Raw genomic sequence first — 72089 nt, 5'->3', positions numbered from 1 at the left:
AGGAAAGGCAAAATAATAAACCTTTTTAGAAGATAATATAGGTGAATATTTTCAGAACTTCATGGTAAGGATATAGTCCCAAACAAAACACAAAAAAAAGTATAAGGCTAATATTAATAAAAAATATTAATAAATTTGACAAAATTTAAACTAAATACTTCTGTTCATGAAATTACACCACCAAAATAAACAATGACACTCCAGGAGTAATGAATGCACTTTGTATCTAGATTGTAATCTCATTATACTATTTCTCCAAAAAGAGAACCAGAGCACCTTTTAGTGATGGCAGTTCTAAATCTGTAACACCAAATGTACAGGATGAATCAGAGACATCTTGTCCAGCCTGAAAGCAACAAAGTTATCAATGGCCACTAGTGTCATACTGAAAGAACACAGGAGACAATTAGAAGGGGCTCATACTGACCAAAGATGGGACAACTTAAGCATCTAAAAAAATAATGGCTCCAATGAATTGAGGTATATCAAATATATACAAATCCATTTTTCATAATGATAGTCCAAAAATAAAAACTCAAAAATAAAAACTCAAATCTAAGAATTACTATGAGTGGGAAAAACTGGCATTATGTGCCTCCAGACATGATGGAGAGGAACTATATAGCATTACACCTATATACTGACAACAGAGATTTGGAAATTGACATTAAAGAGGATTACCACTTATGACAGCAAAAAAATAACAAATACTTATGGTGACCTTGGGTTAAGCGGAGATTTCTTAGATATGATGCCAAAAACAATTCATAACAAATTCATAAATTGGACTTCAACAAAATTTAAAACTTTTGCTCTGTAAAAATACACCATTTTTCTTTAAATGAAAGAATGAAAATTAAATAAAAGAATGAGAATGAAAAGGCAAGAGACATACTGGGAAAAATCTTTGCAAAGCATATATCTGATAAAAGACTTGTATCCAGATTATATAAAGAACACTCAAAGCTCAGCTATAAGAGAAAAAAACAAGACAATTAAAAATTAGGTAAAAGATTTAATCAGATATTTCACCAAAGAAGATCTATAAAGGGCACATGAAAATGAGTTCAATATCATTGGTCATTAGGGAAATTCAAATTAAAAGCACAATGAGGTTCCACTAGAATGGCTAAAATTTAAAAGACAGACTTTATGAGTGTGGGTGGGATGTAGAAAACTGAAACTTTCATACACTGCTGGTCTGCATGTAAAATGGCACAACCACATTGAAAAACGTTTTGGCAGTTTCTTTAAAAGTTAAACATATACCGCTTCTGCCAATGTGTTATTCTGGTGGTGGTGGTGGATCACCCTTTGCCTGGCAAAATGGACACTGAGGCCATGAGCAGATACACCAACCCAATGAACTTTGGTTGTCCTCTCCCATCTGACTGTGGTGCTGTTGACCATTGGCATGTTCTTCACTGCCTGGTTCTTCATTTATGAGGTTACCTCCACTAAGTACATTTATCTACAAACAGCTTCTCATCTACTTGGTGGCCTTGCTTTTCATGGGCTTTGGAGTCCTCTTCCTGTTGCTCTGGGTTGTCATCTATGTATGGGCTCCCAATGGTTCCAACCAGGTGTCTTCACTGAATATTTGCTTTTGCAAATTAATTTTTTTACTATTGCTGGAAGTGTCCCATTTGCTGCTCACAATAAAGGCAGATGTGTGACCAAAAAAAAAAAAAAGTTACACTATACCTATAATACTATCCAGTCATTTAATTCCTAGGTATTTACCCAAGAGAAAGGGAGATACATGTCCACACAAAGACTTGCACATGAAGCATATGGCTTTATTTTTAATAGCCAAAACGTGGAAACAACTCCAATGTCTATCAGCAGATGAATAGATAAATTGTGGTATATCCATACAATGGAAGGCTCAGCAATAACAGGGCAGGAACTAGTGATATAACAACATGAATGAATCTTAAATTACTTATGCTGAATGAAAGAATCACTGTGTGATTCCATTTACATAAAATTCTAGAAAATTTAAACTCATTTATAGAGATACATAGAAGATCAGTGGTCACGTAGGAAGAGTAAAGTGGAGGGATTAACAAGGGTCATAAGGCTGGTCACAGGCCCATTGCATGGTGTCAGAGCACCAGTAAAATGATGACAGCGTAAAAGTGGGAGAGGAACGAGCAGCAGTGATGGGATTGCATAAAAGAAATTGATCAATTGGGTAAATCTGTTAAGGATAATGGAATCAGTTTCCTGTTGGGAGAAAGGGAGTAAATGTGTGGAAAGAAGGAAAACTAGAATGAACCTTGTGGTGCTAAAATAAAATCAGAGTTGTCACTTTAGATTCATAGTTTTCAACACATAGATTGATAGGTAAATATAGATGTAAATGTGTATTGTTATATGTGAATATATTTTATTTTATTATTTTATTTTGTTTATTTAAATCCAAATTAGTTAACATATAGTATAATAATGGTTTTAGGAGTAGAATTTAGTGATTTATCACTTACATATAACATTGCTTATCCCAAGTGCCCTTCTTAATGTCCATCACCCATTTAACCCATCCCCCCATCTAACACCCCTCCAGCAACCATCAGTTTGTTCTCTGTATTTAAGAGTCTCTTAGGGGGGTGCCTGGGTGGCGCAGTCGGTTGGGCGTCCGACTTCAGCCAGGTCACGATCTCGCGGTCCGTGAGTTCGAGCCCCGCGTCGGGCTCTGGGCTGACGGCTCAGAGCCTGAAGCCTGTTTCCGATTCTGTGTCTCCCTCTCTCTCTGCCCCTCCCCCGTTCATGGTCTGTCTCTCTCTGTCCCAAAAATAAATAAACGTTGAAAAAAAAAATTAAAAAAAAAAAAAAGAGTTTCTTAGGGTTTGTCTCTCTGTTTTATGATATGCTAAATAAGCCAGTCAGAGAAAGACAAATATCATATGATTTCACTCATATGTAGAATTTAAGAAACTAAACAGATGAACATAGGGGAAGGGAAGGGAAGGGAAAATAAGATAAAAACAGAGAATGAATATTATATATATATGATATATATGCATATATACATACATATATACATATACATGTATACATACACATACATATATTATCTAGCTATGTCCACTAAGAGAACATGTGAGCAGTAATACCTTCAAAAGCAATAAGCACATCTAGTATCCAGATCTTATTCTCTAAATCCACTAAGTGGAATCTTGGAATTAAATTTCTTGGAGAAATAGTCAGTTTCAAGATAAGGTCAGGAAAAGTAGAATATGATCCTGGAATATTCTTTCTTTTTGTGCCGGAAAATAAGGAATGGCTTAAAGAATGATGGTGATATGTCAAAATGGCAAAGACCTGTCTTGAAGGGACTATCCCACACATCTGGGATGATTTAAGCATCACAGTAAATCATATGTTAAAGCACTATAATCCTTTGAATAAAATTGGAAACCATGACTCAACATAAATTTAAAAATTAATAAGCTGAGTTTCATAAGATATTTAAATGAGGTACTTCAATATCATCAAAGAATCTCCCCACAAAATATCTGTTAATTATAAAGGACAAAAGAGTAAATTTGCAGCTGAGAAGGCTAGCAAACTTAACTACCTTAATCAAGTGATCAAAACTAACAACATCAATAACAGAACAAATAGAAACTATATGCCACCTGGTAGAATGCAATGAAAAGAACATAACATCACTTTTTTTTAATTTTTACAAAATCTTTATTTTTGAGAGAGAGATAGAGAGACAGAGTGCGAGCAGGGGAGGGGCAGAGGGAGAGGAAGACACAGAATCCGAAGCAGGCTGCAGGCTCTGAGTTGTCAGCACTGAGCTCAATGTGGGGCTTGAACCCACTAACGGGGAGATCATGACCTGAGCTGATGTCGGACGCTTAACCAACTGAGCCACCCAGGCGCCCCATGAACATAACATCACTTTTATAATTTTCTTGGCAAAGATACATAAAGTAAATCTAATCAAGAGTAAATATCAGATAAGCTTAAATGGAGCGACATTTTACAAAATAATTGACCTATAATCTGCAAAAGCTTCATGGTTATGACAGTCAAAGAAAATTGGAGGAACTGTTTTGAATTGAATTGAAGAAGCCTCAAGAGTGTGTGATTCTGAACTGGAGGTTTTGAATTTTGGAATTGCAAATTAGGGAGTAGGTATAAAAGACAGTATTGAGACAATGTGCAAAACTTGAATGGAATCTAAGGATTAGATGGTATGGTACCAATGCTAATTTCCTGCTTTTGATAGTTGTATTGAGGTTATACAATAGAATGTTCTTGTTTATAAGAAACACATACTAATCTACTCCTGAAATCACTGGTTCACTATATGCTAACTAATTTGGATGTAAATTTTTAAAAATAAAAACTAAAATTAAAAAAAATAAATTTTTAAAGAAAAAAAAAGAAACACATACTAAAGTATCCCAGAAGTAAGGGGCATTATGGAGAATTATATGGGACATATTAGCAGTTTATTCTCGTATAGTGTAAAAAAAATTATGTACCATATTTTCAACTTTTCTATAAATTTATTTCAGAGAAATTTCATTTTTTTTAACGTTTATTTATTTTTGAGACAGAGAGAGACAGCGCATGAACAGGGGAGGGGCAAGAAAGAGGGAGACACAGAATCTGAAACTGGCCCCAGGCTCTGAGCTGTCAGCACAGAGCCCAACGCGGGGCTCGAACTCACGGACCGTGAGATCATGACCTGAGCTGAAGTCGGACGCTTAACCGACTGAGCCACCCAGGCGCCCCAATTTCAGAGAAATTTTAAATAGAAAATTAAAGTCAGGCACTATATGTATGTGTGTGTGTATATATATATATATATATATATATATATATATATATATATAAAATATAAATACATATATTGTGGGTGTGATTTAATTTATCTAAAGTTAAAAAACAGACAAAACTATTTGTTTAGGGATGTATAATTTGGTGGCAAAACTAAAATGAAAACCAAGAAAATTAATACATAAAAGTTAGGTTAGTGGTTACCACTAATGGCATGAGAGAGGATGATGATTGAGAAGGGAAATGCTTGGAGCTTCTTGGGTGCTGGGAATCTTGTACTATTTGACCTAGGTGATAGTTAAACACACGTTCATTTTACAAATATTCATTAAATTGTACACTTATGTTTTATGCACTTTCCTGTAAGTTCGTTGTATTTCATAGTATAAAATTGTGAAAAGGAATTTTAAGAAAGAAAAAAAAATGAGACAATCACTTATCTGAACCCTTTGGGGAAAGATATATTTCAAATTTTAGATTTTTTCAGATTTTAGAAATATGGTGGATAGATATATTTTTATAACTCCCCGAGTGGATCACTTGCTATAATCACTATAATCAAACACATCAAAATTTCTTCAGCAAAGCATCTAAATAATCACACCAGGTAGCATAAGTAAGAACTATAAGTAGCCAGATATGTTCAAATCAGATGTTGCTGTCAAATGAATTTTCTGCCAATGTAAAATTTTGTTTTATTTTGTTTTGGTTTTGGTCTTCAGAGCTTTTTGAATTTTGAAATTGTAAATTAAGGATTGTAGATGTGTATTAACTTTATAAAATGTACAGAAAAGGAATAGAAATAATCATATGCTATGCAGTGTAGCTATGAAAAGCACTTATATACTAAATGACATGCATAAACAGTGAAAATTATTCAACTGAAAACAATGGTATAACCATATTGCAAGATTGTACTGGGAAGTACACATTAATAATGTAACTTTTATTTCCTGAAAATTGCTGGTCTGTATGTATGTAAAGAGAGATAAATCCCTACATAGATACTGCCTAAAACTGAAAAAAGAGGCAGCAATACAGGCATTATTTAGCAACATAGAGTTAAACACCAAGACATTCTAAAAAAGGTAAAAATGATTGTTTCTACATTCTGGAAAATGGGAGAGTGGTAAGAGAGAATCATAACTCTGTTACTTTTCATAAGCCTCAACGGTTTTATTTGGCTCTTTAAATTGTGTGGAAGAGGGGCGCCTGGGTGGCTTGGTTGATTAAGCGTCCGACTTCAGCTCAGGTCATGATCTCATGGTCTGTGAGTTCGAGCCTCATGTCGGGCTCTGTGCTGACAGCTCAGAGCCTGGAGCCTGTTTCAGATTCTGTGTCTCCCTCTCTCTCTGCCCCTCCCCTGTTCATTCTCTGTCTCTCTCTGTCTCAAAAATAAATGTTAAAAAAAATTAAAAAAAAAAATAAATTGTGTGGAAGAAATATGTAAACCTTTTTAAAAAAGTAATTGTTAAGTACCTAGTATGTTCAGGATACTGTACATAAGTAAGATATAAAAACCATTCTCAAAGTATTCTATTTCGGGTCAGCCATGTATCCATAAATAAAATGACCAGGACTACCAAATGTATATGATAACAGTCATTGGAGGTTTAGCCAACAGCAGTTCAGAAGAGGGCAGAGAATGATTATTAAAGGCGTATGCCTGAGATGAGACTTAAAAATGGGTAGAATCAATATTTGTGCTCATGTTACACCCTTGCTAACAAAAGGGCTTCCACTCTGGTCTGAGATTTGGATATCTGAAATGAAGACTTGGGGAAATGATATTGTTGATGGGGTCTTCAATTGGCAAAGAAATGGAAATGCCATTAAATAAAAGCCAAAAGGAAGGCAAAGAATCACAACAAAACAAAAGTATATCTTTCTAACATTAATTCCAGAAATAGGTGGTTTCCACTTCATTCTACTAGAGCAGTGGTTCTCAACTGGGGGCTATTTTGTTGCCTTGAGTATATCTGACAATGTCTAAAGATGTTTTTCAGTGGAGAAGTGCTACTGGCAAAGTGGGTAAAGGCCAGAGATGCTACTAAACATCCTACAATGCACAGACAGCACGCACAACAGAAAATTATCCCATGCAAAATGCCTGCAATGCTGAGATTGAGAAACTTTGTCCTAGATCATCCAATCCTGTTCCCTGTGCAGAGGTGGCCTTAGAAAGAGGGGAACAGGAATTGGCACAGGTATTATATCTTAAAAGATTCCAGGAAAACCTCCTAAGCACACTTGTCTCTACGGGTTGATTACTGGTACTCTAAAGTTTACCATTAAAAGTATCCCTTTGGGTTAAAATATTGCATATCTGGAAGTTCCCAATTAAAAGGAAGAAGTAGCCCACTAAAGCAGCAATATCAAATGAGTTTCATCTTAACACTGAATCTGACCAACTGGAAGGGGTTACCAAGAATACTATGTTAAAAAGATTCTGAAGACTCATTTGGGTTCTGTATAGGAAAGGACCATGGCTGACTCATGATATGTAAACAGACACAGGAGAATGAGTGGGGACATGTCCTACATGTTTGCCTTTAACATCTTCTATTGAGTTCAATTATCAGGTCTGTTTTTCAGCTTTGTAGGGAATCATTGGAGAAATAAAATTCTTGACTGCAAAATTAAAGACGAGTATGATAGATTAAAGACTCTAGAAAGATGTTCATGCCCTAATTTCCAGAACCTGTGAATAAGTTACGTTACACAGCAAGAGAGAGTGAAGATGAAAGAAGGAATTAAGGCTGACCTCAAAATAGGGAAATTATCCTGGGTTATTCAGGTGGGCCCAAAGTGAACACAGACATAAAAATTGAAAGTAAAAGGAGGAAAGTAAGAGTCAGAGTGAAATATGATGACAAAAGCAAAGTCAGAGAGATATATAAGAGAAAGCCTCCACCAGCCACTGCTGGCTTTGAAGATGGAAGGGAGCCATAGGCCATGAGGAAAGCACGGAAAAAGCAAGAAAATGGATTCTCTCCTAAAATCTCCAGGAAGGAATGCAGCCCTGCTGACACCCTGATTTTAACCCAATGACACCATTTCAGACTTCTGACCTTCAGGACTGTCTGATAATAAATTTGTGCTGTTTTAAGCCCTAAGATTATGGTAACTTGTTGAAACAACAGTAAACTAATGTAGTGGGGAAGCAAAAAAATTGGGGAGAATTATCATTAGCAATATTGGGCCAAATAGGGAAAACCAAAGTAGGGCTTGAATGTGGTGAACTTTGAGCCTCTAGAGGGTAGCAGTATAGTTCTGAGAACTGGCAGATAGGAGTGATAGACCCCAAGGGGAAAGGGTCCTGAGCAAAAACAGTTTATGACAAACCTGGCTTCTTAATTGTGTTCCTAAATACAAAGTCCCCAGGGAAAGATGGGAGTAGAGCAGGTTTTCCTTGTAGAGTCTGGCAGGTAGATTCCTGAAGGAGGAGTAGAGACTTGCTGAATAGCCCAAGGGAATCAGGTCACTTTATTTTTCCCATCAGGCACTCTAGTTTCCCTAACATAAGCCTGGCCAGCATCTTACCTGAATTAACATGAGGGACAGCCTTCCCAACCAGCTCACGAGTTACAAATCTGGGACATTTTTGAGGTTTGACTTGAAATTATTCCTGCAATCCTTGAATAATTGCCATCTCCACTCAAGCCCAATGCATGTTTTATTTGTGTAAAAACTCTTAGCCAGAGTCCTTTATTACTTTCAGTTATATGACTGATTACCTTAAACCACACTAGCAGTAGCACAAAGGATCAAAAACAGAAAAATCTGCTTACGCAGTCTTTGGACCTGAGAACCAAGTGGAAACATTAATACCTTAAAGCTGAAAGCAGTTACTGGATAAAACTCCTAAGGAACCTTGAACAACCTATTCAACCAAAACAACATCCTGTCCCACAAATGTTTTAATTCATGTTGTGAAATAAAACAGACATTATGTTTTTACCCTTAGAACATAAAACATTGGGGCGCCTGGGTGGCGCAGTCGGTTAAGCGTCCGACTTCAGCCAGGTCACGATCTCGCGGTCCGTGAGTTCGAGCCCCGCGTCAGGCTCTGGGCTGATGGCTCAGAACCTGGAGCCTGTTTCCGATTCTGTGTCTCCCTCTCTCTGCCCCTCCCCCGTTCATGCTCTGTCTCTCTCTGTCCCAAAAATAAATAAACGTTGAAAAAAAAAAAAAAAAAAAAAAAAGAACATAAAACATGGTATTGACCTTCCAGTGCTATGAAAGAGATATACAATTTCAGAAAGTAGAATAGGTCTACAGTTTTGTTGGAAAACAGTTATGGCTTCATGTTTGTTTTTTTCAGGTTGAACCTATTGCCAGATAATTATTTCAAAATGAATCTCTTTCCCAATCCTCTGAAAAAGAATGCTTGGCATGTTTTGATTGGTCAGTGTGCCATCATGCATTTTATAAGCTCTTCACTTAATCTGATGTTAATGTATGCTTTTTAGGCAAAGGAGAAAGACTATGCCCAGAGGTTATAGTAGTAACACCTGAATTACTCAACACATATTTACTTGGTTTAATATGCCAGAGAAAGGAAGGCAACTCTGTCTTTTTTTTTTTTAAATCATATTCTTCTATAAAGCCTTCCCTGACTAGCTTGAAAAGCACCATGCACTTCTCCATCATAACTCTCACTGCATATATTCAATGTCTGAATGAGTAATAACCTATTCAATGTCTTCCCTGTTATATATTGTAAGTTCCAAGAGAGTAAAGACCATGTTGGTTTTATTCTATGTCCTACTTCTATTGCCTAATACTGTGCTTTTACAGTAAATTTTATTTGAACTTATTCTAAGTTAATAAATGAACAAGCAATTACTTCCTTCCCTAAGAGCTGAGAAGTTTAATCCCAAGACATCTAGGTACTCTCAAAATAGCTCTTTATAGACAAATATAAATGACATGGAAATTTTCTCAATATAGTGTTTTTTGAGGAAACATTTTACTTATTCTGCCACACCATGAAAACACTCTTATCTGGCAATCTCTTCAGCACATTTACATTTAGTGTGTATTTGGTATTTCTTCTTTTCTAACTTTTTATTATGCTTATATCTTATCAAATCATATTGTTTATGTCTTTACTTTGCATGCTCTTAGACTCCCTCTCTGCCTGCTCTAGTTTTTGGATACATCAAGTAAAGCACTTTAACTATCCTACTTCAGGTTCAATGTTAAATACTGGCCTTAGCCCATCCCAGCCCCTCAAGAAAAGTAGGTGAATTTACAAGGGGATGACTTACTGGTTTATGTTTTCAGGTTTCAAGAAATACAGCCTCCAGGGGAAAGGTGGGTCTAAGCAGAATTATATCTGTGCTCAAAGTTGTTGTTCATTTTGTACCATTTCAACTCTTTCCTTCCTCCAGTCTTCAAAAAATGTGGATTTTGGTAACTGTCAACCTTGCCTCTTACTGCAAAAAAAAATGTTTTGCCATTTAGTGACAGGAATATAGTCTGTTAAAAAATGCTCAAGTGGTGCCAAAAGCATTATTGTGTGAGAGTTCTCAACTTTGCCCCTCTGTGACTATGTGCTTACCTCCTGGCATTGGAAGATAATAGCCTGAGGATATTTATTTTTTAATCTTAAAAAGAGAAAAAAAAAAACCTTCTTTGTTGTGGGGGGGGGGAGCTGTGGGGGAGGCAGGGTGTGGAGACCAGAACTCTGAGTGTATATAGGGATGATAAATAGATTTGGTGGGCTGAGAGAGTCTTTGGAAAGAACTTTAGAGTGGGTAGGGAATGGGATGAGTGATGAAGTAATTTTAAGGAGTTCTCCTAGATATTATTTTGTCATTCTTTGAGAGTCTTGTCAAATATTCGAATTACCTTCTGATTAGTCTCTATTGTCAAACTTGTATTTATTTGAATGTGATGCATCATACAGACTGTATCAAGTGGGGCCCAATGTTTAAATGGGATCTTTCTCCCTTGTTCCCCTCATCTCTAATTATAGGGAGACCACTATAAGTGGGAGACAACCAATCAGAATTTTCTAAGCTAATTTAACCTTTATTTTCCCAGAGGACTCATAGGAGACACAAATAAGTGAAAGAGAGTCATTCTGTTAGAACAAGAAATTCTGTTAGAACACACATACACACAACTGTTGGAGGATAGATACATTTCAATCTTTAATACTTTCTCCATCTACAGCTCTAATCTATAAAAGATGAGCACTCAGCTCAAGCTCAGAATGATGACCCTGAGATACTATTAAAATCTCACTTTTTGAACATACTAAAGAAAGAAAAATAACCAGAAGAGATTTTGACATAAGACACAATCCTTTCTAGCCCTGAGCATTGTACTTAAGGGCAGTTTGCTGCACACCTGTTTGACAACCTTAAAGACACAAACAATTCAAAAAGGGATCAGTGACTTGTGACCATATAGATGAGAATGAAATCCCACCTTAACACACCAATAATTTTTGTTCTGTTTCTTCTTTTCAAAAGATGGGACAATATGAGCAGCACCTCAAAGAAACACACTGGAACCTCTATGTCCTGAGGAAATTCTAAACCACTGAAGGGCAAAACCAGTAAACCTTTCTCTTTCCCACTGGAAACTTTTCCTCAAAATGACAAATTTCTACCAGTTTTATTTATACTTCCTGAACCAGGACAAAGAATCAGTCCCTCACACTCACACAGCATTTATAGACATTACTGTGGCCAACTTTTTTGGCCTCCTTTCAATTCTGTTGAGAAGAAAACCCTGAATTCCAACCTCTGTTGATGGCTCTCATCCCAGGCCACACAATTGGCAAAACTCTGAGTCCCAAGACCTCCCAAAAAGATGCTTAGGAATCTGAAATAGGTACCCACTGCTTATTTTAGCAATAGAGATTTGTGTTTCATTTGCCACTGTTACTTAAACAATTCTTTAGACATGACTTTCAAGTCCCTCACTTGATCTTTTTTCCATTGACATATTTACCCCAATTCTCTCCTCCTCTTCTCAGGCTTTCACTCTTGACATCTCTGCTAGTACTGATATCAACACCATGGTTGTGTTTAGTCTCCCCCTAGTGCCAGGCTCACTGATGTGGTGAGTGGAGTTCTGGAAGGTGGAGCCGAGGGGGTTGAGTCATCAGTTAGCATCTCTTGTCTCCCTGGATCTGACCACAATGACAGAGGCTCATCTCACTCAAGTGTCACTGGGAGGCCACAGCCAGAAGGAGGTGGAGGACTTCTCCCATTGGACTGGAACCACTTTAAGAAAGGATACATTTTTGGCACAGCAATGGAGAGATGTTAGTACAGAAATATCAGTGCAGCTTCCACTCCCTGTTGTCCTTCAGGCCACAGCTTAAATGTGACTTTTTTTTTTAAATGTTTATTTGCTTGTTTGTTGTTTTTATTTATTTTGAGAGAAGGAGAGTGTGCACAAGCATGGGAGGGACAGAGAGAGAAAGAGGAGATGAATCCATACTGAGCATAGAGCCCAATGTGGGGCTCAATCCCAAGACCACGAGATCATGACCTGAGCTGAAATCAGAAGTTGGATGCTTAACCAACTGAGCCACCCAGGCACCCCTAAATGTGCCTGTTTCTAAATGCATAAACCATTTTGGAAAGCAACTAAAGCTAAACATATATATATATATATGCCTATTCTGTGACCCAATGTTTCCACTTCTGACTACATATGTCTAGGTATATATATAATATGTTCACATTATATATTCAGGTTATATACCATATATTCAATAAACTTTATATGCATATAAGTAATATAAATTTTTTCATGTGTTCATCAAAAGATATGCATAAAAATGTTCAGAGCAGCCCTATTTATAATACTAAAGACAGGAACTACCTAAGTATACATCAATAGTTTAATGGATAAATTGTGATTCTGTTACATCAATGGAATATCAAAATATTCTTTGATAGAATACTATAAAGGACTGAGAATTTTAAAAACTATAAATATGTACAATTAGGATGAATACTACCAAATATAATAAAAAAGAAAGCATATCAAAAATAGTAAATACTGTGTGGCTTCATAAGTTAAAAAGTAGGCAAAATTTATACTCTTAAAAGTTAGGATAGAGGTTACCACTGGGGGTTATGACTGGAAAGGAGTACAAGGAGGTCTTCTGTAGCACTAGTAATTTTAGATTTTTTATCTAGGTGTTGCTTACCCTGATGCGTTTAAGTGGTGAAGGAGTTATCAACTTTTCTCTTTGTATGTGATACTTCAATTAAAAATCTTTTTAGGGGAACTACTGGGACCTCATCAAAATAAAAACCTTCTACACAGCAAGGGAAACAATCAGCAAAACTAAAAGGCAACCAACAGAATGGGAGAAGATATTTGCAAATTACATACCAGATAAAGGGTTAGTATCCAAAATCTATAAAGAACTTATCAAACTCAACACCCAAAAAACAAATAATCCACTGAAGAAATGGGCGAAAGACATAAATAGACACTTCTCCAAAGAAGACATCCAGATGGCCAACCGGCACATGAAAAAATGCTCAACATCACTCATCATCAGGGAAATACAAATCAAAACCACAATGAGATACAACCTAAACCTGTCAGAATGGCTAACATTCACAACTCAGGCAACAACAGATGTTGGCGAGGATGCGGAGAAAGAGGATCTCTTTTGCATTGTTGGTGGGAATGCAAGGTGGTGCAGCCACTCCAGAAAACAGTATGGAGGTTCCTCAAAAAACTAAAAATAGAACTACCCTATGACTCAGCAATTGCACTACTAGGCATTTATCCATGGGATACAGGTGTGATGTTTCGAAGGGACACATGCACCCCCATGTTTATAGCAGCACTATCAACAATAGCCAAAGTATGGAAAGAGCCCAAATGTCCATCTATGGATGAATGGATAAAGAAGATGTAGTATATATATACAATGGAGTATTACTTGGCAATCAAAAAGAATGAAACCTTGTCATTTGCAACTACGTGGATGGAACTGGAGGGTATTATGCTAAGTGAAATTAGTCAATCAGAGAAAGACAAAAATCATATGACTTCACTCATGAGGACTTTAAGATACAAAACAGATGATAATAAAGGGAGGGAAACAAAAATAAAAAAAACAGGGAGGGGGACAAAACAGAAGAGACTCACAAATATGGAGAATAAAATGAGGGTTACTGGAGGGGTTGTGGGAGGGGGGATGGGCTAAATGGATAGGGGGATTAAGGAATCTACTGAAATCATTGTTGCACTATATGCTAACTAATTTGGATGTAAATTTTAAAAAATAGAAAATAAAACAAGTTAAAATTTAAAAAAAAATTTTTAAAGCCATCTTCTCACACACGCTATGACATGGATGAAACTTGAAGACATGCTGAGTGAAATAAGCCACTTGCAGAAGGACAAATATTGTATGATTCCACTTCTATGAGGTACCTAGAATTGGCAAATTCATAGTAACAGAAAGTAGAATAGCAGTTACCAGGGGCTGAAGGGATGGAGAAATGGGGAGTTATTTTTTTAATGGGCATAGAGTTTTGTTTGTGATGGTTCTCTGAGGCTCAGACTCCTCAGGAATTAGCTTTAGGGAAAAACCAACAGACAAGTCACTGAGGCCAGAGAAGTGGTAGCTAAGGAAGGGGAGGATTTAGAACGGTCACTGGAGGACGAAAGACAATGAATATCAGCTGGAAACTGTGACTTTTTCACTAGGAATGGAGGCTCATTAGAACCCTGGAGGAGCTGCTGCCAAGAAGCATGAAGGGTGGCCTGTGGCAGCCATGGATGCTGACTGCTCAGAACTCCCTTCAAGAAAGAACTTGCCGGAGGAGAGAGGGAAGATGGCGGCATAGGATGACGCTGGGCTAATGGCGCATCCTGCTGATCACTTAGATTCCACCTACACCTGCTTAAATAACCCAGAAAACCGCCAGAGGATTAGCAGAACGGAGTCTCTGGAGCCAAGCGCAGACGAGAGACCCACGGAAGAGGGTAGGAAGGACGGCAAGGCGGTGCGCGCTCCACGGACTGGCGGGAGGGAGCCGGGGCGGAGGGGTGGCTCACCGGCCAAGCACAGCCCCCGAGTCTGGCTGGCAAAAGCGGAGGGGCCTGACGGATTGTGTTCTGACAGCAAGAGCGACTTAGCGTCTGGGAGGTCATAAGTTAACAGCTCTGCTCAGAAAGCGGGAAGGCTGGAGGACAAAGGGAGGGAGAGCTGCTGAGCCCCCTGACGACAGAGCTCAGTTTGGTGGGGAACAAAGGCGCTCGCCAGCGCCATCTCCCCCGCCCATCCCCCAGCCAAAAACCCAAAGAGAACCAGTTCCTGCCAGGGAACTTGCTCGCTCCGCGCAAACACCCAACTCTGTGCTTCTGCGGAGCCAAACCTCCGGCACCGGATCTGACTCCCTCCCTCTGCCACAGGGCGCCTCATGAAGTGGATCACCTAAGGAGAAGCGAGCTAAGCCTGCCCCTCCTGCCCCTGTGCACCTTGCCTACCCACCCCAGCTAATACACCAGATCCCCACCATCACAAGCCTGGCAGTGTGCAAGTAGCCCAGACGGGCCACACCACCCCACAATGAATCCCGCCCCTAGGAGAGGGGAAGAGAAGGCACGCACCAGTCTGACTGTGGCCCCAGCACTGGGCTGGGGGCAGACATCAGGTCGGACTGCGGCTCCGCCCACCAACTCCAGTTATACACCACAGCACAGGGGAAGTGCCCTGCAGGTCCTCACCACTCCAGGGACTATCCAAAATGACCAAGCAGAAGAATTCCCCTCAGAAGAATCTCCAGGAAATAACAACAGCCAATGAACTGATCAAAAAGGATTTAAATAATATAACAGAAAGTGAATTTAGAATAATAGTCATAAAATTAATCGCTGGGCTTGAAAACAGTATAGAGGACAGCAGAGAATCTCTTGCTACAGAGATCAAGGGACTAAGGAACAGTCACGAGGAGCTGAAAAGCGCTTTAAACGAAATGCAAAACAAAATGGAAACGACGACAGCTCAGATTGAAGAGGCAGAGGAGAGAATAGGTGAACTAGAAGATAAAGTTATGGAAAAGAGGAAGCTGAGAGAAAGAGAGATAAAAAAACTCCAGGAGTATGAGGGGAAAATTAGAGAACTAAGGGATACACTAAAAAGAAATAATATACGCATAATTGGTATCCCAGAGGAGGAAGAGAGAGGGAAAGGTGCTGAAGGTGTACTTGAAGAAATTATAGCTGAGAACTTCCCTGAACTGGGGAAGGAAAAAGGCATTGAAATCCAAGAGGCACAGAGAACTCCCTTCAGACGTAACTTGAATCGATCTTCTGCACGACATATCATAGTGAAACTGGCAAAATACAAGGATAAAGAGAAAATTCTGAAAGCAGCAAGGGATAAACGTGCTCTCACATATAAAGGGAGACCTATAAGACTCGTGACTGATCTCTCTACTGAAACTTGGCAGGCCAGAAAGAATTGGCACGAGATCTTCAGTTTGCTAAACAGAAAAAATATGCAGCCGAGAATCCTTTATCCAGCAAGTCTGTCATTTAGAATAGAAGGAGAGATAAAGGTCTTCCCAAACAAACAAAAACCGAAGGAATTTGTCACCACTAAACCAGCCCTACAAGAGATCCTAAGGGGCACCCTGTGAGACAAAGTCCCAGAGACGTCACTACAAGCATAAAACATACAGACATCACACTGACTCTAAACCCGTATCTTTCTATAATAACACTGAATGAAAATGGATTAAATGCGCCAACCAAAAGACATAGGGTATCAGAATGGATAAAAAAACAAGACCCATCTATTTGCTGTCTACAAGAGACTCATTTTAGACCTGAGGACACCTGTAGATTGAGAGTGAGGGGATGGAGAACTATTTATCATGCTACTGGAAGCCAAAAGAAAGCTGGAGTAGCCATACTTATATCAGACAAACTAGACTTTAAATTAAAGGCTGTAACAAGAGATGAAGAAGGGCATTATATAATAGTGACAGGGTCTATCCATCAGGAAGAGCTAACAATTATAAATGTCTATGCACCGAATACAGGAGCCCCCAAATATATAAAACAATTACTCATAAACATAAGCAACCTTATTGATAAGAATGTGGTAATTGTAGGGGACTTTAACACCCCACTTACAGAAATGGATAGATCATCTAGACACACGGTCAATAAAGAAACAAGGGCCCTGGGGGCGCCTGGGTGGCGCAGTCGGTTAAGCGTCCGACTTCAGCCAGGTCACGATCTCGCGGTCCGTGAGTTCGAGCCCCGCGTCGGGCTCTGGGCTGATGGCTCGGAGCCTGGAGCCTGTTTCCGATTCTGTGTCTCCCTCTCTCTCTGCCCCTACCCCATTCATGCTCTGTCTCTCTCTGTCCCAAAAATAAATAAAAAACGTTGAAAAAAAAAATTTTAAAAAAAAAAAAAGAAACAAGGGCCCTGAATGAGACATTGGATCAGATGGACTTGACAGATCTATTTAGAACTCTGCATCCCAAAGCAACAGAATATACTTTCTTCTCGAGTGCACATGGAACATTCTCCAAGATAGATCATATACTGGGTCACAAAACAGCCCTTCGTAAGTTTACAAGAATTGAAATCATACCATGCATACTTTCAGACCACAATGCTATGAAGCTTGAAATCAACCACAGAAAAAAGTCTGGAAAACCTCCAAAAGCATGGAGGTTAAAGAACACCCTACTAACGAATGAGTGGGTCAACCAGGCAATTAGAGAAGAAATTAAAAAATATATGGAAACAAACGAAAATGAAAATACAACAATCCAAATGCTTTGGGACGCAGCGAAGGCAGACCTGAGAGGAAAATACATTGCAATCCAGGCCTATCTCAAGAAACAAGAAAAATCCCAAATACAAAATCTAACAGCACACCTAAAGGAAATAGAAGCAGAACAGCAAAGGCAGCCTAAACCCAGCAGAAGAAGAGAAATAATAAAGATCAGAGCAGAAATAAACAATATAGAATCTAAAAAAACTGTAGAGCAGATCAACGAAACCAAGAGTTGGTTTTTTGAAAAAATAAACAAAATTGACAAACCTCTAGCCAGGCTTCTCAAAAAGAAAAGGGAGATGACCCAAATAGATAAAATCAGGAATGAAAATGGAATTATTACAACCAATCCCTCCGAGATACAAACAATTCTCAGGGAATACTATGAAAAATTATATGCCAACCAATTGGACAACCTGGAAGAAATGGACAAATTCCTGAACACGCACACTCTTCCAAAACTCAATCAGGAGGAAAGAGAAAGCTTGAACAGACCCATCACCAGCGAAGAAATTGAATCGGTTATCAAAAATCTCCCAACAAATAAGAGTCCAGGACCAGCTGGCTTCCCAGGGGAGTTCTACCAGACGTTTAAAGAGAGATAATACCTATCCTTCTCAAGCTATTCCAAGAAATAGAAAGGGAAGGAAAACTTCCAGACTCATTCTATGAAGCTAGTATTACTTTGATTCCTAAACCAGACAGAGACCCAGTAAAAAAAGAGAACTACAGGCCAATATCCCTGATGAATATGGATGCAAAAATTCTCAATAAGATACTAGCAAATCGAATTCAATGGCATATAAAAAGAATTATTCACCATGACCAAGTGGGATTCATTCCTGGGATGCAGGGCTGGTTCAACATTCACAAATCAATCAACGTGATACATCACATTCACACAAAAAAAGAGAAGAACCATACGATCCTGTCAATCGATGCAGCAAAGGCCTTTGACAAAATCCAGCACCCTTTCTTCATAAAAACCCTTGAGAAAGTCGGGATAGAAGGAACATATTTAAAGATCATAAAAACTATTTATGAAAAGCCCACAGCTAACATCATCCTCAATGGGGAAAAACTGAGAGCTTTTTCCCTGAGATCAGGAACACGACAGGGATGCCCACTCTCACTGCTGTTGTTTAACATAGTGCTGGAGTGCTAGCATCAGCAATCAGACAACAAAAGGCAATCAAAGGCATCAAAATTGGCAAAGATGAAGTCAAGCTTTCGCTTTTTGCAGATGACATGATATTATACATGGAAAATCCGATAGACTCCCCCAAAAGTCTGCTAGGACTGATACATGAATTCAGCAAAGTTGCAGGATACAAAATCAATGTACAGAAATCAGTTGCATTCTTATACACTAATAATGAAGCAGCAGAAAGACAAATAAAGAAACTGATCCCATTCACAATTGCACCAAGAAGCATAAAATACCTAGGAATAAATCTAACCAATGATGTAAAAGATCTGTATGCTGAAAACTATAGAAAACTTATGAAGGTAATTGAAGAAGATTTAAAGAAATGGAAAGACATTCCCTGCTCATGGATTGGAAAAATAAATATTGTCAAAATGTCAATACTACCCAAAGCTATCTACACATTCAATGCAATCCCAATCAAAATTGCACCAGCATTCTTCTCGAAACTAGAACAAGCCATCCTAAAATTCATATGGAACCACAAAAGGCCCTGAATAGCCAAAGGAATTTTGAAGAAGAAGACCAAAGCAGGAGGCATCACAATCCCAGACTTTAGCCTCTACTACAAAGCTGTCATCATCAAGACAGCATGGTATTGGCACAAAAACAGACACATAGACCAATGGAATAGAATAGAGACTCCAGAATTGGATGCACAAACGTATGGCCAACTCATCTTTGACAAAGCAGGAAAGAACATCCAATGGAAAAAAGACAGTCTCTTTAACAAATGGTGCTGGGAGAACTGGACAGCAACATGCAGAAGGTTGAAACTAGACCACTTTCTCACACCATTCACAAAAATAAACTCAAAATGGATAAAGGACCTGAATGTGAGACAGGAAACCATCAAAACCTTAGAGGAGAAAGCAGGAAAAGACCTCTCTGACCTCAGCCGTAGCAATCTCTTACTTGACACATCCCCAAAGGCAAGGGAATTAAAAGCAAAAGTGAGGGGCGCCTGGGTGGCGCAGCCGGTTAAGCGTCCGACTTCAGCCAGGTCACGATCTCGCGGTCCGTGAGTTCGAGCCCCACGTCGGGCTCTGGGCTGATGGCTCAGAGCCTGGAGCCTGTTTCCGATTCTGTGTCTCCCTCTCTCTCTGCCCCTGCCCCATTCATGCTCTGTCTCTGTCTGTCCCAAAAATAAATAAACGTTGAAAAAAAATTTTTTAATTAAAAAAAAAAAAAAGCAAAAGTGAATTACTGGGACCTTATGAAGATAAAAAGCTTCTGCACAGCAAAGGAAACAACCAACAAAACTAAAAGGCAACCAACGGAATGGGAAAAGATATTTGCAAATGACATATCGGAAAAAGGGCTAGTTTCCAAAATCTATAAAGAGCTCACCAAACTCCACACCTGAAAAGCAAATAACCCAGTGAAGAAATGGGCAGAAAACATGAATAGACACTTCTCTAAAGAAGACATCCGGATGGCCAACAGGCACATGAAAAGATGTTCAGTGTCGCTCCTTATCAGGGAAATACAAATCAAAACCACACTCAGATATCACCTCACGCCAGTCAGAGTGGCCAAAATGAACAAATCAGGAGACTATAGATGCTGGAGAGGATGTGGAGAAACGGGAACCCTCTTGCACTGTTGGTGGGAATGCAAATTGGTGCAGCTGCTCTGGAAAGCAGTGTGGAGGTTCCTCAGAAAATTAAAAATAGACCTACCCTATGACCCAGCAATAGCACTGCTAGGAATTTATCCAAGGGATACAGGAGTACTGATGCATAGGGGCACTTGTACCCCAATGTTTATAGCAGCACTCTCAACAATAGCCAAATTATGGAAAGAACCTAAATGTCCTTCAACTGATGAATGGATAAAGAAATTGTGGTTTATATACACAATGGAATACTACGTGGCAATGAGAAAAAATGAAATATGGCCTTTTGTAGCAACGTGGATGGAACTGGAGAGTGTGATGCTAAGTGAAATAAGCCATACAGAGAAAGACAGATACCATATAGTTTCAGTCTTATGTGGATCCTAAGAAACTTAACAGAAACCCATGGGGGAGGGGAAGGAAAAGAAAAAAAAGAGGTTAGAGTGGGAGAGAGCCAAAGCATAAGAGACTGTTAAAAACTGAGAACAAACTGAGGATTGATGGGGGGTGGGAGGGAGGGAAGGGTGGGTGATGGGTATTGAGGAGGGCACCTTTTGGGATGAGCACTGGGTGTTGTATGGAAACCAATTTGACAATAAATTTCATATGTATAAAAAAAAAAAGAAAGAAAGAACTTGCCAGCAGCTTCAGCTATTAATGCTTTCAGGATCTGCCTTAACTTTCAAGTTGAAGCCATATTCTTCTAAGGCATTCCCGGCCAATGACAACACAACAGAGACACTAGTGCCTCACCATTAATGCATACTCTAAAAAGCAATCTTTGCTTTAGACGTCCCCACCAGGTTGGCTGATGTTTTGTCAGATCTGAGGCTCTCCCTATCCATTCCTGTTTTCCATTTCTCTTCCTTTGCAGGTGTCAGAGCTGTATCATATTCTGAAGGCTCTCCCTGCCAAATCCCACTTCTTTCCCCTTTTGCCTGTCACAGATAATATCTCCCAATAAACCTCTTTCACTTCCAACTTTGTCTCAGGGTCTGCTTACTCTAGGACCCAACTGACACAAATGGTTTTGAGTACATCCAAATTTAATGCCACAAGGGCAAACACAAAAATTATAAGCATTCATTCAGGAAAGGAAAACTTATTTACAAGCATCAAAAACTCTATGTGGTGGGCTCCAGGTATGTTTTTTATTTAATGATCATAAACAATTCCTTTGAGAAATGTAAGAAAGGCCATCCAGAAATAAAATCATAGTTGAAATCCATTGAATAGTTACTATGCACCTAACTCTTGACATACAACTTTCCACCTATTTCTCACAATGCCTTATGAAGTGTGTAGTATTTTTATTATTCCCTTATACAAATGAAAACAAATGGAGGTTAGTTTTATTGCCCAATGACATAATTAGTAAGTTAAAAAATCAGAATTTGTACCAAGGTAAGCTTAAGCTATTAACTTCTATACTGTTTCAGCTACCCAGCATTGATTTGTATTGTTAATGACTGAAGAATCCTAACAGATAGGAATATGGATCCGGGGATCAAATTATAGGGTATAGAGCCATAAGAGAATTGTGCACTCATAGAAACAAATTTAGCCCCATCTGAAAGTATCATCTCTATATCTGAGCCAAGTAGCCTCAATATCTATTTCTAAAAAGATTGCTTTTTTTTTTTTTTTTTTTTTGCTAGTTGAGTTTGCCAATTCCTGTGATGTTTTCAGAAATTTCTTTTGAAATGTCCAGTTTTGCACATGACCACAGGGAAAAATAGGATGTGGTCCTAGTCCCTAGTCTCCTGACAGTAGATGTAGCATAAAGGGGATTATCAGCTTCCTCCTGAAAGAGAGCTTTCAGTGTAGCAAAAAGTATAGTTTCTATAAACAAGGAAGACAGAAAGGCTTCCTTATGCAATGAAATTTCAATGGTGGTGGTGGTGGTGGTGGTGGTGGTGTGTGCGTGTGTTTTAAAGAGGGATTGGTTGCTTGGAAATCTTTGATTCCTTCTTCAACTCTTATAGTAATCTCAGCCCTATAGCTATAAGAGTTAGGGATTCTTGCAGCATGCTGATCATAAAAAATTAAGGAATTTTAGTTTGTCTCCTTGAAAATAAAACCCTGAGTTTGATCTTCTAGATTATAGGTTGGATTTACAGTCTTGTCAATTATCTTATATAAAAATCCTGGACATTTATTTTTAAAGAGTTCCCTTACCAGAGACTCTATTCAATATGCCCACTAGAGTATCATGTCATTAAGAGTGGCTGGTATACTGGGAATTCATGTAAAGGAATAGTTTAAATACCCCAATAGTAGCTGTTGGAAACATGAATAAGTAGAACATATTTGTTTAGGATCTATCTTGTGAGGTCAAATGGGTTTAGATATTTCCCATGCTAGCATGTGAATAGTGTCAGGGAACATATCCAAGCTATGCCTCATACAAAAGAAAGGTATATAGAATAGCTGAGGAAGTTGGCAGGCATCCTTAGATATGTGGATCCCTCAAGCCAACTATATCAGTATCCTCCAGCCAATGTGTCTTTTGAGGGCCAGGGAAGCTACACTACGCTAACGTTAGGGTGGTTAGTTCCTGATAACCCTTTCTAAACTATCTTGCTGTCATCTGCTAGGTAAATGTTTATTGAGTGAATTATGGCTGTGAGCTTAATTGCCAGCATGCAATCCAAGAGATCCCCACTTCAAATCCATTATGTTAGTGGCAGCAGTAGAATCATAGTAACTTACTTTAAAAGTGGGGCAAGACACATGGGAAGAAGTAATTTTATTCCCTAGATTTCATGGTGGTATTTCAGTTCAGTTCACCGGATGGCTACAAAGATCATAGAAATATGATTGGTACTGTACTTGAGCTGGAACTTTTGCTTACCTCCAGCCAGTGCATCATTCAGGGGTCAGTTATAGAAAACAGAAACCACATTCGCTATTTTCAGCAGAAAGGAATGTAAGAAATGCAGAGAATTGGGTGTATATAAAATATTGGAAAAGATGGGGAAACAAATTTGAGGCAGGGCCTCCAGGAATGACTCCCAGAAGACAGAACTGGCCTGCCAAGAAACCAGCTACCATGGCATAATCAAAAAGGTAGAGAATCAGGAAACTGCCATGGAATTCAGCCTACACAGCGATCTGGAAATCACAATGCCCCACTGATATAGCTCTTGTCTCTGAAGTTACACTGCTCCTGCTTGACCGGCATCAGCAAAACCTGCATGTCCAGTATCCCATGCCTTGAGCCCAATGGAGCTAGTGACTAGATATTGTGATGCTACTACAGAAAGCCCAACCCCTCCACACCATGCTTGCCTGCAGAAACAGAAACAACAGCACTCCTCCATACTTATATCTGTCTTCCAAATATCCCACAAGTGCATCCCACAAGTGATTGGCCAAATTTAAATCACATTTGCAGCCCTAAACAGAGATACAGTTTTTGGTTTCCCAGCCTATGAGGTACAGACAAGCATCCTAAATTGAGGGGCAAAGGATGAACCTCAGCCAGCGGGGTCTGTCCATGGAGGAAGGAGAGAGCAGTGAGTAGTGAAAAGCCACAGGTGAAGGCATTTGCTGGCTTGCAAAGAGCAGAAATGGAATCAGAAGAGAAGAGAGAAAAGCATAGCTCAATGGAACATTCAGACAGGTTTGATGTGGAGAATTTTTTCTGTGATTCTGGAATACCTATCAAATGCTGCCCTCTGATGTTTGTGGAATAAACTACTCTTGAGAAACACTGAAATATAACCAGATGATGGAATGCATCTAGCTGTAGTTTTCTTGGATGAGTAGCTATAGATGTCTAAACTTCTTGGAAACTGGGAAAAAACCACTGGACACCAAAACTACTTCCAAATTATTTGGCCAATTAACATCCAAATCAAACTTTGCCAAGGTGTTACTGACTCAAACTTCTAGGTATAGGTTATTTTTCCCTTTATAATCAGAATGGGGAAATTTTATTCCTTTTGGTAAATTCAATGATCAGAAAAGCAGATGATCAATTAATTTATGAATGATTTATACAAATTATGGACCAAAGTGAAGACTTCCAGTAAAATAATTTAATTTATTGTCAGTGTCATTAATTTGACATTTCTTGGTTTGTAATCTATATTTACAAGGTCTTCCCAACCACAGTTAGGAAAAGAGTGACATCATTGATTTTCAGAATTTTAATTTAATTTTAATTTATTTTTATTTTTTATTATTCTTTTATTTTAGAAAGAGAGAGAGAAGGTGGGGGGAGAGGGGCAGAGGGAGAAAGAGAATCTTAAGCAAACTCCACACTCAGCATGGAGCCTGACACAGGGCTCAATCCCAAGACCCTCGTATCGTGACCTGAGCTAAAATCAAGAGTCAGCTGTTCAACCAACTGAGCCACCCAGGTGCCCCATGATTTTCAGAATTTTATATGCCAGTAGGAACAAGCATATGTCAACAGATGAAAACAGAATTCTGAATAAAGTATTGTTCAGTGCATCCAAAAAATGAAGGCTACTATATTTAAAATTATTAAATCCAAAGCCACCAACTGTAATCCAAAACACTTGCCAGAATCATAAATTAAATAAATCCATGGATCAGGGGCTGTCCCTTATACACACCAAGAATGCTCCTGCTTCAGTGCCTTTACTTTCTCCCTGCTTGGAGCCTGGTTTCCTCCAATATGGCATCCATAGGAGTGTGATTCTCTCATCTTCCTTCCAAGCTGATATAGATCCAGGGTCCATGTTCACAGGAAGTAAATTGTCATAACCTCCTCACTTCCCTCTTCTTTCCTTAGGGCTTTTTTGTGGCAAACCAGAACTATGGTTCGGGATCTTTGGGTGAAGTTGTATTAGAATAGGTACTACCTAAAGGAAGCTTTAGAAAACTTTAGTTGTGTATATTGGGGTTGCGGGGTCAGAAGCACATTTATCAATCATGCGTTACTTTGTATTCCTTTGCTAACCTTTCTTCCTTGTATGTCTTTCTTGGCTATTCTTTTGGTAAGATTTAAATCTTCATGGGTCTCTGGCTACAGTAATTTCTAGTATCATCTCTCTCTCACTCTGATTTCTAATTGGATCCAGACTAGAAGAGCCTAGGAGATTAATGACAAAAGGCCATCATGGCTGGAGTTGTAGCACTTTTTTCTGAGAACTGTTTCTACTCCAAGACCACCATCTCTGAGAACCTCTAAATATGTGGGAACTCTTTAACAAACAGTAAGAAACCATCCAAGTTTGAGGCTAGAGCTGAACTAAAATATGACAAGCTGGAGATGCTCAGCATAAACCACTTCTTATATTGCTTCATGCAGATTAACCTTCAGTTTCCAGGTGCCAGAGCTGTCCCCATTCCCACTTCTCTCTTCAGTCCTCTGGCACTAAAGGAAAGAAGTTGTTTGCAAACAAGTCACTGCAGAGATCAGAGCCATCTGCACAGCCTGGGGGACAAGCATCTTGCTCTTCCCACTCCACTGTTTGCTTTCCCACTGGGGAAGAGATGGACTGAAGGATGCAGGGATGAAAGGCTGCAGAAAACAACAAGCTTGAAGCTGTGTGGGGTCAGGGCTCTGTGTATTTAGTCAGTAAGGGGTCCTGATCTGCTGATATGCTTCAAAGCTTTGGAATTTAACTTAAGGGATGTCGTCCTGCTGGGTTCACTGAAGAAATTCCCAGAGGCTAGGGTGAGGTCTGGCCACAAAAGTGAGATGTAGATGGAGAAGCACTTTGAAAAGACTTTGTAGGGCTGTTGTTAGGATAATGACAACAATAAGCACAAGGACCCTCCCAAGGCTGTCAAATCCCCCTTGTTGATTAGTTTAGTCATAGTACCACAAAATAGTGTGGCTTTGAGATCAAAATGAATGTAGGCTAGAGAAACAAGTTCAATGCTCACAAACAAAAGACAGATTAAACAAATTATGGTAATCTCTACAGTAGAATAATAAGCAGTCATTAAAAAGTTATGCAGTGCTCACATACTGCTAGGGGTATGTAATTGGCACTACTTCTGTGGAAGGCAACTTGGCACCACAGATCAAAATTACAAATGCATATACCTCCAATTGGCATTTTCACTTTAAGGAATTTATCTTAGATATGTTCACAGAGGTGCTAAAGACATGTGTAAACATGTACAAGACTATTATGGCAGCATTTTTTTTTGTAACAGCTGAAGTTGAGAAACAATCAATCATTAGGGAATCTGGTTTTGGGTTTTTTTTGTTTTTTTTTTTGTTTTTTTTTAAGTTGTGGCTATAGCCATGCAATGGAATAAAGCACAGGCTTAAAAAACAAAAAGCAAAAAAAATCAAAAACAAAAACAGAAGCAGTTCTCTATGCTTCTTTTTCTTTTAGATACACTGCTAATGTAAAACAGTAATAATAACAACAAAATCAAAAACAGTATGTATACTACACTACCATTTGAGGTTAACAGATTGAGTGAGAGAGCCTGGGAAGAATATATGATGAACGAAACACAGCCAGAGCCCAATCCAGCTTGCTTCAACCTCTATTGCCTTCAACCTCAGCCATCTGGGCACTGAGCTGTTCCTGAACGGGGCAGCCTGAGTTGAGAAAGCATATGTATGTATGCCAATGCAGTAGATTTTAAATTTTAGTAGGCATAAGAATCATCTGGATTGCTTGCAGAAAATGAAGATCCAAGTGGTCTTTCCTCAGAGATTGTGACTCTATAGGTCTGGGATTAGGTGCTGGAATTGGTGGGGTTTTTTATTTTGTAAACAGACTATTTTTTAGAACAGTTTTAGATTCAAAATTGAGAGGAAGGTACAGAGATTTCCAATATACCTCATGCCCCCACACAGCATAGCCTCCCCATTATCAACATCCCCCATCAGAGTGATGCACTTGTTACAATCGATTAACCTACACAGACAAATTATCACTCAAAGTCCATAGTTCACATTACAGCTCACCTTTGTTGTACATACTATGGGTTTGGACAAAGGTATAATGACATATACCTACCATTATAATATCACCCAGAGTAGTTTCACTGACCTAAAAATCCTCTATATTCCACCCTATCATCCCTCTCTCTCCACCTACCTCTGAAAACCACTTATCTTTTTACTGTCTCTATAATTTTGCCTTTTCTAGAATGTCATACATGTAGTTGTAACCTTACAGTACATAGTCTTTTCTGATTAGTTTCTTTCACTTAATAATATGTATTTAAGTTTCCTCCATGTCTTTTCACAGCTTGATAGCTCATTTCTTGTTTGAGCTAAATAATATTCCATTGTCTGGTTATACCACAATTTATTTATCCATTCACCTACTGAAGCACATCGTGGTTGCTTCCAAGTTTTTTTTTTAATATTTTAATGTTTTATTACTTATTTTTGAGAGAGAGACAGAGTGTGAGTGGGGGAGGGTCAGAGAGAAGGGAGACACAGAATCCAAAGCAGATCCAGGCTCTGAGCCCAACACGGGGCTCAAATCCACAAGCTGTGAGATCATGACCTGAGCCAAAGTCAGATGCTCAACCGACTGAGCCACCCAGGCACCCTGGTTGTTTCCAGGTTTTAGCAATTATGAATAAAGTAGCTGTGAACGTTCAAGTGCAGGTTTTTGTGTGGATGTAAGTTTTTAATTCCTTTGGGTAAATATGATTAATGGATTGTACGGTAAGAGACGTTTATTTTGTAAGAAAATGTTAAATTGTCTTCCAAAGTAGCTGTATCATTTTGCATTCCCACCAGCAATCAATGGGAGTTCCTGCTGTTCCACATCCTCACCAGCATTTAGTGTTGTCCATGTTCTAGATTTTGGCCTTTCTAATAGGTATGTAGTAGTATCTTATTGTTGTTTTAATTTGTATTTTATTGATAGGATGAAAAGCACCTTTTCATGTGCTTATCTGCCATCTGCAAATCTTTGATGAAGTGTTTCCTAAGATCTTTGGCCCATTTGATATCTTTTTTATCAAGCACAACAGGTGATTCTGATTCAGCAGGTCCTTGGACCAGTCTTTGAGAAACAGTGTTAGAGTAACCACAGAACTCATATCTGGGGTGAAATAAGTCTTCTCACTAAGTTGAAGTCAGATCCAGGATCTATGAGAGGGCAATCAAACCATACCATTTAGCAAGCTCAGCCTCAAAAGGGCCCTGAAATTTGGCTAGTGTTCATGGGCAAATTTGTTCACAGAAGCAAGAAGTCCTCCACAAATATTCATATTTTGGTACTTTTGAGCTTGAGGCTATCTATATCATTTTCTAAGAACTATAATGGAAGTACAGTAAAGGTCATTCCTGGTCATCCAGAGTTATTCACAGATGGAAAGATGGATTTATGAGCACAAAACACTTGGCTACCCAGTTGATGACTTAAGAATGTTTTATCTACTTCAATTTATATGGTGACACTTTTCTTCTCAGAGAGCAACATGAGATACACATCCTTTAAATGATAGTTCATACAATTTTATGCAATTATATGCATTATATATACTATGTGATCATATAGTTTATTTACACACTACATAAGTATTGTAACTTCACTGGTCTGTCAATATTCTTGTAGTCTAACTATTAGTTGTCTTTTGCCACTTATTTTTCATTTACTTCTTTTGTTATTTTTAGATGTCATTCAGGTAAAGTAGAAGTGCAAATACATGTGTAACATTCATACATTTTTCTTATACCACTATTCTTTTCATCAGCTCTGCAATATTTTCCAAATCCATCAATATTCAGTTCCATTTGCAATTTTAAAAGTTTACTCAAGAAATTTCTAAATTTACGTTTTTTTTCAGGAAAGTACAACATAACCTTTGTTACATACTAGATGGGTGAGAACTTAGGCACTGTATTTTCACAGAATTATGTTCTATTATAAGACACATCTCCTGATAATGTAGTGCTTACTATGTAAGGTACTATTCTAAATGCAGTATAAACATCACTAATTTGATCTTCAAACAAGACTATAATGAAAGTGTTATTCTTACTGTACCATGCTGATTCTCAATATTGAGAAATTTTGTAAAAGTTAGTCTTCTGACCCTAATTGAAATTCATCTTGAATTGCAATCTCCCTATCCTACATAAATTCTAAGATTAAGGGGTCTCAAAAGGTGAATGCTCTGTGGCTTCCTCAGTGCTCTTAGAAGAGAGAGTTTTCCCTACATATTTTACTACTCCAGGTTAGTCCCCCAAACTGCAAGGTGTATTGATAATTTCTGCTTGAACTGGGGTCCTTGTTTGCACCCTGCCCTTCTTGCCATGTTGCCCAGCCTTTGTGCTAGAAACCTTCTCTTGTGTGTTTGCTTATCTCGCCTCATACTGCTTCCTGAGGTATTACTTGTTTCTACTTACCTGAGCATTGCCTGTTGTTTACATTCCCTCTGAACACTGCACATTTCTCCTTCACCCTACCCTTAATTAGGCCACTGGATTGGACATCCTAAAGACTATTGTCTTTTTGATCTACTTCACAGTTCAGTAAAAGCACTTCAAGCACTGACAATAATCCCACAACTGGGCCAGTTTCTCCTGACCCAGTTCTGACTTTCTAACTCCATTTCTTTGGGTGCTAAACATATGTAGTACAGAAATCTACCTAAGCTATGACACTTTTGTGTCAAAAGTAGACATTCCTTTGAATTAGGAATGATAAAATCTCTGAGAAACTAGGTTTCAGTGATGTGACTGAAAGCATAAATCTGTCATACAAGAAGGTTGTTATACATGTTATACAAACTGTAAGTTTTTTGTTTTGCTTTTTTATCAGAGTACCCTTATAGAAATCCCTAGAAGGGTTTAAAATGTTTAATGATGGATCTTAGTGACACAAATATATACCAACTTGAGAAGTCTTCAGTTTTAAGTCTACTTTCATTCATCTTTTATTCAACATTTACTGAGGGCTGAGCATATGCCAGGCACAGTTCTAGCTAGGTATGGCAGAGAACAAAACAAAGATTTCTGCCATCATGGAATTTACATCCAAAATGGCAATAAATCCTAAATATAATGAGTAAATTATATAGTACTTAGAAGATGTTAAGGCCTATAGAATAAAGAAAGAGTGAAGTAGAAGAGATCAAAGTATAGTGAGGAAGATGTAGGTTGCCATTTTATTTTTTATTTATTTTTTTTCAATATATGAAGTTTATTGTCAAATTGGTTTCCATACAACACCCAGTGCTCATCCCAAAATGTGCCCTCCTCAATACCCATCACCCACCCTCCCCTCCCTCCCACCCCCCATCAATCCTCAGTTTGTTCTCAGTTTTTAAGAGTCTCTTATGCTTTGGCTCTCTTCCACTTTAACGTTTTTTTTTTCCTTCCCCTCCCCCATGGGTTTCTGTTAAGTTTCTCAGGATCCACATAAGAGTGAAACCATCTGTCTTTCTCTGTATTAGGTTGCCATTTTAAAAAATGTTCAGAATGGCCTTTAATAAAAGATGACATTTGAAGAAAGACTTGAAGGAAGTTATGGAGAGGAGCATGCCCCAGAAGTGGACCTATGGTCTGGTGGGGGAGAAGTGGGTAGAATGAGGTGAGTTATAGATAGGAGATGAAGTCAGATGAATTAATCACAGCAGCACTATTTGCTTTGGTTCAAAAGTGAGACAGACTTTACTACTTTGTGTAGGGATTTATTCTTCTGTATGTTCCCAATAAAATTTTATTTTAATATTTATAAAAACTTTAAACATATTTTATCAACTATATGATATATAAACGGTACAATTCAATTAATTCTTTACATTACACCTATGAACTCATCACCACATGCAAGTTACAGAACATTTCCATCATCCTTATGAGCTTCCCTAAAACCCTTTGTAGTCCATCCCTCTCTTCACTGGCAGCCCCAGTCACTACCAGTCTGATTTGTGTCCATATAAATTGGTTTGCGTTTTCTAGAATTTTTATATAAATGGAATCATACAGAATATACTCTTTTATGTCTGGCTTCTTTCACTCAACACAATGCTTTTCAAATTCATTCATCCTAATGTATGTATAAGTACGTCATTCATTTTTGTTGCTGTGTATAAACATACCATATTGACTTTTGGGGAAGATGGCAGAGTAGGATAAGTCTAGGCTCACCTCATCCCACAGATACAACTAGAGAACACCTAATAGCAGTCTAAATAACTCAGAAAATGGCAGAATAAACTCCACAACTAACTGTGGAGAAGAGTGCACATGGAAAAGGGTAGGAGGGTGGAGACACAGTCAGGAGCTAAATGACTTAACACCTGAAATTAGAAAAAAAAAAATCAGTGGGCTCAGCTTTGGGAGAGTAAGGAGGGTGAGAGGACACTGAGTCCTCCCCACCCCCTTAAAAAGACAGCACAACAAACAGCTGGTGGATATAGAGCATCTAAGCAGCAGTTTGAAAGGTGCCTGGGGCATATGGGAGGAAGAGTCATTTACTCATCTCAGAGAGTGTCTGGAGGCATAGAAATCACTGGGGAAGTCCTCTAGGAACAAAGGAACTGGCAGGCACCATTTTCCTTCCCTGTCCCCTACCTAACTTGCTAACACTGCCACCCTGCTTCTACATGCTGTGCTTCCACCAATCCACCCCTCTGGAAGGGCAGCTTTAGTCCAGTGTAACAAGGCCCCTTCTGCAATGAAACAGTCATGCACCACCCCCTTACCGCACTGCTGCCATGCACTGTGTTTCGGTGGAGACTGATGGGTACTTCAGTGCTGGTGCTACAGGGCCCCTCCCATGACCTACAAGCTTGAGGGCATCTCTCCCACCCCCCTTCATGACATTACCCCTGCACTGTGCCTCGAGGGAACCACCCTCTCCAAGGGGCACTCTTTTTTTTTTTTTTTCCAACGTTTTTATTTTTATTTTTGGGACAGAGAGAGACAGAGCATGAACGGGGGAGGGGCAGAGAGAGAGGGAGACACAGAATCGGAAACAGGCTCCAGGCTCTGAGCCATCAGCCCAGAGCCCGACGCGGGGCTCGAACTCACGGACCGCGAGATCGTGACCTGGCTGAAGTCGGACGCTTAACGACTGCGCCACCCAGGCGCCCCAAAGGGGCACTCTTGAACACAGTTACAGGGCAATGCTGCAGGTTTGGCAGTGTGCAAGCAGCCCCTATGGTGGCCAGCACAACTCCAAAGTGACTCCTCCAGAGAGAGGGAAAGACAATCACACACACCCGTCAGACAGAGACGTCAGCAGTGGGCTGGAGGCAAACTACTAGTCTGACTGTAGGTCCCGTCCACCAAGAAAACTTCTCAGGGGATAACACAGGGAAAGCACCCAACAGTTTGGTGTTACTGAATCTCAAATAAATGCCTGGTCTGATTCAACTCAAGCCCAAGGAGTCCCCAGATTGGCCCACTAATACTGCAAGGAAGCCATTACAGATGACTGCACTGAAGGAAAAAGTGACCCAGCCATAATAGCAAGGCACATGCAACACCACAAGAGAACTTCCTGAAGCAACAGATTCTTGCAAACATGGGACACTACACAGCAGAGCACTACAAGACCTCTTCTCCATAAGGCCACTACTTTCCAGTGCAGGAGACATAGCTGATTTTTATAACACACAGAAACAGACACATAACGTTAGACAAAATGAGGAGACAGAGGAACATGTCCTAAATGAAAGAACAGGACAGAACCACAGCAAGAGACTTAACCAAACAGTTATAAAAAATATGCCTGATAGAGAATTTAAAATGATGATCACAAAGATACTCACTGGACTTGAGAAAATAGGGGAGGACATCAGTAAAATCCTTAACAAAGAGAGAGAAAAAAAATATCAGAATTGAAGAACACAATAAATTAAATTAAAAATACACTTGATGGAATACACAGCAGGCTAGAGGAAGCAGAGGAACGAATTAGTGATCTGGAAAACAGGGTAATGGAAATTAATCAAGCTGAGCAAATGGGGGAAAAAAAGAATTATGCAAAACAAGAATAGCCTTAGGGAACTCAGTGACTCCATCAATTGTAATGATTTTGCATTATAAGGATCCTTGAAAAAGAACAGAGTGAAAAAATGGCAGAAAATATGTTTGAAGACATAATAGCTGAAAACTTCCCTAATATGGGAAGGAAATAGATACTAAGATCCAGGAAGCACAGAGATTCCCCCCCAAAATCAAACCAAGGAAATCCACACCAAGATACATAATAATTAAAATGCCAAAAAGTAGTGACAAAGAAAAATATTTAAAAGCAGCAAAAGAAAATGGTCACATACCAGGGAAACCCCATAAGGCTATCAGTGGATTTTTCAACAGGAATTTTACAGGCCAGAAGGAAGTGGCATGGTATATTCAAAGTGGTGAGAGGGAAAATCTGCAGCCAAGAATACTCTATCCAGCAAGGCTATCATTCAGAATAGAAGGAGAGATAGAGAAGTTGTTGGATAAACAAAACTAAAGGAATTCATGACCACTAAACCAGACTCACAAGAAATGTAAAGGGGATTCTATGAGTGAAAAGGAAAGACCATAAATGAGAGTATAAAAAATAAATATATCTGTAAAAATCAGCCAAAAGATACACAAAATAAAAGAATGTAAAATATAACAACATATACTAAAATGAAGGGAGGAGAGGAGTAAATAATGGGTTCAAACTTAAGCAACCATCAACTTAATATAGACTGAGATATGCAAAAAATGTTACATACAACCCTATTGATAACCACAAATCAAAAACCAGTAATAGATATGCAAAGAATAAAGAAAAAGGAATCCAAGTATATCACTAAAGAAAACCAGCAAACCATGAAACAGTACAAGAAAAGATCAAAGACAAACTATGGAAACAAAACAAGTAACAAAATGGCAAGAAATACATATCTATCAGTAATTACTTTGAATGTAAATGGACTCAACAATCCAATAAAAAAAAATAGGATGACAGTATAGATTTTAAAAAAATCCATCTATCTGCTGCCTACAAGAGACTCATTTCAGACCAAAAGACACCCACAAACTGGAAGTGAAGGGATGTACAAACATTTATCATGCAAATGGATATCAAAAGAAAGCCAAGATAGGAAAACTTATATTGGATAAAATAGACTTTAAAAAAAAAAAAAAAAGACTGTAACAAGAGACAAAGAAGGACACTAATAATCAAAGGGACAATCCAACAGGAAGCTATAACAACTGTAAATATTTATGGAACCAATATGGAACATCTAAATACATGAAACAGTTAATAACAAACATAAAGGACTAATTGATAGCAATTCAATAATAATAGGGACTTTAACAGGCCACTTACATAAATGAAAAGATGATCCAAATAGAAATGGAACAAGGAAACAGTGGCTTTGAATAACACACTCGACCAGATGGATTTAACAGATATATTCAGAACATCCCATGCTAAGACAGTTGAATACAAATTCTTTTCAAGTGCATATGGAACATTCTCCACAATATCTCACATATTAGGGCACAAAACAAGCCTCAACAAACTCAAAGAGATTGAAGTCATGCCATGCATCTTTTCTGACCACAATGCTATAAAATTAGAAATCACCCACCATAAAAAAAAAAAATCTGGAAAGACCACAAACACATGGAGTTTAAATAACATACTACTAAGTAATGACTAGGTCAGCCAGGAAATCAAAGAAGAAATAAAAAGTACATGGAAACAAATGAAAATGAAAACACAAGGATCCAAAACCTTTGGGATGCAGGAAAAGCAATTCTAAAAGAGAAGCTTATGGCAATACAGGCGTACCTCAAGAAGCAAGAAAAATCTCCAATAAACAACCTAACTCTACACCTAAAGGAGCTAGAAAAAAAACAAACAAAACCCAAAACTAGCAGATGGAAAGAAATGAAGATTAGTGCAGAGATAAATGATATAGAAACTAAAAAAACAAAAATACAGATCAATGAAACCAGGAGATGGTTCCTTGCAAATATCAACAAAATTGACAAACCTCTAGTTAGACTCATGAAAGAAAGAAAAGAGAGAAAAGATTCAAACATAACCACAAATGAAAGAGGAGAAATAACAACCAACACTACAGAAATACAAACAATTGTAACAAAATATTATGAAAAGCTGTATGTCAACAAACTGGACAACCTAGAAGAAATGGATAAATTCCTAGAAACATATAACCTAACAAAACTGAAGGAGGAAGAAATAGAAAATTTGAACAGATTGATTACTAGCAAGGAAATTCAATCAGTAATCAAAAAACTCCCAACAAAAAAAGTCTAGGACCAGACTGCTTCACAGGTAAATTCTACCAAAGATTTTAAGAATAGAACCTATTTTTCTCAAACTATTCCAAAAAACAGTAAAGGAAGGAAGCCTTCCAAATTCATTCTATCAGGCCAGCATCACCCTGATAACCAAACCAGTAAAGATGCCATAAAAGAAGAGAACTACAGGCCAGTATCTGACTAACACAGATGTGGAAATCTTCAACAAAATACTAGCAAAACAAATCCAACAATATATTAAAAATCATTCACCACAGTCAAGTGGTATTTATTCCCAGCGTGCAAGAGTGGCTAAATATTTGCAAATCAATCAACATAATACATTTCATCCATTAAAGAAATGATAAAGCCATATGATCATTTCAATAGATGCAGAAAAAGCATTTGAAAAGTACAACATCCATTCATGATAAAAACCCTCAACAAAGTAGGTTTAGAGGCAACATAACTCAACATATTAAAGCGTATATATGAAAAACCCATGGCAAACATCATACTCAAAAGAAAAAACAAAAACAAAACTGAGAGCTTTCCTGTAAGGTCAGGAAAAGATAAGGATGTCCACTCTCACCACTTTTATTCAAGATAGCACTGGAAGTCTTAGCCACAGCAACCAGACAACAAAAAGAAATAAAAGGCATCCAAATTGGTAAGGAAGAAGTAAAACTTTCACTATTGGCAGATGACATGATACTATATAGAAAACCTGAAAGACTCTACCAAACAAAAAACAAACAAAACAAAACAAAACAAAACCCCCAAAACTGCTAGAACTGATCATGAATTCAGTAAAGTCACAGGAATACAAAATCTTTACAGAGATCAGTTGATTTCTATGTACTAATAATGAAGCAGCAGAAAGAGAAATTAAGAAAACAATCCCATTTAGGGACACCTGGGTGGCTCAGTCTGTTAAGCATCTGACTTCAGCCCAGGTCATGATCTCACAGTCCATGGGTTCAAGCCCCACATTGGGCTCTGTGCTAACAGCTCAGAGCCTGAAGCCTGCTTCTGATTCTGTGTCTCCCTCTCTCTCTATCCCTCCCCTTCTCATGCTCTATCTCTCTCTCTCTCTCTCAAAATAAATAAACATTAAATTTTTTTAAGAAAAGAAAAAAATCACTTATAATTGCACCAAAAATGTAAAGTACCTAGGAATATACTCAACCAAAGAGATGAAAGACCTATACCCCGAAAACTATAAAGCATTGATAAAAGAAATGGAAGATGACACAAAGAAATGGAAACACATTCCATACTCCTGGATTGGAAGAACAAATATTGTTAAAATATCTATACTACCCAAAGCAATCTACACATTTAATGCAATCCTTATCAAAATATCAATAGCAGCTTTCACAAAACTAGAAAAACAACCCTAAAATTTGTATGGAACCACAAAAGACCCCAAATAGCCAAATCAATCCTGAAAAAGAAAAGCAAATCTGGAGGCATCACAATTCCAGACTTCAAGTTATACTACAGAGCTGTAGTAATTAAAACATTATGGCACTGGTATCAAAATAGACACATAGATGAATGGAATAGAATAGAAAATCCAGAAATAAATCTACAGTCACATGATCAATTAATCTTTGACAAAGGAGGAAAGAATATGAAATGGGAAAAAGTCTCTTCAACCAATAGTGTTGGGAAAACTGTAAAGTTATATGCAAAAGAATGAAACTGGAGCACTTTCTCACACCTTACACAAAAATAAATTCCAAATGGATTAGAGACCTAAATGTCCTGAAACCATAAATATTTGTGAAGAGAGCACAGGCAATAATATTTGTAACATTAGCTGTAGCAATATTTTTCTAGATACATCTCCTGAGGCAAGGGAAAAAAAAGCAAAAATAAACTATTGGGACTACATCCAAATAAAAAGCTTCTGCACAGCAAAGGAAACAATCAACAAAACTCAAAGACAATCTACTGAGGGGCGCCTGGGTGGCTCAGTTGGTTAAGCATCCAACTTTGGCTCAGGTCATGATCTCGTGGCTCGTGAGTTCGAGCCCTGCATCAGGCTTTGTGTGACAGCTCAGAGCCTGGACCCTGCTTCAGATTCTGTGTCTCCCTCTCTCTCTGCCACTCCCCTGCTCATGCTCTGTCTCTCTGCCTCTCATTAATAAAATAAACATTAAAAAAATGTATTAAAAAAAGACAATCTACTGAATGGAGAAAGTATTTGCAAATGATATATCCAATAAAGGGTTAGTACCCAAGATATGTAAGGAACTTCCACAACTGCACACCCAAAAAACACATAAAACAATTTAAAAATGGGCAGAAGACATGAACAGACATTTTTCCAAAAAGACATCCAGATGGCCAACAGACTGATGAAAAAAATGCTGAATATCAGGGAAATGCAAATCAAAACTACAATGAGATATCACCTCACACCTGTCAGAATTGCTAAAATCAACAATACAAGAAACAACAGGTGTTGGCGAGGATGTGGAGAAAAGAGGAACCCTCATGCATGTTGGTGGGAATGCAAATTGGTGCAGCCACTATGGAAAACAGTATGGAGATTCCTCAAAAAGTTAAAACTAGAACTACCCTATGATCTAGCAATCATGCTACTGGGTATTTACCCAAAAAATAAAAGAACATTAACTTAAAGGGATACGTGCATCCCTATATTTATAGCAACATTACTTATAATAGCCAAAATATGAAAGCTACCCAAGTGTCCATCAATAGATGAATGGATAAAGAAGATGTGGCATGTGTGTACACACACACACACACACACACACACAAACACATTTACCAATGGAATATTATTAAGCCACAAAAAAGAATGAAATCTTGCCATTTGCAACATGGATGAAGCTATAAAGCATAATGCTAAGTAAAGTAAGTCAGTGAGAGAAAGATAAACACCATATGATTTCATTCATATGTGGAATTTAAGGAAAAAAAAACAAATAAGCAAAGAAAAAGAAAAGGAGAGACAAATCAAGAAATAGACTATTAACTATAGAGAACAAACTGATGGTTACCAGAGGGGAGGTAGGTGGGAGAGATGGGTGAAATAGGCGATAGGGATTAAGGAGTGTGCTTATCATGATGAGCACTAATGTATGGAATTGTTGAATCACTATTTTGTACATCTGAAATGGTGTTAACTATATAGGAATTAAAATTAAAATTTAATAAAAATTTTAAAAAGAAAATATTTGCCTTTTAAGCTTCACTAACATGGAATAACTGCAAAGACTTCCTATACCCATGAGATTACTTGTTCAGTGTTTGTTTTATCAAAACAAATCATGTGGTTCAAAAAAAAAGGTATATATATACTTTTTAACATAAGAAGTATATATAATATATACATATATATATAATTCAGTTTATCCTTAATATATTGTTGCATTTATTAATTATATTCTAATAGTAATTATAATGATCCCACGATCCAGAAATTCTAAGTACTTAAAGTCTTTGGATACAGGAAATTTAAAAGCTCAATCCAAATTTATATCCATATTTTTGCTCTACAGAATTATGATAAGGTAATAAACAAAAGACATTTAAGGATGAGAATATATTACATTAGTAGGATAAAATTCTATGGAGGGTGTGGAATGGAAATAATGGGAAATTTCCCAGTGAAATGAAGTTATAATGTTACACTATGGTTTTTACCCCCCATTTTATCCATTTAAAGAAATGATGACTTATCTTTTTAAATCAGTATTTATGATATGCTAGAAATTTAATACTTTACAACTCTTTAAACTCTAGTTTAAAGTATAGTATAAAATTCTATATACTAATTTTAAAATGTGAATGTGAAAATTAAAAAATAAAGCCAAAAAGTTTAGGTACCCCTTCTCTCAGGTCCCATCCCTAGAGGATGGTCTTTAAGTAGCCTGGGGTGTGCAGGAACATCATGGGGTTTTTAAAGTTCCCCAGGTTATTCTAGTGTGTAGCCAAAATTGAGAAAAGCTGTAGTTTAAAAACAGTAGTCTCTCTCAATAAGATAACTCTGGACAAGAAGCAGAAAAAATGAAAGTTGCATAGTTTACCACTTGCCTGAGAGTGTTAGTTGCCTGGCAAGTAATGATTTGCAAGGTTTACAAAAACATCAAATCAATTGTCGTTATAGAACTTAAACACAAAAATGTTAACTGGCAGCTGTGGCTGATAATTATGGTGTCTTGCAATGATGAAATGCTATTATTTGTAAGGCACTGTGCCAACTATTTTAAGTAAATGACATTATCTCCTCTGTAGATAATCCCAGGCCTAGAACACTGAACCATGGGAGGTGTGGTGACAGAAAAACCCCAGAAGGTAGTAATTCAATTATACGTTAACTAACCATTGCTCCTGGGTTCATCTATTAGCCTTTTTTTTCCACAGCAGTATTTAGTTTTGCTACTCTCCCAAATCTTGAGTCAGCAAATTAACTTTGTTTTCTACTTCCCTATTTCTCCTCTATTCTTGTTTTCTGCCTTAGCTTTTTTTCTTCTCTTATTTCTTGTTATGATTTATTGTTAAACAATAAATGTATGTATATTGTTAAACAATGGGACTAGGATTTGGCCTCAAAGGCCAAATTCCACAATTCATTAGCCATGTAACCTAGTAAAATAATGCAAAATGAGGGTCATCATTACCCTGCACAGTGGGCTGAATGGTAGAGATTCCATAAGAATATGTTCACATCCTAATCCCTAAGACCTGTGACTATCACCTTATGTGGCAAAAGATGTGATTAAGTTAAGGATCTTGAGAGGAGAATCTTATCCAGGGTTATCTGAGTGGAACCAAAATGCAATTACATGTATGCCTGAATGAGAAAGGCAGAGGGGGTTCTGAGACATATACACAGAAGAAAAGTGATGGGAAAACAGAGCAGAGAGAGAGATAGAGTTACCACAGCCAAGAAATGCCAACAACCACCAGAAAGCTAGAAAAAACAAATATTCTCCCCTTCAGACTTTGGAGGGATTATGGCCCTGCTGAACCATTGATTTCGGATTTCTGGTTCCCTATACTATTAGGGAAATAGTTTCTATTGTTCTAAGTCACTGAGTGGTAATTTGTTCCAGAAGCCATGCTGCTTACCTCCCAAGCCAAAGAACAAGCTAAGGAATGTACAAGTATTTTGTAAACTGAACTGCTATACAAATACAAGCTCTTCTCACTGGTCACTTTTACAAGGACCTCCAAGACCATGCAAATAACCATCATCATAAATCAGTCTTCATGGAACAGAGGTATGAAGAGTTCCTGGGGCTTTCTTATGTCTTTGTATACCCTTCCCTTTAATCCTTCTCTTCCCATAAGCTTAGTATTTCTTTTGGTGGTTGTGTGGATATTGCTAATGGTAGCAACTCCTAAAGAAAATAAATTAGAACTACCTTAGCTATGTCTCTTAAATCTTGCTAGCTATTGTTCTTCTCTTTATTCCAATATCTTATGATAGTCCAGAATTTAGAGCAGGTTTTCTCAACAGCAGCAAGATTGACACTTCGAACTAGACAATTCTTTGTTGTGGGGACTATCTTGCATATTATATGTTTAGCAGCAGCCTTGTCCTCTATTCATTTAATGCTTGTAGTATTGCCCCCAGTTGCGGCAATCAAAATTCCTCCAGACAAAAAGGCCAAATATTCTGAGGGGCAAAATTGCCAGCCCTCCCTCCAATCCCCACCATATTAGAACCACTTATTTAAAGAATGATCACACAGACTGTCCAAAGATCTATCTGATATGGCTCTATTCTTGGTAGATTACCCCAATCTCCTTTCATAAAATATTAAGATCTGTTATAGACCTAAAGAAAGGATGTATCTCCTAGTAGCCTGCTGATTCATCATTAAATTAATCTTTTAGATAATTTCATCAGTGTTTTTCAAAGTATAATCAATATTCCATTTCTGGCAGAATCATTTGAGCTTCTTGTTGATCTATTGAGATGCCCCCAAACTTGCATTACATGTTTTGCAGATGATTCTTACTTTAATTTGTTAAAGACTGATTTTGATGAACTTCAGATTCCAGGTGTGTGATGTACTTTATTCCTCTTTCTTGGTTCTAGAACATGACTCTGGTTCCCAAAATAAAGTCCTTCACACATGTGGTCAGTTGAACACCAGATTTCATACACTACAACCTAGCCTCTGCTTATTCAGACACCTCAGGTGATACATCAGTACTGTGAGTGAAGATATAGGATCTGCGTAGTATGATCTCCTTAGGTGTACTCTCAAATTTCCTCAGATACACATTCAAGGCTTGGTATTGAGAGTTTAGCTAAACTAGTCCCTAATATTGCTGCCTGAGCAACCAGCCTCAAGCTGACACTAGCCCCTCCCTTGAACTCTTGCCTTAGTTAACAGCCTTCAGAATTACAAGTAAATATAAGTTCCTGATATGACTCCCTCAACCACCCTCATAATAAACATTCTCCCCCACCTCCCAGGACCTTCATCTTGTGTGCCCTTCAGATAAGACCCCCAGAATTTTACCAAAATCCACATTTTCTGGTTTGAGTTGACCAATCTTAATTTAGCCTGGGAACCCCATAGCACTCCACCCAAGGACCCTAATAAAGGTATGTTCCCAGGACCTGTATTACTCTTTCTCTACCTGCGCCCTGTCTTGAACTCCCTGAATGGCCCCTCTAGACATTTGGAGTACCTCCTTCAGGACCTGTGAGTAATATACATCTCTATTTCACTTTCTTTTCAAGTATTTTGTTGAACTTTGGCTTACTATCTGACACCCCAGAGCTCTACTTAACAAATGTTAAGTGAATAAAGTCACACTATGATTATCTCTATACAAATTAACCCTTAGCTTTATCCATTGTAACAATGTAGCAATGTAGCAATGTACCAATGTATCTCTCAATCCTCCCAATTTCACCATTTTTGTGTAGATGCCTACAATCTAAATCCTGGCCTTGTCCTGCCTCTTTGACTATGGAAACAATAACTTAGAGAGGTAAGAAATCCACAGATCTAGGCAGAGAAATGGCTAAGTTGAAGGAACAAATTCTTCAGCATTCCCATCTTGGTTCCTCAAAGAAACTTGGGAATAATTTTTTAAATATGTTTCTCTGTTTCATCTCTCATATATCATCAATTACCAGGTCCTATGAATTCAACCTATTGAATATGTCTTGAACCAACCTAATTATCATCATCCCCAATATAAGGCTTTGGATGTGCTGTTTCCTCTGTCTTTCTACTACAGAAGACTACTAGCTACATACTGGCCACCTCACTGTTAGGTTAACCAATAATCATGCTCCAAAATTGTTCCAAGAACAAATTTATGCATCTGCCAAATGCAAGTTAATATGAAGATGTCATTGATAAGACAAAATAGTAGAAATATCAAAAAACACCAATTTTGGGGCGCCTGGGTGGCGCAGTCGGTTAAGCGTCCGACTTCAACCAGTTCACGATCTCACCGTCTGTGAGTTCGAGCCCCGCGTCAGGCTCTGGGCTGATGGCTCAGAGCCTGGAGCCTGTTTCCGATTCTGTGTCTCCCTCTCTCTCTGCCCCTCGCCCGTTCATGCTCTGTCTCTCTCTGTCCCAAAAATAAATAAACGTTGAAAAAAAAATTTAAAAAAAAACAAAAAAACAAAAAAAACCACCAATTTTACCACAGATTCGGTGCAATCCCTATCAGAATCGCAGCCAACTTCTTTGCATAAATTGCCAAACTGATCCTAAAATTCACATGGAAAGAGAATCCAGAATAGCCAAAACAATCTTGAAAGTGCTGAGCAGAGTTGAAAAATTCACACTTCCCAGTTATAAAACTTACTACAAATCTACAGTAATTAAGACAGTGTGGTACTGGCAGAAAGACAGACATACAGATTAATCTATTAGCACTGACACTTCAAAAATAGACCTGTATATTTGTGGCAAATTGATTTTTCACAAGGATATCAAGATAAGCCAATGGGCTAAAATAATCTTTTCAACAAATAGTGCTAGAACAACAGATATCCACAAGCAAAAGAATGAAGTTTGACTCCCACCTCACACCATACACAAAAATAAACTCCCTGTGTAACCTTAATACAAAAATTAAAAATGGATTATAGATCTAAATGTAAGAGCCAAACTATAAAACAGAAGAAAATAGAGGGTAAATCTTCATAAATTTAGATTTGGCAATTGTTTCACAGACATGACACCAAAACATAGGAAAAAAAAGAAAAAATAAACTGGACATCATCAAAATTAAAACTTGTGCTGCAAGCGATATATTATCAATGAAGTAAAAGACAACCCCCAGAATGGTAGAAAATATTTGTGATTCACGTATCTCATAAGGGACTTAAATCTAGACTATAAAGAACTTTTTAAACTCTATAATAAAAAGATAACCCAGTCTTAAATACGTCAAAAAATCTGAATAGACATTTCTCTAAAGAAGATATACAAAATGACTAATAAACACATGAAAAAATGCTTGATATCTTTAGTCATTATGTAAAACACAAGTTAAAATCACAAGGATGGCTATAATAAAAGATTAAAAACAAGTGTTATACAGAGAACAGATAGGTGGTTGTCAGAGGTGAGTGTTGGGCGGGTAGACAAAAGGGGTGAAAGTGGTGGGTAAAAGGTACAAATTTTAGTTATAAAATAAACAAGCCCTCAGGATGTAATGTACAGCATGGTGACTATAATTAATAATACTGCATTCCATATCTTCTGAGAATAGATCTTCATATCACAAGAGCAAAAATCTTTGTAACTGTGTATGGATGACAGACGTTAATTGGACTTATTTGGTGATCATTTTGCAATGTATACAAACAATGAATCATTATGTTGTACATCTGAAAACAATGTAATAGCATATGTCAATTATATCTCAATAAAAAAAAAGAAAAAGTGGTAGCAAGAATGTGGAGAGGTTAGAAAGAACCTTCATACATTGCTGGTGGAAATGTAAAGTAGTCATATAAGCCAGCACTTCCTAGGTACATACTCAAGAAAAAGAAATATAGAGTGTTCACAATACCTATAACAGTTAGCACTCAATAATTAAAATGGAAGACAGTACATATAATTGTTAAGAGTCAAGTCAGTGTTTGAATCCTGGCCAACCTCCCAAGAGCCCTAGGAATATGAAATCTTATTCATAGTATTCTCTTTCTTTCCTCAAAATATCTGTAGGTGTTTTGGTTCTCTACTTAAAAAGGAGTTACGATGGCAGAGGAGTGGGAGACCCTAGGCTTGCTTCGGTCCTCAAACACAGCTAGATGAAAAACAAATCAGTTTGAACTCCTAATTGATCTGAGGACCAAGAGAAGAAAAATGCACAAGTAGAGGTGAAAAAACTGCCACATAGTGGAAGGTAGGAGCTGCAGAGAGTTGATTTAGGGGAGAGAAGAGCTGTGGGTTCTGTGGAGGAAAGGGAGATCTGATCACAGAGAGGAGTGAGAGAGAAAAAGTGAAAGTACACAGGGGAATTGCACAAGAAAAACTCTTCCCCAAAACCACTGACTGGGAAAAGGAGAGGGACTGAATACCACAAGTTTTTATAAATAACAATGTAGATTCTGAAGTTTTGGAGGTCTACACCATCACCAGGGTTGGGCTTAGTGGGCTTTAGCAGTACTCCAGTGGGGAAGGAGGGCAGAGACCCTGGAGCCAGCAACATGTTCTGAGCTTCCCCTGAAATGCACAGGGAGAAGCAGTTTTCCTGCTTGGAGTGCATTTGGGAGAGGGCATGGCCTCTCCCAGGGGCAAAAGACCCAACAGACACCATTGAGCTAACCCATTCACTAACATAAGAATGGGACACTGGTTGAGGGCAGCATGCCTTGGTGCCAGCTTTCTGTTGCACTTTACCATAACTCTGAACCTGCATTGTTGCACAACTGATTTCTGGGATAAGCAGGGATTGGCCACAGCACTGTGAGATCCTCCCCCAGAGACCAGTGTGGATGCCCTGCACAGATCTCTAAAATTTGGAATTTTGAAACCTAGCCTTGTGCCTGAGATAAAACACAGAACTGCTGTGCCACCTGGCTGGCAGGCAGACAGCTCAGATACAGGCAGGGTGAAGGTGGGGATCTGATGAAAGCCAGGGACACTAGAGAGGTGATTGTTTGCTCTTCTGTGAGGGCTTAGAGAGTGGTAGGCACGATCTTCCCACTGCAGGGACAAGAGAGAGGGGTGACATCATTTTCAGCCCACCCATCAGCACTGACCAACTTCAGTGAGCAAAACAGAACTACCAAGTGGAGGCCAGAGCAGCTTACACCAAGCATTGTCCCCCTGCTCCTGGAAGGTGCATCTCCACTAGGGCAAGTCCACCTGAAAATCAGTGAAGCAGGCCCGCCTCCAGAAGACTAGCACAAACCCCTCACACACACCAAATCTACTGATCGTACAGTGCTACAAAGTTTCAGGTCTAGGGGAAATAGGATCTAGCCTCTTTGGTTTGGGGGTTTGTTTGTTTTTCTCTTAGGATACAAAAGAGCCAATTTTTTTCAATTAATTAATTAATTAATTAATTAAATGGATGTAGCTTCTTTTAAGAAGCAGACCAAAACACACATAGGATCAAGCTCTTTGTTTGTTTGCCATGACAATATGACAAGATGGAGGAATTCACCCCAAAAGAAAGTACAGGAAGAAGTGACAGCCAGAGATTTAATCAATACAGATATATGATGTCTGAACTAGAATTTAAAACAATTATAAGGATAGTAGCTGGTCTTGAAAAAAGCATAGAAGACACTAGAGAATCCCTTACTGCAGAGACAGAAAAACTAAAAAGTAGTCAGGCAATGGGTGCCTGGGTGACTCAGTTGCTTAAGCATCCAACTCTTGATTTTGGCTCAGGTCATGAACTCATGGTTCATGAATTCGAGCCAGCACATCTGTGCTGACAGTTCAGAACCTGCTTGGAATTCTCTTTCTTTTCTTTTGTCTCTGTCCCTCCTCCCACTCTCTGAAAATAAATAAATGAATGTTACAAAACAAAAACAAAAAAACTAGGGAGGCCAAAATTAAAAATGCTGTAACTGAGATGCAAACCCAAATGGATGACATGACAATGAAGATGGATGAAGCAGAGGAATGAATCAGTGATATAGACGATAAAATTACACAAAATAATGAAGCTGAAAAGAACAGGGGGGAAAAAGGTTTGGATCATAAATTAGGCTTAAGGAATTCAGTGACTCTTTAAAGTGTAATAACATTCGTATCATAGAAGTCCCAGAAGATGAAGAGAGAGAAAAGGGGGGCAGAACGTTTTTTGAGCAAATTATAGCTGAAACCTTCCCTAATCTGGGAAGGAAACAGATATCAAAATCCAAGAAGCACAGAGAACTCCCATTAAATTCATCACCAAGACACAGTCAAATTCACAAAATACACAGACAAAAAAACAATCCTGAAAGCAACAAGAGAAAAAAAATACTTAACTGACAAGGGAAGACGGATCACATTTGCAACAGATCTGTCCACAGAAACGTGGCGGGACAGAGGGAGTGGCACAATATATTCTATGTGCTGAATGGGAATAATATGCAGCCCAGAATACTTTGTCCAGCAAGCCTGTCATTAAGAATAGGAGAGGGGCGCCTGGGTGGCGCAGTCGGTTAAGCGTCCGACTTCAGCCAGGTCACGATCTCGCGGTCCGTGAGTTCGAGCCCCGTGTCGGGCTCTGGGCTGGTGGCTCGGAGCCTGGAGCCTGTTTCCGATTCTGTGTCTCCCTCTCTCTCTGCCCCTCCCCCATTCATGCTCTGTCTCTCTCTGTCCCAAAAAAATAAATAAAAACGTTGAGAAAAAAAAGAATAGGAGAGACAAAGTTTTCCCAGACAAAACCTAAAGGAGTTCGTGACAACTAAACCAGCCCTGCAAGAAATATTAAATGGAACTATTTAGTGGTGAAAAAAAAGGACCAAAAACAAAAAAAGACTAGAAAGGAACAGAGAACATCATCAGAAACATCACTTTGCAAGTAACACAAGGCACTAAGTTCATATTTATCAGTAATCATTCTGAATGTAAATGAACTAAATGCTCCAATCAAAAGACATAGGGTATCAGAATGGATTAAAAAAAAAAAAAAAAGACCAAATCTATATGCTCCCTACAAGAGACTCATTTTAGAACTAAAGTCACCTGCAGATTGAAAGTAAAGGGATGGAGAACCATCTACCATGGTAATGGACGTCAAAAGAAAGCTAGAAGACCAGTACTTATATCAGACAAACTAGATTTCAAAATTTTTTTAATGTTTATTTATTTTTGAGAGAGACAGAACATGAGCGAGGTAGGATAGAGAGAGAGAGGGAGACATAGAATCCAAAGCAGGCTCCAAGCTCTGAGCTGTCAGCACAGAGCCCAAGGTGGGGCTTGAACCCACAAACCGTGAGATCATGACCTGAGCCAAAGTCGGATGCTTAACTGACTGAGCCACCCAGGCACTCCCAGAAAAACTAGATTTTAAACAAAAGACTGTAAAAAGAGATGAAGAAGGCCATTATGTCATAATTAAGGGATCTATCCACCAAGATCTAAAATTGTAAACATCTGTGCCCCAAACATGAGAACACCCAAATATATAAATCCATTAATCACAAACATAAAGAAACTCACTGATAATAATACCATAATAGTAGGGGACTTCAATACCTCACTTACAACAATGGACAGATCATATAAGCAGAAAATCAGCAAGGAAACAATGATTTTGAATGACATACTGGACTAGATGGACTTAACAGATATATTCAGAACATTTCATCCAAAAGCAGCAGAATACACATTCTTCTCAAGTGCACATGGAACATTCTCCAGAATAGCTCACATACTGGGACACAAATCAGCCTTCAACATGTACAAAAAGATTGAGATCATACCATGCATGTTGTCAGACCACAACACTATGAAACCTGAAATCAACCAGAAGAAAAAATTTGGAAAGATTGGTGGAAAGACCACGAATACTTGGAGATTAAAGAACATCCTTTAAAGAAAGAATGGTTTAACCAAAAAAATTAAAGAGGAAATTAAAAAGTACATGGAAGCCAATGAAAATGAAAACACAACCCAAAACCTCTGGGATGCAGCAAAGGGGATCATAAGAGGAAAATATATAGCAATCCAGGCCTTCCTAAGGAAGGAAGAAAGGTCTCAGATATACAACCTAACCTTACACCTTAAAGAGCTGAAAAAAGAACAGCAAATAAAGCCTTAAACCAGCAGAATACAGAAAATAATAAACATTAGAACAGAAATCAATGATACAGAAACTAACAAATAAACAAACAAAAACAGTAGGACAGATAAAAAAACTAAGAGCTGGTTCTTTGAAAAAATTAATAAAATTGAAAAACTGCTAGCCAGACCATCAAAAAGAGACCCAAATAAATAAATATCCCAAATGAAAGAGGAGATCACAACCAACATCACAGAAATCCAAACAATTATAAGAGAATATGATAAAAAATTATATGCCAACAAACTGGGCAATCTAGAAGAAATGGACAAATTCCTACAAATATACAAACTACCATAACTGAAATAGGAAGAAATAGAAAATTTGAACAGAACTATAACCAGCAAAGCAATTGAATCAGTAAGCAAAAACCTCCCAACAAACAAAAGTCCAAGCTGATGGCTTCCCAGAGGAATTCTACCAGACATTTAAAGATGAATTAATACCTATTCTTCTCAAACTGTTCCAGAAAATAGAAATGGAAGGAAAACTTCCTATTTCATTTTATGGGGCCAGCATTACCTTGATTCCAAAAACAAAGAACTCACTAAAAAGGCCAATATCTCTGATGAACATGGATGCAAAATTTCTCAACAAGATACTAGCAAATCGAATTCAACAATACATTAAAAGAAATATTCACCACAATCAAGTGGTATTTATTCCTGGGCTGCAGAGGTTGTTCAATATTTGCAAATCAATCATTGTGATACACCACATTAAAAAAAAAAAAAAGGATAAAAACAATATGATTCTCTCAATAGATGGAGAAAAAGCATTTGACCAAAATACAGCATGTATTCTTGATAAAAACCCTCAACAAAGTAGGGATAGATGGAACATACCTCAACACCATAAAGGCCATATATGAAAGGACCACAGGTAATATTATCCACAACAGGAAAAAATGGAGAGCTTTTCTCCTAACTTCAGGAACAGACAGGATGTCCACTCTTACCATTACCATTTAATATAGTGTTGGAAGTCTTAGCCTCAGCAATCAGACAACAACAACAACAAAACCAAAAGGCCTCCAACATGGCAAGGAAGAAGTCAAACTTTCACTCTTTGCAGGCATTATGATACTCTGTAGAAAACCCAAAAGACTCCACCCCAAAATTGCTAGAACAGATACATGAATTCAGTAAAGATGCAGAAATAAAAATAGCATACAAAAATCTATTACATTTCTATACACCAATAATGAAGCAGCAGAAAAAGAAACCAAGGTATCGATCCCATTTAAAATTGCTCCAAATACCATAGATACCTCAGAATAAACCTAACCAAAGAAGTAAAAGATCTACACTCTGAAAACTATAGAACACTTATGAAAGAAATTGAAGAGGACACAGAAACAGGAAAACATTCCATGCTCATGGACTGTAAGAAAAAATATTGTTAAAATGTCTATACTACCCAAAGCAATCTATACATTTAATGCAATCCCTATCAAAATACAACTAGCATTTTTCTCAGAGCTAGAACAAATAACCCTAAAATTTGTATGGAAAACACAAAAGACCCCAAGTAGCCACAGTAATCCTGAAAAAGAAAAGCGAAACTGGAGGCATCACAATTCTGGATTTCAAGATACATTACAAAGTTATAGTCATTAAGACAGTATGGTATTGGCATAAAAACAGACACATAAATCAATGGAACAAAATAGAAAACTCAGAAATGAACCCACAACTATATGTTCAACTAATCTTTGACAAAGTAGGAAAGAATATCCAATGGAAAAAAAAAAAAAAGAGTCTCTTCAACAAATGGTATTGGGAAGACTGGACAGCAACATGCAGATGAATGAAATTGGACCACTTTGTGACACCATACCCAAAAATAAGTTCCAAATGGATGAAATACCTAAATGTGAGACAGGAAACCATCAAAATCCTAGAGAACACAGGCAGCAAATTGTTTGACCTCAGCTATAGCAACGTCTTACTACACAAGTCGCTGGAGGCAAGGGAAACATGCAAAAATGAACTATTGAGACTCCGTCAAGATAAAATCTTCTGCATAGCATAGGTAACAATCAACAAAACTAAAACGTAGCCTATGGAATGGGAGAAGAATTTCCAAATGGCTTACTTGATAAAGGGTTAGTATCCAAAATCTATAAAGAACTTATAAAACTCAACACCCAAAAAACAAATAATCCAGTTAAGAAATGGGTGGAAGACATGAATACACAGTTTTCCAAAAAAGACATCCAGAAGGCTAACAGACACATGAAACTGTTCAACATCACTCATCATCAGGGAAATACAAATCAAAACCATGATGAGATACCACCTCACACTTGTCAGAATGGCTAAAACACAAGAAACAAATGTTGACAAGGTTGCAGAGAAAGGGGAACTCTCTTTTACTGTTGGTGGGAATGCAAACTGGTGCAGCCACTCTGGAAAACAGTATGGAGGTTCCTCAGAAAGTTAAAAATGGAACTATTCTACAACCCAGCAATTGCACTACTAGGTATCTACCCAAAGGATTAAAAAATACTGATTCGAAAGGGTACATGTACCCTGATTATATAGAAGCATTATCAACAATAGCCAAAGTATGCAAAGAGCCCAAATGTCCATCAAGTGATGGATAAAGATGTGCTATATATGTACAATGGAATATTACTCAGCCATCAAAAGGAATGAAATCTTGCCATTTGCAATGACGTGGATGGAGCTAGAGTTTATTATGCTAAGTAAAAGAAGTCAGAGAAAGGCAAATACCATATGATTTCACTCATATGTGGAATTTAACAAAACAGATGAACATATGGGAAGGGGAAGAAAAACAAATGCAAGAGAGAGAAACAAACCGTAAGAGGCTCTTAACTATAGAAAACAGGAGTGCCTGGGTGGCTCAGTCAGTTAAGTGTCCTACTTTAGGTCAGGTCATGATCTCACAGTTCCTGTGTTCAAGCCCCAGGTCGGGCTCTGTGCTGACAGTTTGGAGCCTGGAGCCTGCTTGGGATTCTGTATCTCCCTCTCTCTGTCCCTCTCCCCACTCATACACAAACTGAGGGTTGATGGAGGAAGTTAGGCAGAATGGGCCAGATGGGTGATGGGTATTAAGGAGGGCTCTTGTGTTATATGTGATTGATCACTAAATTCTACTCCTGAAAAAAGTATTACTCTACATGTTAACCAATTAGAATTTAAATAAAAACAAAGTCCATCAACAATCAATTCCCATTTTCCATTTAAAAACGAACACTTCACATCTGAATCCAAGATAATACTATCAGTAATAGTATTAGCTAAAGGTTATGACATCTCACCATTCAGTCAAATTGTCATTCAGGCTCTTGTTACAGAGGACAAGTAGGAGCTTTGCAAAAGTAAAAACTGAGGATGGAGATAACTTTTGGGGAAATGTCCTGAGTTGTTTAGGTCTAATTTATATTTGATACTAAGCTTACACATAATCAGATTTATTAATGTCAAAATTAAGAGAAAACTGCTATGTTTTTAACAAATCTCCACTCCCCCCACCTAAGTAGTCTTGTAGTCAGGGTATAAACCTTAGTTACACAACTACTAAGGTCCTGTTCTGATGGGTGAATGAGGAAAAAAAAAATCCAAAACTCATAGAAAATGCTCATAATGCTTCAATAATTTCTGAAGGATTAATAAACAAATTTGGATTCCTCCTCTCATTAATCCCACCCAATTCAATGCAGTAAATTTCCAGTTTAAACAAGTAATTTAAACAGGACCTTGAGATGGGTACAACCAAATCAAGTTTTCTAATGTGAAGGCTGGTAGTTGGCAGCCTGTATAATAAAAGGTCACTGTGTCAAAACCATGCACTCCCTTCCTTCTGTCCATATTTTATACATGATTTGGGGCAGGAGGAGAAATGAAATTGGATAAATTCTAAATTCAGCAAAAAAGAATTAACTCAAGTATCTTCTTGTACATCACATATGTAAATCAGAAACCATTTTATATAAAATATTTCGAATGATGTTGTGAGAAAAATGTTTAGCTTAATCAAAATTCTTGTTTAGGGTCAATTTTAGTATTTAGATCCTTATCCAGTAAATTTTTTTAATATTTTAAATGTATTAGAAAAAGGTTTTGCATTTTATGTATTTTCCATTAAATGCAATCAATGATTTAATCAATTGTCAGAAGTATTCTATTTGTGAAAAATGTGAGACTGATAACAGCAGCTTTGTATAATTTTACTTTCTGTTTGGAGTTTTACAAATTCAAAATAATAAATGTTTATTTTCTTATTCTTTCCAAAGCTTCAATTTAGAAAAGAATATTACTGCTTTAAAATTGCAAAACACACAGAATCTGTGCTTAATAACATTTTCAAATTTGTCTGTAAGAGCTTGGTGCTATGAAGAAAAGAGTGGTAGAGAATAAAAAAGTAAGGAAGAGAATTTTCTTAAAGTGAATATTGATATCATTAAGAGAAATAATGGATACCATCAGTTAACTATACTAAAACTTCCTGTTGTTTTAGCACAACCTGGTGGTGATTAATTTTAGGTGCAGCGAATGTCAGAAAAAAATCAAAATTTTCTGGTTACTTTAAATCCACTTACAGTAATACCTTTTTAATTTACAAATTAAATATACACATTTAGAGCCATTATAAAAACATATGGCGTATCTTCTAAAATGGCATTTCCAAAAAAGGAGTTAGCCAAAAACAATAGCAAAACTACACAATTACAGTAGGCTGAATGTGCACACAATATCCTTTAAGTAAATGTCAGAAAGTAATCACACCGCCCCCTCTCCTGTCATCAAATTATTTCAAGAACCCAACATTGGTACTCCAATGAACAAAAGTACAAAAATCTCTTTATGACTAACTGCTTAGAACAGCGTGAACACTACTTTGTTTCATTTCTTCAGCATCTTTCCCTCTAGCACTTTCTGTACCTCCTACAGCAAATACTTTGTTAGGGCAACTTAAGAAAAGCCCCAAAAGTAAGGCTTTTTATGAGTGGCCACTGGTTATTGACCAGTAAGAGCCTGTTCTTTATAATAGAAACTTTGTGGGGCACTTGGGTCGCTCAGTTGGTTAAGCGCCCGACTTCGACTCAGGTCACGCATGATCTCACGGTTTGTGAGCTTGAGACCCGCATGGGGCTGTCTGCTGTGAGCAAAGAGCCCACTTCGGGTCCTCTGTCCCTCTTTCTCTCCCCCTCCCCCACTTGCTCTCTCCTTCTCTAAAAATAAAAAAAAATTAAAAGTTATAACAGAAACTGTGTATACTGTGAATCTAGATTGCATTTGGTATATGGCATTCCAGTCTTCCGCATGTACTGAAGTTTATTAAGGTGTGGACTCAGATATCCCAATATTTAAAGTATTAACAGTAACATTCTTTTAGAAATGAAGAAAACCCAATAAATTATCATTATTTTATGATACCCAACTTTATCAATACCCAATAAAGTATTATCATAATGTGGTTCCGCTCTAGCCACTGTTTCATACTTCTTTTTCCAATATGAGAATGTAACTACTTGAGAACTTACCGGATACTGGATTTCCCAATATACTTGGAAAGATATGATTTGAATGTGTTCTGTATAAAATACCATACGTAGGTAGTTAAATGTTAAAAGCGCCCAGAAGGTAATTGTGAAGATATGTTTTGTACTACATTTGTCCAGGCAGATATTTACAAAATTCATTTCTCTATCTTACCCATTCTACAATGAATATTGTACTATCAACACGGACTCGTATGTGCTCCTTGGGCTCATGTGAAGCACAGAACACAGTAAATTATTTCACTGATGACTTTCTCCATTCTCAAGATGGTACATAATCAGTACCTTTCTAGATGCCACAGGGAATGAGGGCTTAATTCTTTCCTGGAAACCCTAATAATAAAGACTGATAGACACTAGTAGTGTACCTCCTCTTCTTTCCCCAAATCCTTCTAGCCTCAGAATCACGCTGTATCTGTTTTTTTTTCATGGCATATCCATTTAACTAATGGCAGACCATCCTGTATTTGTAACCACAGGGAAAACTTTGAAAACACCCAACTTTATATGTTTAAATCTTATTCTTCCTCTTAAGTTCTATTTTTCTCTTCAGTCCCTACTTTTGTCAAGCTTATTATATACAAGTTATCTTTTCATGACTTTGTACTGATTTTCTATATAGAAACTACAAAAATCTTCAGAGTTTTTCTGGAGATTTAGAAGCTACAATTTTTCTCCATATTTAGCATAAAATTAAGTGCATATAAATTTTGAGTTATCCTGTTCCTGTGAACTGATGGTGAAAGATGAATGATTTTAATCAAAAGGTGGTATAGATTTTGAAAACCTTTGCTTGACTCCCCAGAGAGGATAAACAAATGCTAAAAGTTGATAAGGTATGTGGTATATACTAACTAGAAAGCTCGTGAAGCTTTTACTAAGCCATAACAAATAATTTAAAAGAATCTCATCCCACACTATATGGACCTTTTTTATTATACTAATATAATTTGAAACTAAAGAGTATTTTCCTTGCTAACACTGTGGAGCAACTTTGCTTAGCTTCTTCAGTGATTTGACTTCTTTCCTCTTAAGATAATGGTGACAAAGATTCTAAAACAACCTCTGAAAAGAGTTTTATAGAACTATTACTAACAATTATACACTGGACACTAGTAGTTTACACATAGAACACTAGTCACACTAGTCTATACTAAAGGCCACAGGTTGACAAACTTTCTTTGTAAAGGGTCAGATAGTAAATATTTTAGGCAGGCTTTAGGCAGGCTACACAGTCTCTGAAATAACTATTCAACACTGTTCCACAAAAGTAGCCATAAACCATGAGGAAAAGAGTAAGTACAACTGTGTCCCAATAAAATTTCATTTATGGACACCAAATCTCTTTTAATTTTTGTGTGTTTTGAAAAATTGTTTTTAACCACTTAAAACTGTAAACACAATCCTTAGCCCACAGGCCATGAAAAGCAGGCATTGGGCTGGATTTGGCCCACAGACCAGAGTTGGCTATACCTTATATGGGCTTTTATATGTTACACAAAATGTTTAAATTCCAAGTCTAAAGACACTGGAGACTTTTGTTTTTTAGATCTCTCATTTTAAAACTTATACTAGACAAGTTGTCTACTTCCTGGATAAATACACTCATGTGAGACAGAGAAAATAATTCAGAATACATATCCCTACTTAAAAAAGAAGACAGGAAAAATTTTTGCAAAATGAATCTTTCACCCTAAAACATATAATTAGGAAACATTTAAAATTTTTATTCTATGCAATATAAAACAATATGCATAGATTTGGTACACAATTTCTTGGTTTTTACTTTAGGAAACAAGGCAATAAGGAAAACGTTTATAAATCTCTCCATCCCTTTTATAAAAAGTTGCACTGAAACCAGCAATTCCTTGCAAGTACAACTATCAATTCTGAATATATGAATTATACCTAGGAATTGGCATTTACATAGATGAGTACTGGGTGCTCTTTTATTTTGAGAGAGAGAGAAAGAGAGAGGGTATGAGCGGGGAGGGTCAGAGAGAGAGAACAGGTGAGGGAAGGGCGGGGCGGGGGGGGGGGGGGGGAGGGAGGGCGAGAATCCCAAACAGGCTCCACACCATCAGAGCAAAGCCGGATGCAGGGCTCAAACTAATGAACTGTGAGACCATGACCCGAGCCGAAACCAAGATCAGATGTAAAACCGACTGAGCCACCCAGGCACCCCTCTTTTAAACATGTACAACTGTATCATAAAACACCATGACTTCTACAATTTGGGGCACTTTTGAATATGAAACTCCTGCCTCCATATATATATAAGGAAACAAGAATACTCTTTCCAGTCATCAAGTAAGAAAAACTTCACAGTCTGATTTACCTTTATCAAAGGTAAAATGATTCACTACTGCATTTCATGGATTATTGTGATTCTCAGTAGTTCCTTAACACAAAGTAAATTTCACATGAACTTTTTATCTGTTTGGGTTTTCCAAAGCAAGATACTAATACAAAATGTATTGAACTGGCAGAAGTCCATGGGCTAAAGAAAAAGGAATTAAATATAAAATGTTCACCAACTTTATCCTTTCTAATTTTCAACAGCATCAGATATGGAGACCTAATTGGTTTCTTGTGTCTATCCATTATGAACATAACTCAATCTTCTATTTTAATACTCTTCAATGCCATTTTTTGCTTGGTGCTTTACTGTGCGACGTAGAAGATCATTTCGTCCAACTTCAAGCATCTGTTCTTCCCAAGATTTCATTTCATTATAATAACGAATTTTATCATCATTAGCAAGTTGAATATACACCTGAGAAAAAGTGTAACTGTTAAAATAATTTCTTTTAGAAGAATCTTTACAATTAATTTCTGGAATGCTTCCATATACTCTAGAAATCACCTATTATTCTACATGTATAATGGGGGACTAAGGAAGGAATTTTTTTTTGATATAAAAGATGAGAAAAAGGCTGAGATAAAGATAATTAAGTTGTTACAATTTCGGGGTTTGGGATGTGGGAAAGGAGCTGAGGCAAGGTGAGATTGTCACTGGATAGAGTGAACACTTTAAGTTATGAGTGACATTGTTTTTTATTTGTAGTTAAAAACTACCAAAAGAAAAAAGCTGAACTGGTCCTAAAGATATAAAAATAATTTTAAAATACTTTGTGATACTAGTGATATAAAGTTGTTTTCACATGAATAAAGCTTTGCCCTAATATATTCTCTCACAGATATTCCAACTAGACACTTGAGACTAAAACCATACTACTTACTTGCTTTTGAGAACTGGAGAGATTTTTCCAGTTTTCATTTATAGTCTTCAGCTTTACCTGTAAAACACATATGTTTAAGTACCAGATACAGAGACTTCAGTGGTTAAAGATCTTTTTTAATTCTTGATTCCAATAATAAAATCTGATATCGAGAATCACAGGCAAAGTCTTATCAATTCCTTACCTCCCTTTTTTAAAAAATTTTTTTAATGTTTCTTTATTTTTGAGAGAGAGAGACAGATGACAAGTGGGGGAGGGCAGAGAGATGGAGACACAGAATCTGAAGCAGGCTCCAGGCTCCAAACTGTCAGCACAGAGCCTGAAGCAGGGCTCAAACCCATGAGCCATGAGCTCATGACCTGAGCCAGAGTCAGATGCTTAACTGACTGAGCCACCCAGGGGCTCCTTACCTTTCTTTCTAAAAAAAAAAACAAAAATTTTTTTTTAATGTTTATCTTTATTTTTGAGACAGAGAGAGACAGAGCATGAGCGTGGGAAAGGCAGAGAGAGAGGGAGACACAGAATCTGAAGCAGGCTCCAGGCTCTGAGCTGTAAGCACAGAGCCCAACGCGGGGCCCAAACTCGTCAACTGCGAGATCATGACCTGAGCTGAAGTCAGACGCTCAACCGACTGAGCCACCCAGGAGCCCCGTCTTTCTAAATAAGAACTATTAAACTTAAAACATACAAAAAGTGAATAGGATGTAGATATTATCCTTTTTTATTGATATATAATCGACATATGACATTATTAATTTCAGGTGTAAACTTGATTCATCATTTGTATATCCTGTGACATGATCACCACCCTAAGTCTAGTTAACTAATCTGTCACAATACATAGTTACAAAATTTTTTTTTGTGACAAGAAGTTTTAAGATTTACTCCAGGCAACTTTCAAAAGTGTAATATGTCATTTAAAAAAAAATTTTTTTATGTTTATTCATTTTTGAAAGACAGAGAGAGACACAGCACAAGCAGGGGTGGGGCCAAGAGAGAGGGAGACACAGAATCTGAAGCAGACTTCAGGCTCTGAGCTGTCAGCACACGTGGGGCTTGAACTCACAAACCACAAGATCATGACCTGAGCCAAAGTCGGATGCTCAACCAACTGAGCCACCCAGGTGCCCCTCAAAAGTGCAATATATTATTTTTAACTATAGTCACCATGTCGTTGTTTTTTAGAGGGAGAGAGGAGAGAGAGAGCATGTGCACACACGTGAGTGGGGGAGGAAGAGACGAGAATCTTAAGCAGGCTCCACGCTCAGCACGGAGCTCACCTCACGACCCTGAGCCAAAATCAAGAGTAGTATGCTCAACCGATGAAGCCACCCAGGCACCCCTACAGTCACCATGCTGTACAATGTATCTTCAGGACTTACTTATTTAAAATTAGAAACTGGTACACTTTGACCATTCTCACCCATTCTGCATCCCAATCCCAACCTCTAGCAACCACCAATCCATTCTATTTATGAACTTGGTTGTTTTGTTGTTGTTTTCAAGATTCCACATATAAGAGAGATCATACAGTTATTTGTCTATTTCTGACTTATTTCATTTAGCATAATGCTCTCAAGGACCATCCATGTTGCTGCAAATAGCAAAATTTTCATTCTTTTTGAGGGCTGAATAATGCATGCACACCAGTTTCTTTATCCATCATCCATCAATGGACAGTTGGATAGCTTCCACATCTTGATTATTGTAAATAATGCCCAATGAACATGGGAGTGCAGATATCTTTTCAAGTTAGTGTTTTTGTTTCCTTTGGATAAATATCCAGAAGTAGAACTGCAGGATCATATGGCAATTCTATTAAATTTTTGAGGAAACCCCATACCATTTTCTACAGTGAGCTGCAATCTACATTCCCATCAACATATGCACAGCAATTCCCTTTTCTCAGCATCTTTGCCACCACCTGTTATTTTCTTATCTTTTTGATAACAGCCATTCTAACAGATATGAGGTGATATCTCATTTGGTTTGCATTTGCCTGATTACTGATGCTGAAAACCTTTTTATGTACATGTTAGTCATCTGTATTGTCTTCTTTGGAAAAATGTGTATTCAGATTCTCTCCCATTTTTTAAGTCAGCTTGTTTTTTTGCTACTGAGTTGTACAAGTTCTTTATATATTTTAGATATTAACCCCTTTTCATATATATGATTTTCAAATCTTTCCCCTCATTCAGTAGGTTGCTTTTTCACTTTGTTAATGGTTTCCTTTGCTGTGCAGATGTATCTTTTTTGATTCAACAATACTTATATTCAACTATATTCCTATGATAGACTAACTTCAAAGACTTAAATGTTTTATTTCTTCCCTGTATCTTAATGTTTTATTCTAAAATTTGTACCTAAGTATTCAGGCATACTCATAGGAACAATACAACACTGATCCTTAATTCTACTTAGCTGAACTTAAATTATATGACCTGGAAAAAGTCATTATTACCTCTCTTAGGCTTGGTTCTTCATTTATAAAATTAAAGGATGCAGGAAACCCAGGGATGGAGGAGAGTTAGAGAGGAGAGTCAGCACACCTCACACAGTATGTGCTGTTGCTCCCAGAAAGCAGAGACTGAGGCAATAAATGGGTGGATGGAGAATGAGGGGCAGAGGGGTCGGGAAGGCAAGTGTGAAGAAGGGAGGGAAATGGTCTGAAAAGAATCTATTTAAATCTAAGAGGAAGTCATCAGTGATTTTAAACAGAAGCAGAGTGAGAATAATGAACTTTACTGTTCTGACCAGAACTCTGTATTTTATCCTACCAACAAAAATAGAGATATAGACAGTATCTGAGACTACATAACCATCATGTTTTGGAACACTTTAATACTTACCTTTATAAACACATCTAATATATTCAGGGACATTTACTCACTAAATAATTGCTCTCTTAGCTCTGGAAGGAATTGCTTCAATCTTTCATAGCTAAGCTTTTTCCTTATATTTAATCCATAAACTTTTGTATTCACTGAGTTCAACAATAATTTATAAAGTTGCATGCATAAAAAAATCTGATCTTTCACCTTAATAAAGTAATTCATTAAAGAAAATTAAAGAGATGGAAAGATGTTTACTTTTGCTCCTTCCTAAAACTCATTAAATAAGCCCTTCCACCATGTGAGGACACCGTGAGATGGTACCAGCTATGAACCAAGAGGGACCTCACTAGCAGACAACCATGACAGTGCCTCGATCTTGGACTTCCCAGCCTCCAGAACTGTGAACAATAAATTTCTATTGTTACGCTTAACCGACTGCGCCACCCAGGCGCCCCTCTATTGTTTATTTTTTTTAAGTAAATGAATAAACAACATTTTTTAAGGCATAAACCCACATGGACAAAGACAACAGGAGAGGAAACTACCAACACAAAATTTTAGCAGCTAAAAAGTAGGTGGATGGGGCGCCTGGGTGGCGCAGTCGGTTAAGCGTCCGACTTCAGCCAGGTCACGATCTTGCGGTTCGTGAGTTCGAGCCCCGCGTCTGGCTCTGGGCTGATGGCTCAGAGCCTGGAGCCTGTTTCCGATTCTGTGTCTCCCTCTCTCTCTGCCCCTCCCCCATTCATGCTCTGTCTCTCTCTGTCCCAAAAATAAATAAACGTTGAAAAAAAAAAAATTTAAAAAGTAGGTGGAGAAATGGTAACTGACTTACCTAACCAAGAAGGCAGATTCCCAACCTGGTACTGGGGAAAGCCATAAAGCAAACCAATTTACAATGCAGAATTCCCAAGCAGCTCAGGAATTGGCAGCACCAGATAGGTAGAAAACGGTGGTGAAAGGTGTGCTTAAAACAGTAAGACTGACTGAAATTCTCTTGAAAAAGAGATTAAATCCCCACCATGGGCAGATTCTAGGACTTATCCCCTCAAAAGGGTAAAATAGAGCTACTCTGTGGATATCAGGTACAGTTGGGGCCAGTGGTACCACACTGGAAACAAGGAGATTAAGTAAAAATGTACGTATACAGTATCCCAGAAAGAAAAGCAAAAAAGGTTAAGAGAAAAACAATACAGAAAAGAAAATGAGAAGACCAGCTCAGAAGACACAAAAACAAGTATGAGGTCTTAAAGAGAACACAGCGGGGAAGGTGGGGGGGGGGGGGGGGGAGAGAAGAAAAATGAAACCAGATCACATTCAAAGGACCAATAATCAAAATGGCTTTATACTTCTCAAAAGCTATTAACAAGAGAAAGAAGCAATATTTTTAAAATTCTGAAAGAACATGATCTCTAGATTCTATGCCTAGAATTCTATGCCCAAACTATCAAGCAAATATAAGGTTAGAGATTATTTTCAGACAAGCAAAAATTCAAAAAACTGATCTTCCATGTACTCTCACTGGGGAGATGCTGCTATAATAAAATCAGTAAACCAAGAAAGACAACAGCAGAAGCCAAACCACCACAAAGATGAATGTCAACTGTGCACTAGCAATAAAAGGCTACAACCAAAGTGGAACAAAACAGAGGTTCCAGATTGAAACTGACAGAATAGCTAATGCATCTAAATGCACTGAAAGCTGGTAAATATTTAAGGGTTTGGGGCTAAATTACTGATAATACATAAAAAACTAAGGAAACAAAAACATAAGACATACTGAACTTCAGTGAAAGTTTTGCAATTAAAAAAAAAATAGTCATAGCAAATGGCATAGCAAATGGCATAGCAAATATCATGCTCGATACTTCTCTAACCAAAATTGTAAGTATACTGGGAGGCAGGAAAATGGAAACATGAACAGTGGGATGAGAAAGTAATAAATGCTCATCTTAAATAATGGGAGATAATGCCTAAATATAGGTAATGCTGAAAATTGAAAAAAAATCAAGAAGTAACAATATAAGGCTGTTATTTACAGATATGAAGATAAACAGCACAAGAATGAGCTAACAATGAAAGGTATTCACTTATATGACAGGGCTGTGAAAACTGGTTATCTTTTATAACAAGTCTTATTTTGATTCTTTTAACTATAAGGATATATACCCAATATTTTTAAAATGAATAAAAATGATAGTTGCATTAATTTTAATATCCTGAGATAGGGTCTCTCAGCCATTAAGCTTTCTAGGTGATTCCAAGGTGCAGTCGAGTTGAGAACCACTGATTTAGGAGCATTCTCTAGCATATAACCTTTTTACACTGATAAGAAAACTAAATCCAAAGTCATTTAGTGACTGAGCAAATTCCAACTAAAAAAATAAACAAGCATATATTTTTAGTAATTTAAGGCCATAGAAACAATTTTAAAATCCCAAGGAGTAAATAAATCAAAGTATACAGCCAGGGAAGACCATATCACATATACATATTATTTAATCAAGTGTCAAACAGGACTTATGAAATGAACTACCGATCCTAATAACCCAAAATGTGGCACAGTGGCAAAAACCTTCATCTCAGATTGACAAAAGTTAGAGATCTGAATGTATGCTCTTCTTACCCTATCATATTATAAAAGGAAAAATACAATTGCCAATTTGGAGCTTCTAACAAGGAAATAAGGAAAGAATAAGCCACAGCAGGAATGACACACTTCTTTTCTTCTTTGACATATTCATATGGTGATACTCATGGGCGTAATACATTCTCATGGGCATAACCAAAATTTTATTAAAGGATATAATATGAAGCAAGGTTATACTCAAATCCCAGTACAAAGTATTATAATCCCACTCTCATTCTTTCCCAGTGATGGTAAAACAGTCCCAGGACTGACTGATAAGAAGTCTCCAGAACTTTAACACCCCTATAAATTTGAAAATGTTATTATTTTAAATTTAAAAAAGCTGACAATATATATATTGCCCGCTAAGTACTCAAATTGTATGTGGCAAGAAAATGTGTTTTCCTTTAAAAGATACAAGAGGGCATTATTTGGATAAAGTACTTATTTATAATAATTTACTACTTTTCTTCACATCCTAACATATGACACCCCTACAATTTTCTGTCTAAATATTTTAAAAATCAAAACAAAAATTTAAAAAACAAATCTAATTCTGTTTTACCTGTGATGTACCATCCTTATGTTCCTGGAACCTTTCAGCTATATAAATGTTGTAAGCTGAGCGAGGTCTTTTCGGTTTTCCAAGCATTGTTAACTCCTGAGTAACAAAAATGGAAGAGTTAGATATAGTTTTAACTTCTGTAAGACTTTACCTACAGAAACTTTATTCACTACTATGCATTACAGGAAGTTCCTATAAGTGAATGTTATGATTCTTTGTATATACAAAATGACTACTCACTCGGGATCAGAATTATTTTTGTGATAGCACTAAGTTTTGAAAATTGTAAAAGGTTTTAGGAGTTATTTTCCATATAAAAACTTTTCCCTTACATATTATTTTCATGGTCTCCATGAAGTGAATAACTGAGCACTTAGGTACAAAATCTTTTTTAAAGGTTAAAACAATTTCAGTTTCATCCTTCCAGAACACTACCATCTCCCAGCCACTATATGCCTCTACCACAACTCATAAACACTAGAGTATCTGTTTAATAATCTCTCATTTCATTTCCTTCCTTGGTATCTCTCAACTTTTAAACTTCAACAGATGTGTTAAATTCAATTCTTTTCACTAGGTACCAAAGGACAGAGGAGGCAAGAAATAGCAAATACAGGGGCGCCTGGGTGGCGCAGTCGGTTAAGCGTCCGACTTCAGCCAGGTCACGATCTCGCGGTCCGTGAGTTCGAGCCCCGCGTCGGGCTCTGGGCTGACGGCTCAGAGCCTGGAGCCTGTTTCCGATTCTGTGTCTCCCTCTCTCTCTGCCCCTTCCCCGTTCATGCTCTGTCTCTCTCTGTCCCCAAAAAATAAATAAACGTTGAAAAAAAAAAAATAGCAAATACATGTATCCCTTACTGCTTAAGTTAGTTTAGTTTCTTCTTTTTTTTTTTAATTTTTTTTTTCAACATTTATTTATTTTTGGGACAGAGAGAGACAGAGCATGAACGGGGGAGGGGCAGAGAGAGAGGGAGACACAGAATCCGAAACAGGCTCCAGGCTCTGAGCTGTCAGCCCAGAGCCCGACGCGGGGCTCGAACTCACGAACCGCAAGATCGTGACCTGGCTGAAGTCGGACGCTTAACCGACTGCGCCACCCAGGCGCCCCAAGTTAGTTTAGTTTCAAGGGGCACCTAGGTAGCTCAGTCAGTTAAGTGTTCGACTTCAGCTCAGGTCATGATCTCACAGCTCTTGAGTTTGGGCTCTGTGCTGACAGCTCAGAGCCTAGAGCCTGCTTCAGAGTCTGTGTCTCCCTCTCACATTCTGCCCCTAACCCACTCACATTCTGTCTCTCAAACATAAATAAAAACATTAAAAAAATTTTTTTTTCTTTTTTTTTTAATTTTTTTTCAACGTTTTTTATTTATTTTTGGGACAGAGAGAGACAGAGCATGAATGGGGAAGGGGCAGAGAGAGAGGGAGACACAGAATGGGAAACAGGCTCCAGGCTCTGAGCCATCAGCCCAGAGCCTGACGCGGGGCTCGAACTCACGGACCGCAAGATCGTGACCTGGCTGAAGTCGGACGCTTAACCGACTGCGCCACCCAGGCGCCCCAAAAAAATTTTTTTTAATGTTTAGTTTCTGAGTTTCAGAGAATAAAGGATGCTGCACTATTCTATTTAGTTTTTGAATTTGGATAGTAGTACTTGTAATTCATAAATTATGTGGTTTTTAATGGCAATTTGGTTAAAGTCAATAACAAACCCAATTTTATTTCATAAATAAAGTACAGCCCCTGTGATTAACCTCATTCTTCCTGGACTTCTCAGACACAGAACTACTATAAAACTACTGCAGACTCCAGGTACTTCATAATGTAACTGTTTCCCCTTTTGTTTCTAGAGCTTGGAATTCATCATTCTTCCTAACAGTTAAGTATACAGCTGAACAGACTGAAAAATCAACAACCCTCTTGGATCCCTAAGGGAGAGAAGTTTGTTTCAAACTGCTGCCCCCTAGACTGGAGAGACACACAAGTAAATACAGGGAGTCGAAGCAACCCCTGCTGGAACCAGTGCTGGGGTACCAAAACCTCTACTATAATTAATGAATTGCTGGATGTTCTGGCTTCAGGGGGAGCCAGTCATAAGAATGTCCTCACAGGACGCCTGGGTGGCTCAGTCGGTTAAGCGTCCACCTCTTGGTTTCAGCTCAGGTCACTATTAGTGAGTTTGAGCCCAGCATCGGGCTCTGCAATGACAGTGTGGGATTCTCTCTCTCTCTGCCTCTCCCCTGCTGGCTCTCTTGGCCTTTCAAAATAAATAAACTTAAATTAAAAAAAAAAAAAAAAAAAAAAAAAAGACAGTCCTCACAGTATTGTGATCTACTTCTAGGAGCTAAACCAGATTTCCACAATTAATACCAGAAAAAATATTTCCCCTGCTTCTGTAAGAAAGGAAGAGAGGAAAAGAAACTATTTTGAAATGCCTGAGCACTCAACTCAACTATTAACAAGGCCTGCCTTCAGGGGAAACTAGTTAACCAGAGCCTAACTTACCTGCATGAAGGGAAAACACCCAACTCCTGCACACTCTAGTCATCCTGACTCACACCTAATGGGGAGGGGGAGTGTGGAAGAGTGAACTGAGAAACTCTTGTGAAGTTCACAGACCAGTTGCATAGGCTCACTAAAAGATCGGGACCTAATTGTAGGACTACAGAATGCTTTTCTTGACCCCCACACCTCACCACCACATTGCTAAGGCCTATTTACAGCAGTTCCTTTTACTCAGTACATTATGTCCATCAATCAAGAACAAACTTCCAAGGCAGACTAAAAGGCAAAAAACATAATATGAAGAGACAAAGCAAGCATCAGAACCAGAAATGGGAGGGATGTTGAAATTATCAGACCGGGAATTTAAAACAACTAGATTAGTATGCTAAAGGCTCCAGATTGCATGCAAGAACAGATTAGCAATGTAAAGCTCGGAGATGGAAATCCCAAGAAGTAACCAAAAAAAACCAAAAAACAAAAAAAGTTAGAGATCAAAAATGCTGTAACAGAGGTGCCTGGGTGGCTCAGTCAGTTAAGTATCTGACTCTTAATCTCAGCTCAGGAGACTGGGCTCCAAGCTGGATATGGCACCTATTAAAAAAAAAAAAGAGAGAGAGAGAGGAGAGAAAGGAGAGAAAGGAGAGAAAGGAGAGAAAGGAGAGAGAGGAGAGGGACAAGAATGTTGTAATGAAACGAAGAATGTCTTTAATGGGTTTATTAGTAGACTGGACATGGCTGAAGAAAGAATCACTGGGCTAAAGGATGTAATAATAGAATCCTCAAAAATCCAAAACAAAGAGAACAAAGACTGAAAATAAACCAAAAACTGAAGACTATCCAAGGACTATAGGACAACTTAGAACAGGTGTAACAAACATAAAATGGGAATACTAGGAGGAGAAAGAGAAAAAGAAATATATGAAAGGGAAATCCCGTATTACTGCCCAATCCTCATTTCTGGTCTCTCCACTCTTACATTGGATGGGTGCATTAAAAAGGAAGGGAGAATAAAGGAGGGAGAATAAACTTCAGTACCCAGCCCTCCAAATACTTACCCCTATGCAGACACTGTATTTCTATTGTCTTTTCTAGCTCCTTTTTACTAATTGGATCAGAAGACTAGATTGCTATTTAGATTACTGACTTAAAATAGGTGAGTCCTGAACTCTGGTGCTAGGAGAGCTCAACAAGAGTCAGGGAGACATATGTTGTCATCTCACATTAAAGTCTCAAATTTACTTTTTCAAAGAAATAGTTTTAACTCTGATGACCATTTTCTACAGTATATGTACTGGACCAGCAAGCTGACCATCTCATACCTAATACTGTTCCTACAGAAAAATGTAGTCTTTCAAGCAATAGTATTTATGTGGATTAATAACCTTAAACTGGGACCAGACTACAAATCTGAACCATGTGGGGTGTTTAATGAGGAAAAGTAGTTCATCCTATAGGACTTCTTATTTGACTAGATACAATAAAGGCATTTTTTCCTGATGTGTTAATGAAATCAGTCTATTTAGCAACATCCATAATGAAACTCATCCATAATCAAACTCACCATTACCTATAAAACAATTCAAATCAGCAGGTTATCCTAGACAAGACACAGACACAAAGATTCTTGCTATTCCTGATTTGGCTGTTTCATAACTCTGTTCCTTCAGCTTTCATTCTAGTCCTAACTACATATCTTAAATTTGGATACATTCAAAAGTAGTAACAAGGGGTTCCAAGACAGACTCAATGCCAAGTGGTCCTAGTGGCAGAAAAGAGTTATCCCATTTTTTCCTAACTGGGGTACTCCTGATGACATTCTACCATTTAGCCACATATATCAAAATAAGAAAAACTCCCAATATTCATTGTTCTATAAATTTCAGTTCTTTGCCAAAGGAAAAAAATATTTCACTGATACTCACTCTCTTTTTTATTAATGCTTTCTTTTTTAAACGTTTTTGCTGGATTTCTTTTTCCAAAGATACAATCTGACTTGGAGTTAACTGTTCTTGAATTCTGTTTATCTCTTCTTTGTATGCCTGCCAGTCTGCCCTGTAAGCATCTTCATATATCTATAAGTAAAAAACCCAAACATGAAGTCAATAAATTACTGCTGATAAATCAAACACAGCACAAACGCCAGGGAAAGACAATTGCATGACATCAGATAAAGACAGACTAGGGGCACCTGGGTGGCTCAGTCAGTTGAGCGTCCGACTTCAGCTCAGGTCATGATCTCACAACTTCTGAGTTCGAGCCCCACATCGGGCTCTGTGCTGACAGCTCGGAGCCTGGAGCCTGCTTCTGATTCTGTGTCTCCCTCTCTCTCTGCCCCTCCCCCACTCATGCTCTGTCTCTGTCTCAGAAATAAATAAACATTAAAAAAAATTAAAAAAAATAAACATTAAAAATAAATAAAAATTAAAAAAAAATTAAAAGACAGACTGAACCACCAAGTGAAACATGTGCTCTGGAATCACATGTATATGGACTAAAAACATGTTTTTTTCATAAAAATGTTAACAAAGGTGACAGTCTAACAACTAGTCTTCAGTTTCAGATATTGCCAACCCTTTGTTGCCACTGCCATACATCCATTTTCTAATCATTATGAATCAGAAAGTATGAAGTTCCTTTATAGGTAACAGATATTAAAAAAATTTTTTTAATCATCTAGTCCCTTAAAGGACATGACTATTATTCTTTTTTTTTTTTTTTTCAACGTTTATTTATTTTTGGGACAGAGAGAGACAGAGCATGAACGGGGGAGGGGCAGAGAGAGAGGGAGACACAGAATCGGAAACAGGCTCCAGGCTCTGAGCCATCAGCCCAGAGCCTGACGCGGGGCTCGAACTCACAGAACGCGAGATCGTGACCTGGCTGAAGTCGGACGCTTAACCGACTGCGCCACCCAGGCACCCCATATTCTTAACTGCAGAATAACTGGTCAGCAATACTGAAAACCAATATGCTTACTTTTTTCTCTGAATCAGGAAGTTCCCTCCATAGCTGGGCAATTTTTCTAATTAGTTCTGAATTTTTCGCATCTATAGATTGAAATAAAATGAAAAAGTCACAATTTTATGTCTCAGGATTAATTTCTAAAGACTTCTAGGAAATCTAGCTTTAGCTCTAAGTTTTATTACAGACACCTCTATACCACATATAATTTAATACAATGATTTAGGTTTTCTTTAATTTCATACTTGATCCAGAATTGTTAAAGTCTATTACCTAATAATTAAGAAATATGTCACATACCCCCCCAAAATTATTAGTTTAAGCAGTTGGGTAATCACTGTCTTCAAGCTTTTTACTTCATATTTCAAACAAAAAATTTTTTCCCATCTTTCAGGAATTATTAAGTTCATAAAACCTGACTCAACAATAAAATATAATCTTGATTCATGTAACACTGCCTTGTATTTCAGTTACAGAAACACTACTTGCAACAAGCTATTCTAAAATCAATTCATTATTCCCCATTTCCTTCCTCATCTTAACTGATCATTATTCCCCATTTCCTTCCTCATCTTAACTGGAGTGGCATTTTAACAAACCACTTAGTTTGAACTACAACATTTTAAAACATGTGAGTACTTCTTAAACATGTCTCTTAAACCAATTCTTTATAATGTAGGAATTTTCATTACAGTTCATTTGGTTTTCACAAGTAGAGCCCTTTCTATGAAAGGGCTCTAGAAATCATAAAGTTGACTATTCTTAATTTAGTTATTATCTTTACACTACTATAATCACAAATGAAGGCCCACAGCCTTTCTAGGGAGTCAACAAAAATCCTACCTGGAAATCTTTTTTTTTTTTCAGGAAGTCAACTGATTTCCAGTGAAAAACCTCTTGGAATTAGCAATTTGTATAGAGCTTTACAGTTTACAGAACACATCCACATAAGTTATTATTTCATTGCAACTTCATTAACAATTCCCTGAAGCAGGAGCTAAAGCAAGTAATAAAATGATTCATCAATGGTGCTCCAGGCCAATGGCAACTAGACCCCCAAAATTCAGCTTTTTCATCTTCTTCCCTGGGTGCTTCCACTCCACATGCTGCTATTTTTAAAATACTTTTCATTAAATGAGTAAGTCAGGAGGATAAAGTCAATGGTATTGTAATAGTCTTGTATGGTGATTGATGGCAGCTACACTTGTGGTCAGCATAGCATAATGTATACAGTTGTCCAGTCACCACTATGTTGTACACCTGAAACTAGTGTAACACTGTGCTTCAACTATACCTCAATAAAATATACATAGTAATAGGAAACAAATAAAAATACCTTTCATTAGCTCAATTATTTATAAGGAATTTGTACTTGGTAAAAAATGTCATACTTTACAGACCACTAAACGTTAATGGTGATGTTTCCGCAGTCACTGGATGCTTTCAAAGTGCAAATCAAGTTTGAAGTAAAACTGTTTAGTGGCTTCTTTATTACATCAGAAAACAGTAAATGCTCCAAAACTCCTTACCTGGGTTCTGAGCTTTAAATATGGGTAGCTGTTCTTTAGAAAATCGAACGTATGAAGTCAGAGGCTTCTTCGGATAACTATTCACGGTGGATGAAAAACATCTCGGTACATATGCAAAACTACGTATAAAGAAAATAACCAATATCAAGTATTTAAGTGCCAATATTCACTTTTAGATGAACACAGATTCCCCCCAAAAAGACGCCATCAGGATGCTATATATGGCACGGTGTTAGTGACTTTTAAAACCCTGTCCTAACCAGAGAAAAGACCTGCAAAACTGAACTCTCAAAGCTCCATCTATGCCTGTTAAGAAGGGCAGAGTGGAGGAAAGCATCAGCACTTCAGCTCCTGGACCCTGCCTCCTCAACGCCTCTACTGATGGAGAGAGACTCTTTGGCGCGCGACTTCGCAGAGAACTCTGAACGAGGGCTACAAGGTTGGACAGCGCGGAGCGGCGGGAAGGAAGAGGAAAGGTGGAGGGTGGCCGGAAAGTAAGACTGCTGGATAAGGCCTGGTCGCAAAACCACCAGCCCCTTCGCAAAGTCGAGGCATGATTCAAAGCGCCACGGTGGCCCGGACCACCTAGGAGACACAAAAAAGTGTCCGAAAACGTCTACACTCCAACCCAGACCGTCCTGAGCCGTGCCGCCTCCTGAAGTGCAGGCGAGAGGTCCTTACCTGAAGGGAGAGCGCAGTCGACTTCCACAGCCCGCGCAGAGGTCCGCTCCGGACTTTCCCAGTGCACTCAGCACGCTCCACACGCCCCGGAAAAGCGCCATTGCACCAACTTACAAAGCAGCGACCAGGCGCCACCCTCCTACACCCCCGCGGCACAACAGAACTCCAACAATGACGAACAAAACCCGCTGGTGACCCTCTGTAGTTTACTCTCATGCCCGCCACTCGCAAGGCACTATGGGAAATCGGCTAACATCCGGTCAGTAGCCGGGGAACTAGGCAGGGCAGAATTGACGCAGGCGCTGTAGTAGCTTCCCGGTGGGTGGGGCTGCAAAGCAGGAGGGCTCGGGGGCGGAGAAGGAAACCGCAGCCCGGCTTGCCTGCGGAGGGCCCTGGCCTAGAGGAGGCGCAGCTGAGCGCACCTCTGCCCCCGGCCCTCTCCTCCGCATTCAGTTCCTCCGCCCGGCCTGGAGGCTGATGGAGGCACTGTGGCCACCTCACCGCGACAGTGCTGGGCTGGCTGGCGTCCGCCTGTGACGACCGAAAGGGCCAGTACGTAACAGTTTTACCGTTAGGACGCGGGATAGCTGTGCGGCCTGCGCTGCTCCGAGGTCAAGCTGGCGGGTGCTGCGCGACCAGCAGAGCCGCTGAGTTCAGGCCCCAACTGACGCTCAGTATCCAAAACACTGATGGGGCCGGGGGAAGTGGGGCACGTTTCAAACCTAAAAATGCAGATTTCCTGGACTTGATGCAGTGC

The 72089-nt window shown here is 38.1% G+C and overlaps 1 protein-coding gene, 1 long non-coding RNA gene and 1 pseudogene across 2 annotated transcripts; 1 reads left to right on the top strand and 2 right to left on the bottom strand.

The window, feature by feature from the left end:
* The first annotated feature begins 1326 nt into the window (after positions 1–1326).
* Positions 1327–1676, top strand: LOC112854413 (dolichyl-diphosphooligosaccharide--protein glycosyltransferase subunit TMEM258 pseudogene; annotated as a pseudogene).
* A 29365-nt stretch (positions 1677–31041) lies between these two features.
* Positions 31042–43005, bottom strand: LOC147575935 (uncharacterized). Its single transcript, XR_015241612.1, has 2 exons — positions 32445–43005; positions 31042–32209 (listed from the first exon to the last, which is right to left on the bottom strand). It is a non-coding gene; the product is annotated as an uncharacterized LOC147575935 (long non-coding RNA).
* Positions 43006–56104: 13099 nt separating this feature from the next.
* Positions 56105–71772, bottom strand: TFAM (transcription factor A, mitochondrial). Its single transcript, XM_025918186.2, has 7 exons — positions 71333–71772; positions 70652–70770; positions 69138–69208; positions 68084–68233; positions 63666–63761; positions 57641–57697; positions 56105–57174 (listed from the first exon to the last, which is right to left on the bottom strand). The coding sequence occupies exons 1-7, from the start codon at positions 71431–71433 to the stop codon at positions 57028–57030; spliced, it is 741 nt and encodes a 246-aa protein (XP_025773971.1). The 5' UTR covers positions 71434–71772; the 3' UTR covers positions 56105–57027.
* Positions 71773–72089: the final 317 nt, after the last annotated feature.

Source organism: Puma concolor, chromosome D2, assembly GCF_028749965.1.
Source record: "Puma concolor isolate L17-30 chromosome D2, mPumCon1.1.hap2, whole genome shotgun sequence".
Classification (NCBI taxonomy): Eukaryota; Metazoa; Chordata; class Mammalia; order Carnivora; family Felidae; genus Puma; species Puma concolor.
Note: the sequence above shows the minus strand (reverse complement) of the source record. Positions and strands in the feature narration are given on the sequence as shown.

Coding starts and splice junctions, on each gene's coding strand:
- TFAM (XM_025918186.2), bottom strand. CDS start 71,433: ATGGCGCTTTTCCGGGGCGTGTGGAGCGTGCTGAGTGCACTGGGAAAG. Junction 69,209..70,651: donor ATTTAAAGCTCAGAACCCAG/GTAAGGAGTTTT, acceptor TTCAATCTATAG/ATGCGAAAAATTCAGAACTA. Junction 57,175..57,640: donor TCTCCAGTTCTCAAAAGCAA/GTAAGTAGTATG, acceptor ACTTTTTCTCAG/GTGTATATTCAACTTGCTAA.